Source organism: Amphibalanus amphitrite, unplaced genomic scaffold (genome assembly GCF_019059575.1).
Source record: "Amphibalanus amphitrite isolate SeventyFive unplaced genomic scaffold, NRLGWU_Aamphi_draft 000534F_arrow, whole genome shotgun sequence".
Lineage (NCBI taxonomy): Eukaryota > Metazoa > Arthropoda > Thecostraca > Balanomorpha > Balanidae > Amphibalanus > Amphibalanus amphitrite.
Window position 1 is genome coordinate 1 of NW_024882028.1, and position 69,936 is coordinate 69,936.

Consider the following 69,936-nt stretch of genomic DNA (forward strand, 5'->3'; position numbering starts at 1 on the left):
GTTAGATAAAATTCAACAATGAATCAATTCTTTTCATTACAGAGATATTTTGCATTACACAGACATTTCAAAGCTCCTCAATGCGAAAAACATAGGTTTGCTAAGCATAAGTCCTGCAAATCGGCTGAAGTTTGGTGGGCAAAACGCTTTTGGTGGGGGCAAAATGGCAATTGGTGGGCAGGCGCCCCACTAAGTGAATAGGAAGCTCCACCCCTGAAGCGGTTTCACAAAGCCACAACTGTAATTGTTTACACCTCCGTAACTAAGCACATTTGCGTAGTTACCGTAATTTATCAAGCGTTCTACAAATTACAATTTCGTGTCAACACTTATTTTTAACGAGAAATTATAACACAATTATGTGTAATTTTAATCTTAAAAATTATTTATGAAAAAACAAAATTGATGTTGATGACCATCCTTTTAAATAAATATATTGAAAACAGCAGAAAGCCCTAGGCAGAAGTGTCTTACCACGAAAGTGGCGCGGCGCGGCGAATAAACAAAATTCCGATAGCTGCCACAAAAAGCGACTGGTACAGAAGATTTGCAGTTTCTTTTTCTCATTTTGGCTGTTCTTTCTTCCTCACCGGCTCAACATGATAAATATATTAAAAGTTAGCTTCGAATCTTCACATTAATTCAAATTCACGCAACATTTTTGTGCGTAGTTTACACCACTGATATCAAGAACTTGAAAAATATTTGGCGTTAATTACGTCGTTTTATGAAACCCAAATGGCATCAATTGGTCCCGATTCGAGTATTTGCCGTAAATGAGCTCCGTAATTTCGATAGCGTGAATTACTCCGGTCTCCGGCTTTATGACCGAATTGGCATCAATACGCCAAATCTGGCATAATTGACGGAACGCCGTAAGTAATTCCTTTTATGAAACTAGGCCCTGGTGACTGTACAGTCACCACACTTGCTACTAATCACCTCGTTTTTTGTTCAGTATTTGAAGACCGATCAATTGTCAGTCGCGCAGATACGTCAAACGATCCGTTTGGTCCTCCGATTTTCGAATATCTACCTTGTTTTTGTATATTCGAAGCATTTTGGGATGGGGAGCCAAAAACCTCTTTTTCTGCCCTAAAGTGTGCCCCAGAAGTCGTAGAACCTAGCCCCGCCTCTGATCCACAGACCACTAGTGCCATCTCTTGTCAGCCGAACAAGCCGCAGAAGTAAATAATGTCACGTGACCTTTGCACACGCTACAATTACTACGCAGCTTCAGTGGGGGGAAGCGGGGCGGAGGCGTGGAGAGGGACGCGATCGGTCGGCTGGGGTCAGGTCGCCGAGGTCAGAGGTCATCCGCCGGAGGGTGTTTGAGCGGTTGGGCCGAGTGGGCTGGGGCCTGCGGAGTGGGGAGCGCCTGGACCTGTCTGGAAACAACCCTACAACGCTGTGACAGTGGAGAATATTGTGAGAAGAGAGAGGAGAGAGAAGAGAGAGAGAGAGAGAGAGAGAGAGAGAGGGAGAGCGAGAGGGAGAGAGAGAGAGAGAGAAGAGAGAGATAGAAGAGAGAGAGAGAGAGAGAGAGAGAGAGAGAGATGGAGAGGAGAGGGAGAGAGAGGAGAAAGAGAAAGAGAGAGAGGAGGAGAGAGAGGGAGAGAGAGAAAGAGAGCAAGAGAGAGAAGGAGAGACAGAGAGAAAGAGAGAGAGCGAGAGAGAGAAAGCGAGAGAGGGAGTGCAAAGAGAGAGAGAGAGAGAGAGAGAGAGAAGAGAGAGAGAGAGAGCGAGAGAGAGAGCGAAGAGAGAGAGAGAGAGAGAAGCGAGAGCGACGAGCGAGAGCGAGAGCGAGAGCGAGAGAGAGAGAGAGAGAGAGAGAGAGAGAGAGAGAGAGAGAGAGAGAGAGAGAGAGAGAGAGAGAGATAGAGAGGAGGAGCTAAGAAAGACTGGAGGGAAGGGATAAGGACGGAGGAGAGAAAAGAGAGAGAGAGAAAACTGAAAAGGAAAACCAGAGAGGGTAAAATGAAAAGGGCAATGGGTAAATCAGTGAGAGGGAGCGAGAGAGGAAATATTTAGTTGTGTCAGCTTGTTTCACATGTAAAATGCAAATTTGCTTTCCATCATTACAGCTTCGGATTGGAAATTAAATCTTAGCAACCTTGTGATATACCTACGTTGACGGGATGCAGTAGCGGCGGTACACCTTCAATTAGGGGGGGGGGGGGCTCTGTGCCGACTTTTGGTCCTATTATTTCCATGCAACGCTCATAGGGCTAATGTTGAAATGCCAAAATCAAAGGGGGGCACGGTGCCCCGGTGCCTTCCCCGTTCCGCCGCCTATGACGGGATGGGGACGCTTTTATGGTCGTCGTTGGGAGCTCGGCACTAATGGGAACTTGGGATGATGTTGAAGGCTTCGCAAATGTTTCATAAAAGATGTTATTTTTTTGCACAGCCTATTAAACATTTTTTTTTTACGTTTGCTATGAAAATGTTAGACCCAGTTCCTTCAAGATCAGGTCTACGACTCCACAGCTTACAACAGGAGCTAGCTAACATGAACAATTAACCCGCGCCGTGTTGGTGGCATGAATTTTCCATCGAGTGCTGGGGGGGGGGAGGCGTTTTACGCCCCTCCGTCTAACTCGGCTCCTGGGCCACGTAGCGACACGCGGTAAGCGACAATCGAAAGAGCGTCAAAAATAAGGAGGAAAACACTCGGTCATTTTAAGGTCAGGGCAAAGGTCAGGTCACCAGGGTTCATCAAAGGTCAAATTTTGTTGAGTTCAACGATTTCGAACACCCGACGGCTAACTCGGGAACCAATAGAGCTACAGCGCCGCTGAAAAGCGCATTCGATAGCTCTTTTAACGCTTTTTCGCCAACATGTCCTCAAATTTGACTTCAGATCAACGGTTTAGCCCCCAGAGGGCACCGCTCTGATTGACCTCAAATTTGAATTTTGACCTCAGATCAGCGGTTAGCACGTCTCTGTCAAAAGTCAAAAACTGCTGAAGACCTTTTATGTCCTAAAATGACCTCAGGGACACACACAGGGGTCACAGGTGCAATTTTCCGATTCAGTGTGTCATGTTTACCTATGGACCGTTGTTTGAGAGGGTGTAGAACGAAATTCGTCCAAAAGAGGCGCATTTCAATTTTCTCCCATTGACTTATACCTAATGGAGCAGTCGCAAAACTGACCTGACCTTAGGTCACAGACATAAAAAATCCGAGGTATCCATTTTATACATACTGTTACCCTAAGCAACTACTGAAGGTTTTAAAGTGATCGCTCAGTCGGTGTAGCTACAACGAGCTTTCGATTTTTTTTTTCTGAGGTAAGGTCACTTGACGTTACCTGGTGACCTGACCTTGAATGATGCTACGCGTCGCCGTTTTTGAGATATTCGCGAAAAACCTGAGGGGGAAGGGCGTAAAAACGCCCCCCCCCCCCAGCCCGGCGCGGGTGGTCGACATAGCCACTCGTACTGAACAAATGCCTTTAACGTTTCAACGGTTGAATAAGGTGAGAGGATTGAGGTAGGCTTGTATCGGATTTTCTTCTGCTTGTCGGTAGTTTAGGTTGAAGTTAATTTCGCGAGCTGTCCATAATCATTCAAGAAGGAAAATTCAGCTGCACATCGTTCGGGTCAAAGTAATACCAAACATTCTCAAATTTTGTTACGAGCGAGCGAGCGCAGCGAGCGAAGTGAGTCTTTTCAATATAACGGAAAAATCTCAGTATGAGCGGCCCGGCCCGGCCCGGCCCGGCCCGGCCTGTAACGCTTTTGAGAGGCTTATATCTCAGCAACCGCTGGACCGATTGGCCTGCGGTCTTTTTTGTTGGGTAGCCCCATCCCTTCTACCCCGTAATTGACTTCTTTTGATACATCTCAGTGACCGTCGTGGCACGTGCCACGTGAAAAGTCAAGGGTGTTCAAGCTGTTTTGCAAAAGTAGTGATTTTGAGAGGCTCATATCTCAGCAGCCGCTTGGGCGATTGACTTGCGGTAATTTTTGTAGGGTAGCACCATCCCTTCTACCCAAAATAGGATACTCTCTATGCATGTGGGTCACCCCCAGTGCACGTGCAAAATACAACACTAAGAGGTGCCAAATTTGTTCCCATTTCAGTAACTCAGTAATTACTGGGGCGATTTCGCTGAAACTTGGCATACAGGTAGGCACCCACCAGGCAATGCATTCCCATGTGTTGCGGTTAGGGTGCTACTGCACGTGCGCACGTGCAGGGGGCGTTTCCAGATCTCGAGAACGGCTGGGCCGATTGCGCTCAAATTTGTTACACGGTTGGGGACCAGTTAGTAGGGTGCCGTGCAAAAGTCATTTTGGACCCCGTTTGCACGTGCGCACGTGCAGAAAGCCGCTTCCAGATCTCAGGAACGGCTGGGCCGATTGCCTTCAAATTTGGCACACCGCTAGCGACCGGTTAGAAGGGTGCTTTGCGCAAGCCCGTTGGAAGCACCCTCTCGCCCTTCCGCACGTGCAGGGCTCACTATCTCGCCCGCTCGTTCTTCGCCCAAAAGGCGTTTTACTGGTAGTAATGAGCCAGTAGTCTACGAATAAATTCAAAAAACAATTAGAAAAAGAATAAGCGGACCGGTTTCGTCTATCAAAGACTTCTTCAGCGCTTTTTCAAAAACGTATAAGAAGAAAACTAGCACAGTGACAATCGTTTGAAATAAAATTGGATTCAGTAAGAACTAAGAACTTCATTGTCCGAAAACCGCTGACAGTTGATAGCTCAATGACACTTAGAGCCGTGCATAAGGAGGCGTGAGAACACTCCTCATCTCGTTCTATTACGAGAGGACCATGTCATGGCGTGAGGAAGGTGTTCTCAAAATAGATGACACTGTATGAATGAGCAAATAATTCGCGCCCCGTTGGGCTGTTGGCGGACCCTACCACCTGATGGGGTGGTGCAGCCGTTTCGCCCTCCACCTGAGATCTCGGAAATTTACCGACCGATTTTAAACATTCAAAGAGCGTTTGATAGCCCCACCAGGGAGCTACCTTGTTACCAGGTTTCGTTGACCTAGGTGCAGCCCATGACGTCACAAGTCAGGTCAAAGGTCGCATTTTTCACCGATTTAGTCTAAGGAATGCGTTACAGGCAGTTAACACATCAAATAAAAGGCATGTTATCGAAAAACATCGATGGAGCGTTGGTTGTCTAATGCATATGTTGCCTAAAGAGGTCATTGATGCCAGGTCAGTTCACAGAGGTCAGGTCACTAAGGGTCACAATATGAACCCAGCTATGCTAGGGTCGTGTGATCCATGTTTTATGGCCAATTTTACATTTAAAATTCAATGGTGTGAGCTAGACGGCCATTGGGGCCAGATTAGATTACATTCTGGTGGAGGTCAGGTCAAGGTCAGGTCAAAGAAGGTCAAATTTCAAAGTTGATAGTTTGCATAAAAGGGATATCTATTCGATGCAGATCATCACAGGAAATCCAATGGTGGCCTTTGGCTTGCTTTGTGTGTTCTGTGACGGCTAAAAATTGAATTTGAAAATTTTACGTAATAAATTTTGGGTAGTTTTTTTTTGCCATAACTTTGCTAAAAATGGAGCTATCGAGTTTAAGTTTCGCATATCTAGAGCAGATAGTTCTATAACATATATTTCAGTTTTAATTTTGAAAGTTGTTGGTATTTTCGGGGTGTTATACTTCTATAGTTTTGATGGTCAAAGTCAATTATTGTTTGGAAATAAGAGTTTACAGTTTGGTAGCGCTGCTTATTTTACATCTTTTTGATCTTGAATATTTTTCGTTATCTTCAAAACTGTAAGCGTGACAGCTCTTCCCGCTAAACCTTTTATTGGGTCGAAAATGACAGAAAATGGCATCCCTCTGACGTCATTTGTGACTAACCTTTCATAAGAGCTCTGGAAAAATTTGGTCACAAGGTGTAAAAATGATGCCCGTAGGGGTCTTGAAAGCTTGGTGGCGACATTTGCTATACTTTAGGAGATATTGACTGAAAAGGAGAGAGGGGGCCGTTTCGCGCCGCCCTCCCCCTCAACGGGGCTTTCAGTTGCTGCTCTCACATAACTCTTGGTTATATTACAACGTAGTGGAATTGCAAGTGGCAATATAAGCTTCCTGCCAGCGCCGGACCAGAGTTTAAACATGCAGGCTGAATTTTAACATTTAACTTTTGAATTTTTACACCGTTGAGCTTTTTAGAAGTTGTATGAACTGTTCAACTCCTTTTTTGGCCCATCACAGCGGGCTTGTATGTCATTTGTCAACCAAAATCGAATTAAAAACTTTTTATTTGGTCTGGCTACCTCGCTTACTTCTTAACTGGATCGTTAAGTAGCTTTTGATTGGGCACTGCCCACGTTGTCTGTCTAGCTTTTCGTGTCATAGACACTGTCCATGACACGAGAAGGATTGCTGACATCGTTTGTCGCGGTTGGATAATACCAATCCACGTCCCAGTGGCTGCTCGATCGCACTTTCCCTGGCCCACCTCTCCCACCAGGCGAGACTTTGCCCGGCACAGCCGTCGCCTCAGTGCCTCGGGCGGTGACCCGTTCAAAGGGGCTCACAATTCGTATGGTGCCGTGGCTCTCAAACCAATACAGAACAGTGAAACGCAAAGGCTCACTTTCCATATAAGGCGAACGGCTGATTCTGGCGCCGGGGCTTCATTCATGCTAAGGCGCCCAATCACAGCGCCGCATTTCAGTTAGTGTCGGGCGCAAAAGCTACTATGCTCCGCCCCTTCATCACGTGACCCTGCCCTCACGTGGCCTCAGTCACGTGGTGTTTCCACTTCTTGGCGCATGGCGGCGCTAGTCTCGCAGGGGCGGTGGTAGCTTGCTCCCCCGCCGTCCGGGGGTGATGGGTAGCAACTGCTGGTGACTGTACATCAGGAGCTTTTGTTGTACAGAAATGGACGATTTCGTGCCTCGTGGAGAAAAAATCGGTGCCCTTTGAAAACGGTTTGACCGAATGAGATCGATGTGGTACCATTTTTTAGGCGAATATACGAGAAAATGGATGATGGAAAACAAAAAGAGATTATGTCTACCATTTCCTTAATAATGGAAAATTCATTTGATAGTTTGATGCGCGCAGAGTGCGCCGTCCTTTACAACACGATAACGTATTGAAAACGTTGAAAATTGTCCATGAAACACACATATTTGGATAGCGCATTCTCTGCTGACCAATATCCACCCAAAATATTATCAAAAAGTCAATAAACTTCCGTGAAAATGACTCAGGCATACTACCGTGTTTTGTTAACGTTAGACATATTTTCCGATGAAATCCGATCGATGGCTTATAGCCGGCATGTCATTAAACATTTGACTATCAGTCAGCACGGCATAGGCTGCAAGTAAGTAAATAATGTAAGTAAATAACAACAGACCGAGCGCCCAGTCCGTTGGTGGAGTCGCTCGCCACCTCTATGTGAAACGCACCATCCCGCAGGTCCACTGGGTTACTGGGACGCTCATTTCAGCGTGGATATCTGCGGTCATCACTTGATCGTCATTTGGGCGTTGCCTATTATCGTTTACTACGTTACATTCCGATGCGTTGATTCCTAGGAAGTAGTCAGGGCCGTCGGCAATAGCTCTGCTGCTGTTACTACCTCCTCCACTGGAACGTGGATTGTGCGGTAGGAAAGTGGGCGACGGTGGACGCCGTCCACCTTGTCGTCATACGGTCCCAGCCTCGAGAACCCCCGTGCCAGGGTGCTGTGCGACCAGGGGCTGACGGACCCACAGTCACCAGCTCCCGCTACCGCACTGCACCCGTGCCGCTGGGGAGGAGATAGGAGTGTTGGCGGCGCCAGCTCGCGGACGCCGTCCTATCCGCCGACACCAGCTTCACGACGTCAAGAAAGCAATGCGAGGGGCCACGTCCCTGACAATGCTTTTGGTGGTGGATAGCTGACGTGAACCGGCGGCCAGGACCACCGCCTACCACCTGGCATCGGGGGACGACTTGACATTGGAGCCAACGGTTCCGGGATGCCGTAGGCGACGAACTCCCCGAAAGCGCTTCACGGTTTCACACAGCTTCTGTTGCACGTTATCCAAGTTATAGGTAAGTGGGCCTGAACAGTAAACACTGAGGCATCACAGACTTGGCCTCAGAGTGGCAAACGATGCCCTCGGGCGCCGGGTGGCCTCACTCCCCGATGTAGATGGTAGGATGGGTTTGGACGCGAGTTGTCCTCCTGGCATGACTGTCGCCGATGGCTAGACATGGACACTGGACAGCTCACGCCTCATCGTCGTTTGCATCTTTGACACCGCCATCGCCGCTGCTTCCTCTGCGAATCACCTCTGATAGTGATGGCACCAACCGTATACCGGATCTAAAGTCTTGAGAGTCTCCAGAAGCTATAAAATGCAGAAGGGAAGGAAGCTGAGAAGAGCAAAAATGCTAGAAAGTTGATCATCAATGCCCGCGCCATTTTCGCCATGCTGCAGCTCTTTAAAGCCTGAGGAGCTTTTGATGTAGGCGCATTAAGCAATTTGTCACAAATAGGCATATCTATTAATCGGTCAAATAGGTATCTTGTTATCAAAAATGAACTATTTGAACTATTTATGAAAAACAGTTCAACCACTATTTTTGGGCACTTATATTGACCCAAAAATAGTGGCTGTTGTTATTTATTTTTATTTTTATTAAATTTTATTTTTCGCCTGGGGGGGGGCATGGCCCGCGTGGCCCCCCTTGGCTACGTCCCTGTTTGAATTGACTGATCGATCATCACCATGTTTAATGCGAGCCATGACGCTGATCCGATCGTAATTTCCCCGGCGGAAGGAGAGGGGGCGTTTTCGTGCTCCTTCCAAACTCCACTCATAGGATAGGCCACGTAACAACAAACAGTAAGCCGGCGTTTGGAGGGTCGACAAAAATCACTAGGAAAAACATCTTAGGCATTTCTGCACCAAATTTCAAGGTCAAGTCACCAAATTCAAATTCAACCGAGTTTGGCGTTCTTGGGCGTTCTGGATAAGCTGTCATATAACTCGTGAACTAATAAATCTAAAACATCGCGCAAAATTTAATATCACTTTAAATTTTCCGTTTAGGTGCCCTCGGAATTGACTTTTTGGGTGAGGTCAACTCAAGGTGCTGACCTCAGGTGAAGGTCATGCTAGAGCCACTCAGTTCACTAAGTTGGTCGAAAAAGTCATATCGCATAGGTACCATTCGATTCGGCAGGTCTTCCCGAGTCAATTGGTGACGTTACCGACTCTAGTTCAATTTGATCGGCAGGCATTGACGAAAAGCTCTGCCCCACCTCGAAGAAAGACAAAACAAATGTTGGTCAGGAAATCTTTGACCAGAAATCAACAATTTTGACAGTATGACGCCCAGTTCAGTCCTCTGGAATGGCAAACAGCGTCCAAGAAGACCCCGCACCGACGCGAGAGTCACTGTCGGCAGAAGTCGTGAATTACCCGTGAAATCGTTGTCAACTGCTCGTGAACTCGTCGGGAACTGCTTGTGCCAGGTGCAAACTATTCGTAATATGCGACTCTACAGTCTACTCATAAACTATCATGTGCCATATGCGTGAAAAACACGTGACCGTGTCAGTGGGAGGGTACAGTCATATTTTTTAGAATGGAGATGCTATTACTGAGCATATTTATTAGTATGTATTGTTACGGTGCCCTCCGCTTGCCGTGGCACGATGGTGCCGTAGCAGCGCGGAACGGTGGCGCAAGTGGTTAAGGCGCCGGGTTCGCATTGTGAGATGCTATGGTGAAGCGAGTTCGAGTCTCGTCGTTTCCGTGCTTTTGTCGGTGATGGGTGTTTTTGTCTGTGCGTGTGCGCGTGCGCGTGCGCGTGCGCATGCGGATGCGCACGGCGATGTACGTGCTGCACGTTGATTGGTCTGTGCCCGTGACCTCGGCTCGGGCCGAGGCTCGTTTTGGCCTGGCGGTCAGTTGAGACCGGGACTCTGCCAGGTGAGCTCGCTGTCGCCTCCCCGCTCCTTACCTGTGGTCCGAATTGATGGCAACGATTCGGTAACAGCGCCAGGGCGACTCTCTGGTATCCTTTCCCTCCCCTGTCGCGGTGCTTGATTGCTACGAGCACAGACTTTCCTCTTCCTTCCCCGTGCTTGATTGACACGAGCACTTCCTCTTGTACCCGTCATTGTTGTGTGCTAGCACTTGAACTAAAATGGTCACATTGTCATCTGATACTTGCCGCACTGGTCGTTAGATACTTGAACTCACTCGTTACGCACTTAAGTGAATATAAAGCGACCAGTGTACGTAATCTCTGATTCGGGGCTGATCTGGTTCTGTATAGCAGAAACTAGGACAATTGGGGGCAGTCTCGTAACACTGGTGTCAGAATTTTTACGATACCCACACCTCCCGCCCTCCATCCTTATAAGTGATTACGCAAAGTCCGTTCGACGACATGCCGTTCGACGACATGGACGACGAGAAGAGGATCACAAGGAGCCAAGCAGAGAAGGAGAAGTCGAAGAGTCATATTTCAGATGAACTTGGGGAAAAGATAGCTGTATTGCTACATACGAAGCTGGAAGAGTGCGAGCGGCGGACACAGAAGATATGTGAAGCACAGGTACAACATATCGAGGAGCAGCTCCAGAGCCTCACAGATATTGTGCTGGATCAGAGGCATGCAGCGCAGCCTTGTGACGCTGCGGCACCGAGCAGCGTTCAGCGGTTTGCAGCTCCGAGAGGCCCTCAACCTGCAGCTTCTGATGATATTCGGCAGGGCGATGAGCTACCGACAGGGGCTCCTGAACATGATGCGCGAGCTGGGGATCGGCGCACTCCCCAGAACTTCGATGGCTCTGTATCTTGGGCTGCATACTGCGCTCAATTTGAAGCGATAGCATGCAACAACAGATGGACTGATCCAGAAAAGGCCATGCAACTGGCCGCCAGCCTGAGAGGACCTGCCCTGGAAATACTGGGTCACCTTCCGGAAGAGCAATACCGTGATTTCAACAAACTCACCGCCGCGCTTAGACAGCGCTTCGGCGTGGAGCACCGAGAGGAAGCGTTCCGAGCCCAATTCCGAGCAAAGTGCAGGCAACCAAGAGAGTCACTTCCTGAGCTAGCTCACGATGTTGAAAGACTGGGACACCTCGCCTACCCATCTGCACCAGCCGAATTCAGGGACATTCTGATCCGCGACCAGTTTATTGACGCTCTGGAGAGCGCAGAGATGAAGCTTGCCGTGAAACAGAGCAGACCGGGCTCTCTTGGAGAAGCTCTGGCATGCGCCATCGAAATGGAATCCATGAAGGCTTCATTTGGAAGACCCGAAGCTGTTGCGCAGGGGACCTCTGGTTTCAGGACACGATCGGCGGACACAGAATCACCAACACCAACAGACACTTCACTCTCATCAGTGTTGCAAGGGATCCTGGCAACCTTGGAGCGCCTGGAAAATCGGTCAGCAGGAGGCAGGAGAAGTCCTGCGCCCCCTCATACGGGCTCAGGTAACATCCAGCGGCGACCGACGGGACCCTGTTGGAACTGCGGGAGAATGGGTCATCTTCGCCGAGATTGCCGGGCTCCGCGGTCGCAGCAGGCATCGAGGTCGATATCTGGGGGCCGGACGACAGAACACAACTCGGAAAACTAGAACCAGTTGGCGATGAAGGGCGCTCGTCAGCTGATCGGGAACCAAGTCCTGTGAAGCCCTCACCCAATACGAGACAGTGCGACGTGGCATCACTCTTCACAGATGGGACCATCAATGGTAAGCCGTACCCGTTGTTAATCGACACAGGCTCAAACAAAACTATCGTAAGAGCTGATGTCTTTGGTAACATCGACATTCCACTATCGCAAGTGGAACTATGCGGGGTGACGGGCCATCGTGTCCCATTAAAAGGGCCAGCAGAAGCTGAACTGGGTGTTGGAGGCGCACTTGTGCGGATCCCTGTGTACATCGCTGACATCGAAGACCCGTGTATCCTGGGACTGGATTTCCTTAACAGCCACCACTGTCAACTTGATATACCGAATCTGCGCATGGTGTTGGATGGCATGCACGTTCCAGTGCGTATGCACCAAGATGAGCAGCCTGTCCGGACGTTCAGGATAACAGTTCAGAGGGACATCCGGATCCCGCCGAAGTCGGAGGCTATCGTGCAGTGCCGAAAAGAGGGAGATGTGTTCACGGCATCAGCCATTGTCGAGAGAAGCGATGAACTCGACGAAGGACTCATGGTGGGGAAGACGCTTGTTGACTGTAGCAAACAATGTGTGCCAGCATTGGTTGCCAATCTTTTGGACAAATCTGTCCACCTGTCACAAGGCACGGTTCTGGGCATTGGTGAGACAGTGGAAGAGATCGAGCAGACAGCACCGTCTAGTCACAAAGCGAGCAGCCTGCCAGAGCATCTGCGTGAGCTGTTTGAGCGAAGTCGCTCGCTCCTTTCAGCCTCTGAGAGCGAACAGCTGGAGAACCTGCTCATTGAATATGCGGATGTCTTCTCCAGGGATGCGACGGATCTCGGATGCACGAATCTCACCGAACACACCATCGACACAGGGGATCAGCGGCCAATCAAATGCCCACCAAGAAAAATTCCCCTCGGGAAACGTGAAGAAGCGCACAAGATGATTGAAGAGATGAAAGAGCAGGGAGTCATAGAACCGTCGAAGAGTCCTTGGTCATTTCCAATTGTCATGGTGAAGAAAAAGGATGGTAGCCATCGATGCTGCGTGGACTATCGGGCTCTCAACGAAGTCACGGTGAAGGACTCCTACCCTCTACCCAGAATAGATGACACTTTGGATGCACTGTCAGGAAGCCAGTGGTTCTCGACGCTTGACCTGAAGTCAGGTTACCATCAGGTGAAAATGGCTGACAGTGACAAAGAAAAAACTGCGTTCTCTGCTGGGGGAAACCTGATGCAGTTCCGGGTCATGCCGTTTGGGCTCTGCAACGCTCCGGCAACATTTGAAAGACTCATGGAGCGAGTTCTGGATGGTCTCACGTGGAAAGCATCTCTCGTGTACCTGGACGATGTGATCGTGCTGGGGAAAACATTCAAGCAGCAGCTATGTCACTTACAAGAAATCCTGGGTAGATTCCGCAGGGTCGGCCTAAAGCTAAACCCGAAAAAGTGCAACCTGTTCCAGCGGCGAGTGAAGTATCTCGGTCATGTTGTATCGGCAGACGGCATCTCCGCCGATGAGGAGAAAACCACTGCGGTACGAAACTGGCCAGTGCCAAAGGACAAAAATCAGCTCCGCAGCTTCCTGGGGCTGTGCACCTACTACAGACGATTTGTGCAGGAGTTCGCCCGAATCGCAGCACCTCTTCATCGTCTCACCAAGAAGGATGAACGCTTCCTGTGGACCAACGAATGCCAACGTGCTTTCGAAGAGCTGAAGGAGCGGTTGGTATCAGCCCCAGTCCTGGCGTACCCCAACGAATCAGACCCATTTGTGCTTGACACCGACGCCAGCAGCTGCAGCATCGGCGGCGTTCTCTCTCAGATACAGGACGGGCAAGAGCACGTGATTGCCTACTTCAGCCGGTCTCTGAGCAGTCCAGAGCGAAATTACTGTGTGACCCGTAGAGAGCTGTTGGCGATCGTGGAGTCGATGAAGCACTTTCACCACTATCTCTATGGTAGGCACTTCGTGACTCGAACAGACCATGCAGCTCTACAGTGGCTCCGGAAGCTGAAAGAACCCGAGGGGCAACTGGCCAGATGGATCGCCCGAGTGGACCAGTACGATTTTGAGATCCGATATCGCCCAGGAAAAACGCACCACAATGCCGATGCTCTCAGCAGGAGACCATGTGCCTCAGCCTGCAGACACTGTGGTTCCAAGGAAGATGCCAACAGTCTGCAGTGCAAACAGCTGACCGCATCAATGCCAGAAGAGGTAAAGTCCCGTGGTGGAAGACCACAAAGCAGCACAAAACCATCGCACACACTTCCCAAAGCCAGCGATTCCTCGAGACTCAGTAGTGATGCACAGCACCAGAGGGCAAGACTCCTGATACCTGAGGCAGTCTCAGTGGCTGAGCTGAGACAAGCTCAGCAAGAAGACGACAGCATTGGGCCCATTCTTCGTCATTTGAATGCTGGACAACTGCGACCAGCCTGGGACCAGGTCAGCTATCTGGGGCCAGAAGCAAAGAATTTGTGGTCCCAGTGGGATGCACTGAGGGTCAGCGATGGGGTTCTGGAACACAGATGGGAGTCTACTGATGGTCTAAGTTTTCATTGGCAGGTGGTCGTACCCAAGAAGGTTCGTCCAAACGTTTTAAAGCAACAGCACGACAACATTTCCAGTGGTCACCTCGGTACAAAGAAAACTCTGGGCCGATTGCGTCAGAAATTTTACTGGTTGGGAATGCGGAATGATGTGAAAGAGTGGTGCAGGTCTTGTGATGTATGCTGCGCCAAGAAAGGTCCTCAAAGGCAGGGAAACGCCCCGTTGCAGCTCCTCGTCAGTGGCGCTCCAATGGAAAGAGTGGCTGTAGACATCGCTGGACCATTGCCGGTCACCAAGTCAGGCAACAGGTTCATCTGCGTCACAATGGACTACTTCACAAAATGGCCGGAAGCCATCGCTGTCCCTAATCAAGAGGCTGGAACCATCGCCCGCGCTCTCGTTGACAACTTTTTCTCACGCTTTGGAGTCCCTGATGAGCTCCATTCAGACCAAGGCAGAAATTTCGAGTCAAAAGTGTTCCGTACATGCTGCGATCTTCTGGGGATAAGAAAAACCAGGACCACTCCCCTCAGACCTCAGTCAGATGGCATGGTAGAGCGGTTTAATCGAACTCTGGGAGAGGAGTTAGCCAAGTTCTGCGCTGACGGACAGGACGACTGGGACGAGAAGCTGCCACTCCTGCTGATGGCATACCGTTCTGCAGAGCACGAGATGACGAACTTATCTCCAGCATGCATGATGTTTGGCCACGAGCTACGCATGCCTGTGGACCTGGTGATCGGGCGACCACCAGACACAGATCCCCCAGTGGACAGTGCAACCTACGTGGGACGCCTGAAACGGCACCTGGATGATGTCCATCAGGTCGTCCGACGTCGTCTTAAGGTGGCTGCAGATGCTATGAAGCAAAGACATGACAAAAACTCAAGGGAAGCTGCCTTCAACAAAGGAGATCAAGTGTGGTTGTACAACCCACGTCGAGTAAAAGGGAAGTCGCCCAAGCTCATGAGTGACTGGGAGGGGCCGTATGTCGTGGTTCATCGTTTGTCAGACGTCACTTACCGCATACAGAGGGTTGCCCATGGAAAACGCAAAGTGGTGCATGTCAACCGACTGTGGAAGTACCACACACCCGACTTCAGCTGGGACAGCGGTACTGGAACCCTGAGAGCGGCGGATCCTACTTCCACTCCACGAAGTGATCCTCCAACTGAGATGTCCGATTTATCCAGCCGATACAACCTCCGTCCACGTCAGACCCCCCGAAGCCACTCTTACAATTCCACCTAGTTTTTTTTTTTAACGGTGGGTGACGTTGGCATAAGCATAGCAAAATGTTCTTTGTGTCATCATCTGCATGTTTTCTGCCGTTTTATGTTCTTCTCTTCAGGATGGATTTGCTGGAGGAGATCCTTTCGGCTGCCCCTGCTCAGGACGACCTAGAGCTGGACGAAACCGACCTGGAATGGCTACGAGAACTGCAGCCTCCGAGGGCCTTCCGTGATGCACGGCGCCTGCACATGATCTGCGGCGATTCGATTGCCAGGGACGCCCCTGTCACGGTGAAGGAGCCCGACGAACTCCTATCACTAGCTCAGGGCGGCCAGACCTGGAGGCTTCTTCTCGACGCTGCGTCGGAGCATGTTCGGTCTTGGACATCAGAAGCTGAGGACCGTGGACTTGAGGTGGGCAGCGCTGTCATCTGGTTAACAGGAAATGATGTTTACCCCCGCCGACATACATCGGCGGCCATCAGCGGTCTTCCTGCACGCTGTGAGGCCCTCCGCGAGGTGGTGACGGGGACCATCGCGGCTCTTCATGTCGTGGCGCGGACCGTTCTGATCCTGGGACCGTTGCCTCGGCGCATGGACCTGGGGAGACCCTGGGAGCAGACACCTGCGTATCATCTGGAGCGCCATGTCGGTAGATTCATCGCGGATATGGACGACGTGTGCCTTCTTCCGCTCAGGCGGCGTCTCTGTACCAGGAGACGGAGCCGCCACCTGGTGCGAAATGAGAACTTTTTTCGAGTGGATGGGGTCCATCTGTCGGAGGAAGGTTATGCACGCCTTTTACCCGGCTTCCCAACGTGGCTGACCTCCAAGTGAAGAGTTGTATCTGTTCTGATAGTGCCTATGGTTTGGTATTTATGTTTAATTTATGAATTGTTCAAGGATCCTGAATTTCGTGCGCACGGATAGTTTGCGGGTCGCAAACTTGTTGGGGAGGGGATAGTGTTACGGTGCCCTCCGCTTGCCGTGGCACGATGGTGCCGTAGCAGCGCGGAACGGTGGCGCAAGTGGTTAAGGCGCCGGGTTCGCATTGTGAGATGCTATGGTGAAGCGAGTTCGAGTCTCGTCGTTTCCGTGCTTTTGTCGGTGATGGGTGTTTTTGTCTGTGCGTGTGCGCGTGCGCGTGCGCGTGCGCATGCGGATGCGCACGGCGATGTACGTGCTGCACGTTGATTGGTCTGTGCCCGTGACCTCGGCTCGGGCCGAGGCTCGTTTTGGCCTGGCGGTCAGTTGAGACCGGGACTCTGCCAGGTGAGCTCGCTGTCGCCTCCCCGCTCCTTACCTGTGGTCCGAATTGATGGCAACGATTCGGTAACAGCGCCAGGGCGACTCTCTGGTATCCTTTCCCTCCCCTGTCGCGGTGCTTGATTGCTACGAGCACAGACTTTCCTCTTCCTTCCCCGTGCTTGATTGACACGAGCACTTCCTCTTGTACCCGTCATTGTTGTGTGCTAGCACTTGAACTAAAATGGTCACATTGTCATCTGATACTTGCCGCACTGGTCGTTAGATACTTGAACTCACTCGTTACGCACTTAAGTGAATATAAAGCGACCAGTGTACGTAATCTCTGATTCGGGGCTGATCTGGTTCTGTATAGCAGAAACTAGGACAATTGGGGGCAGTCTCGTAACAGTATATAAGAAATATTTTTAAATGTAGCCTGATGCTCATCATATATTAGTTAAGTTTTAAGCGAAATAGACAAAGAGAATAATATTTCGACCACGGGTCATCATCAGATTCGAATAGGAAAATCGAGCAGCCAGCCAAAGACAACGAACCAAGATCCAGATAGCAAAAATATGCGGTGTAACGTGCCTAATCAGATGGCACCCTAAAAGGAGATACACAATATAAATAACAGCAACGGTACATATAGACATGCCAAATACGTAACTGCCTTCTGCAATGGGTAACGACGGATACAAAGCATACCTAGACAAACATGTCGCGTACATAGTTACAAATCATACGATGACGAGTATGATAACGGGTAAAGTAGGCGCCACGATGACGTGTTTTTATTCAGCAGCGGTTTTCTATTTCTAATCTCAATGGATTCTGTTATTCTAAGATTTGCTTCGTCTTTACATATGTCCAGAATAGTGATTTCAAATTGCTCATTTTTGGCTTGAATTGTCGCATGCGCCGTCAACATATGATCACCAAGGTCAGTCCCACTCCTTTTGTTTCTAGCATCACCCAAGTGTTCCATAAATCGTGTCCTTATCATGCGTCTAGTTTTTCCAATGAATGTACAATTGCAAAGTTTGCAGGTAATTTGATAGACAACGTTCTTAGTGTGACATTTACCATCCAGTCCTCCGTTACATGTATGGCATACTTTCCGGTTGCCTCTGGGGCACGGGGTTGGTTCTAATGCTGATCTAATCAGTTTATCAGAGAGTCATAGGTACTGCAATGCCCACCATTTCGTGAACATGTCGTGAACCACTCGTGAACGTACGTGAGGTGTCCGTGACCTATTTGTGGTAGTTCGTGACAATCGTAGCATGGCGCGCATTAGCACGCACTGGCACGCATCCTACCGCATCTACACGACGAGCTCACGACAATTTCACGAACAGTTTACGCTTGGTTCACGACTAGGTCACGAAATTTTGCCGTGAACAAGAGTTTAAGCATTTCAAAGTTCTCGTTCCGACATGGCACTCAGTCATGGCGAGTTTACGCATAGTTCACGCATATGTACTTGGTACGTATTGCACGTATATCTGAACGCCGTCGGTTCCTCTGTGCACGCGCCACGCAGCTACTGGCACGCGTAATGTTCTGACCGCCGCACCGGGGGACGGGGGACGGGAACTAAGCAGTAAGCACCGTAAATACGAGCAAAAAGTGGCAGCGCCGGAACCACCCAGCGTCGCCACGAGCCCACACCGAACGAAAGTGCAGCTACGCCCACCGCTGCGCTCAGACTGGACACAGGAGTTGTTCGTCAGCCGCGCAACGCCGTGACGTAAAACCGGCGCCCCTGTGAAAGTGGATTGAAGTTCAACTGCTGTCGATCGGTCCGTCTACATCCGTCACAGGCCGATCGGACCGCCCCGGCGCTGCGGGAGGGTGTGGTTTTCTAATTGTGTTTTTGCCACCGCCGCCCGGCATGAGTTGACAAACTTCCTAGTACCTGCCCAGCAGTTCCTAATCACGTTTAGTGTTTGGGTTCGTGATCACGATAGCTGCCGATATAAGCTGCTGCCGTCGCTGACATCAGCACAGTTCCAGCTTCAGCTCAGCCCCAGCAGCAGCTCACAGTCCGACCATGAAGGCCTTTATCGCTGTCTGCCTGCTGGCGGTGGTCGCCGCCGACCAGAAGGTGCGCCCGGAGGGCTCCGGACGGCCGCAGCCCGGCGGCCGGGGCGGCTACGGCGTCTCCCCGGGCGGCTTCAAGACGCCGGTCGGCAGCAGCGACTACGAGGTCGAGGAGTACCAGTACCGGCCGTCGCCCTACGCCTTCGACTACGCCGTCCGCAACGCCGAGACGGGCGCCGAGTACGCCGCCAACGAGAACAGCGACGGCACCCAGACCACCGGCTTCTACACGGTGGCGCTGCCCGACGGCCGCATCCAGACCGTCAAGTACACGGTCGACGAGTCGGGCGGCTTCAACGCCGAGGTGTCCTACGAGGGCGAGGCGACCTACCCGGAGCCCAGCGAGTACGAGGTGCAGCCGACCGGTCGCAAACAGGGCCCCATCCGCGACTACAAGCCGGTGGCCAAGGTGCCGGCCTCGTACCGCAACGGACCCGTCTACAGGTCCAACGTCGCGAAAACGGCCGCCTATGAGGAATAGACGGTACCGCTAGGAGGGAGGCCCTTGCCGATAGCGCCGCGCACTAGGGCGATGTTTTGTTTTATCCATGTGCACACTGTATATGTACTGTGTTTTTGAATATATTTTGATATAGTTTGTACACAGTCAATTTTCTCATCTCCGATCACGGTTATCAGAGAACTGTAGGTAATGAAATTTGTAAAACACTAGGCACCAACCATTATATGCAATCATACAGTAACATTGCACAATTGCACGCACGGTATATAGAGCACTATTGCACGGCTCCAACTACGCTCACAGTCATGTTCATCATCCGGTTACTCATCCCGATACGGCCACACGGTATGTATCCTTTCATATCCTATTAGGTAGGTAATAGGTTTTGCATCCTATTATCATATTCTATCCTATCCGCATACCTAGGTATATGTAACTGTTGGTCCTATCCAAGGCTATGTAAGCCGTCCTATCCTATGTCATATACAATAATATCCCACGATCATTTGTCCGTTGCGGGAAACAGAGTTACCTGGTCAAATAAATTTGTTCGGAGGGCCTAGCCATGGATGAAGTAGGTAGTAGGTAGAAGGTAATCCATGGCCTAGCTAAATAAATACATATGGCAATTTGCTCGCTATCAATTCACCTAACCAGCCTTTGCCATCTCCAGACCTTCCAGCCCGGTCCAGGCTCCCTGGTGATCCCATTGATCCCCCGGAAGGCGACCCCATGGATCCCCTGGAAGGTGATCCCCTGAAGGCCGTCCGCGATGGGCAGCCGGCTGATCGTGAGATATACCTACCTATTTGTGGTGCTTTATTTCGATAAGACGACACGTCTATTTTTCCACCGAAGCGCTTGCCTTCCGGTCATGACGCGCCTGTGGGATCGGTGGGATCTATACCTACACTGTGTAGGCAATAGGCATTTTACCTAGATAGGCGCCAAAGCCTGACTGAAGGGACGAGTGGCTGGCGACTGACTCCTCTTAAGTCCTCTAGTCTCAGCCATGCTCCTGTTTGGCTGATAGCATAGCATAGGGTTGAGAGCAGCCGCCAGCCCTTGCTCATACTTTGGGAGCAGGGCTGCGGAGTCGATGGATTTTCGGTGACTCCGACTCCTTCGACTCAGAACTGTCGACGACTCGACTCCGACCGACTCCGACTCCGCAGCCTTGCTTTGGAGTCTGGGTCATTTGGGAGGGTACCTAGCGGTGACCCACCGACGTGCATAAGATCAGAATCAGCCAGAAATGATTCCGTGCCATTTCCCCAGTGAAACATGTGGGTATTCCGCTCCGATGTAGGTCATCGTGGAATTGCAAATCGGGTGCCATGCTAATTGACCCAGTCACCCATATCTTAGGCAGAGGCGAGATATAAGAAAAATGAGATTTGAATGGCAAGACTGACCGATTAGCAGCATCAACCACAATCAAGCACGCATTTTTCATGGACCAAGCAACAAGTTATGCTCACCTTTCGAATGTCGCGGCTTCGCTTCGTCCCAATCGCAATGCTTGGATATATCCGATATATCACTGCTGATACATTATTTGTTAGCTTTCAACGCCACCAGAGCTTCCAAATTTGCGAGAAAATCATCCATTGTCAAGATACCCGTGAACTAAGAGGCGTAAATAGAAATATTGGCCCTCGCCGCACACCTGCCCCTTCGCGTTTACGAAGGCGCTCCCCGCACAGCTGAGAGTGGAAAACAAACGGAACGCGCCGTGCGAGTCGCTGGCAAGATGGCGAAGATGAGTGGGGGAGTGAACGAAATCCCAGGACACTCCTGGGCCAGTTTTCTCAAAGACAACACCCCTAGCTCGTCTGAAAGTAAGTGTAAATGAAAAATGCGCATTCAATCATACGATTTTTGTATTTCATAGTCCAGAATATATTGGAAATTTTGTGAAAACAGCGTCAGAAGTGTGCCACATTTCCTGGAGAGACGTTTGTGGCGCGGCTGTTTTTTCCTCGAGGTTTTCTTTTAAATGAATATTTTCAGCATATTCTGGGCTATTTATTCTTTTTTCTTCAAAATAAGAATTGATGTTCTTATTTTCAACAGTATCCTGATATATTTCCAGCAAATAAAGCTCAGGTTTTTATTAGAAAGGCAAGGTAAATTTGGTCATTTTCAACTTCCTTCCGCTTAGCCAGCAATGCATTTTGGCATGTTTTCTACACCTTTTCAGGTTTTAAGCTGTTGCTTTCACTATTTTTTATGCTTGTTGATGGTTAACTAGAAGTTAACTGTAATGGCCAAACGGTGCAAATTTTGCATTTAGGTAGGTACCTACGTTATCTTGAGTAGGTTCAGTAACAGTAAAATTAGGATTGCTGAATATGTGTAAGTAATGCCTTTAAAGAAACTGATTGCTGATGTTTTTGTTCCTATTTTCATCAGACAATTATTAAGTTACTTGTTGTAAAAATGATTATTGATTGATAAATGTACTGCATTTAGGAACATGCCCTTTTGATTGCAATGCAAATGCCGTGGGAACCAGATATACCTTTTATTTGTATTGTGGATATGCTATAAATTCTAGAAGCATTTAATACAATGAAGTTAAAGAATGTGTGTAAATAGAATATGTGCAAGCATGTGTAAATCTACAATTTCTAAGATTGTTATGTAGATATTATCAACGCTTTTGTGTGTGACATGATTACATGTTTTAGTTGCTGGTTGCTTAATTACCAGCTGCCTTGCTGATTGATGAATGTATTGCATTTAATGAAGCAGTGTAACTTCAACATCCACATATTCATCATTAAATGTGCTTAACTTGTGCCCTCAAAATCAATACCTACCTAACTTCACTAAGATGTTAAATGTTTACTGACAATCAGGGAACCTAGTGAAAAGGGAGAGGACTGAGAACTCATTATCTAATTAACATCTTCATTGTGGTGATCTGCATGATTCAGCCTTGGTTTGGAGTATAGATTATCACACTTGAAGAAATGGCCAAGAATGTGCTCATCCAGTGGCCCAGTGATAAAAGTATACAAATATTGGTGCCTTAAATCACAAAATACCAATAAAAATGTGCCCTAATCATATTGAGGATACATTTTCAATATGCTTGCCAACAGCACCCTCATATTGGATGCCATTAATGTACCTAACATCGTGGTCAGGTGATTGTATTTCACTGTTATAATTGCAAAGGTGGTGCCTAGTTGGAAGTAGGTCAGAAACTGATGGTAATTTTTGCATGGATTTGTATGGACTGAATTTCAATACTGAGCATAATGAAGACATGGTCATGGCCTGAGAACTTGTGTACTAAATTCTGCTTTCTGAGAACTGGCCATGTCATGCTCAGCTCATGCCATTCAAGTGTACATTATATACAATGTCAACAGTAACACAACAGTGGTGCAGGTAGTATTTCTTGGCATTTGGAAGAATGGTTGATCGACTTGGAACAGTTTGGATGCAAATCCACTTGGAAATATTTGTTGTACCCTCTGGATAGATATCAATGAAAAGAGGCTTATGGTCAGTTTAAGGGGGTCTGTGAAACAACTGAAACCAGCATGTGCCATTCTTTGTCTGCAAGCATTGGCTAATCTTGTGACAAGGGTGTCAATGGCATGTGTTTGTCTGTCATTACATAGAGGCTCTAGTTGACTACATTGAACAATACAAAGAAAAAGTGCAGTTATTCTTTTCCCTGTCTTGCACATACACTGATCAACAATGTTCTGTCAATTCTAAGACACCCTGCAAAGTTCTCGTCGTATCCATATTAGCATCTCATTCAGCAAAGTTGAAACAGGCAACAGCAACTCGATTCATAAAGATATATCACAAGAAAGCTTTAGAAGGCAAGTATAGGAAACTAATATGAATGCTGCAGTCTTGAGCAGATAAGAAGTACACAATACCTAGTCAATGGCCAGTCACTCAGACGTCAGAACGCGCCACCGTAGCGTCACCGTCACCAACGCGCTCACCAACGCGCTTTAGCTGAACTCGGTCAGCGATCTCGGTCCTCTCCGTCGTGACCAATGAATCACCTCCCAGTCCAATGCTTCACCCACCCTATTCAGTGGATACGATACTCATGGAGGCAGAAACTAACTGAATGAGGCTAGCGTCTGCCTTCGAAACTCAGCAAAGGCAATTGTCATAGAAAGGGCTGTCTTTTTCACGTCTTCATCAACCTTATTATGAGGCTACGGTTTTTCATCCTCATTTACAATGAGCCTAAAAAAAACTGGCTTACATTGGCTCCCATTGCTAAGAAGACCTCTTTCGGAAGCTGATGGCATTAGATTTCCTATCCCTGTGACTCAGGAAGTCGAGCTTAGGAATATGTTTGGTAGCTACGCATTTGGACTGAGTGCGTAACGTTTTCTGCATCCTCGGACAATCTTTGAATCGCAACTATGTAATTGCCAAGTCAGGCATATGAATTCTCAGTGCCTCAATCGAATTAATAGGATTCATCGTATAGGTTTCAGTAGGCATTCGATCTTGTTGTCCCGTAGGTCACTACTCACTAGCTTCACAGTGTCTGCCTCGGATCCTCAGTGGTTAGAGTTGAGGTTCGGGTCTCTCCGGCGCTTGACATGAGACTGTGGGCGGTGGTTGAATTGTAAAGCCACAGCCAGTTTTAGCCAGTGAGTGGACCGTGTAAGGCTCGTACTACATTTCTAATTATATTTTTCAAACGAAATTTTATATGTGGTAGAATTCAATGGGGATGCGTGTGACAACCCTCGATTCCTTCCCTGCGTGTCCGCTCCTGCATTGACGAAATAAGGTAATGGACGGCATGAACAACTTTAAATGTTAGTGAAGCTTACTCTTTACAGTTCGATGGCATCATTCCCTCGACTTACCTTGACTTGACGCGACCGGAGTACTTCCGGCAGGACGATCGTTCGGTATGTTCGTTAAGTTCGCCCGACTGCTACAGGATGTTGAAAGTACGTCCCAATAAACTTTCCATCGTCGCAAGTCCATTGTTGCGACAATGCGAAGAGGAACGGAACTGAGAACTGAGTGGTGCAATCATGAGACCTGCCCCCGCACCAGTGTTGGAATTTTTGTTTTCGGTCCTTGTCCCGGAGACTAAAATTTGTGCGGAGAAACGACCAGCTTTTATGACAACCTACCCATCATACAGAAAAGGAAAATTTAGAATATTCTAGGTGCTGGAGCATAAATTTGTAAGCGAGGACAAAATCTTTTGGACCCGGCTGGGACCAGAGAAGGGTCTTATTTCCATCACTGCCCCGCACCTAGCGCCCGCTCCTGGCCACCAGCAGTGTGCCGGGTAACATTCGCTCATAATGACGACAGTCCGAGCTAGCAGTGTTACATCAAGATCTTATCCTCAATTATGAATGCCATCTTTTTCCTCAATAACCTGACGATGGAATAACAGGGCAGTGACATGATGTACCTGATAATGAAGCTGTCCTATGTTTAAGATATGTAAACCGTGACAGAGATTACGTCAAATAGAGAATGACCTTATAACGGTCTCGCCAAGTATCCACAGGACGTTTAAGCTGGCACTGGCATGCTGGCCAGTTTCATTCATTGCGCGAAGTGGTCTGTGGCTGTGCCCTTGGCTGTGTTCGTGCCATGTGGACTTGTTAAAAGCAAAATTCTGCAGCCGTCCCGGATTGTCCCGATTAAAGGCTTACAACAATGCCATTGTGTATTATTGTGGTTCATTGCCTGGCTTACATCAGAAATACATCCATTGAACACACTATGGCAAAATAAAAATGAAGCTGTCTAGTGCCCCTATTTATTAAACGAATCACTTTAACATACAAGAGATATCAAACCACATACACCATGTATCAATCGTGCATTTATACAGTGACGCCATTGAGTATACAGTTTTGATCGTGATGCTTGCTTTTTTTAGCTGATTTCGTACGAATGTGACAAAACACTCCTCTTAATACCAACCGATTTTTTTTCATCAGTCGCCCGTCATTTTTTATCTTTGCCGATGTAATTGTTTTCACAGTGACTACTAACCTACATTGTTTGATCAGTGAGATTTCATGTCTGGCCTCGGCCGCCCCGGATGCAGGACTGGCCGCTAAATGTCGCACGATACTTGGTTGACCAAGCGGGAACGGTGGCGTGTAGGCCGCTTGTAGGACCGACTTGTGTGCGGCTGCTCGTGGCTACGTTCAAGTGACATGCAATGACACCGGCTATGGTGACATACTCAAAGGTGCTGCAGTGTCTTGGAAGGCATTAATTAGTTTTATTTAATTTGGGAATAACAGATAATACTTTGGTGTTTTTCCAATTTGGTGTCACTTAGATGACTGGGTATTTGTAGACCCTGAATGTGAAATTATCCTTTCCCGTACAATTACTTGCGTCGGTATTTGTGATCTTGCGAAATCCTGCTAACCGAACTACGTCTTGTGTGTTCCTCAGATGCGCGGACGGAAAAAACGGCGGAAGAGTGGCGACATGCATACGAAACTCACGCTCGACGGTAGGTTGACGGACGTGTGCCAGTAATGGAATCCCACGGTGTGTACCAAGTGCCTTTCAATGCATGCTCAATTCGACTGCGAAACGCATAGGTAATCGGCGCCAGCTTTTTCTTTGATGCATTGGCACTGCCTACATGCTCTCTCAGTTAATGCCAATGTTTTTTTTTTTTTACTACCGTCGTAATCGACGTTCTTGTATCCTGTTTAATGCAGTTCTCAGTTTGTCTGTCGACGTCTGTCGAGGTTCCGCCGTGTCCTGACTGCCCCGCCCTGCCCCGTGTTCCGTAGACAAGCCGCTGCTGGGCGACATGCCCAAACTGGAGGAGTTCGCCACCGTCTGCTGCAGGCTCTGCAAGTGTCCGGTCAAGATGCAGTCGGTTAAGGACCACATGGGTGAGTGTGGCCCGCAGCTCCGCCGACGCCGACTGGGGTGGACGATGGGAGCGGCGAGGTAGGTAAACGGTTCGCTGGTGTGGTGACTAAGGAGTAGGAGTTCTCTGATGGAATGGGTAGGATCTTCTCCGTTGTTGGTCATAGTGTGAAGTGTAAACCTTTACTGTGTGTCGATCTTACTGTGTTATTGAGCCTTGATTGCCATGAGAGTTGCCAATAATTGATGGTACTTTTCATGGAGCTGTCACACCTTGTGTTGGTTTATTTGTGGTTTTGTTTCAAAGGCAAGTTTCGACATAAACGCGTTTATATGACATGCTCATATGAAAGGCGAAGCTATGTTTACTCTATCTTCATTTTGTCACACTGGCAGTCAAACGCCTACCAAGTGTTACTTCCTCGTGCCAGAACGTCGTTATATTTCTGTGCAGCAGTATAATTCGTGACCCCGTGACGCTTGTTACGGACCGTTGCGTGACGCGCGTGATGATGCTAGTTCTGATCTCAGTCACGCCCTGATGTCACATCTGACCCCTATCGGCAGGTGGCTATCACCTCAGTGTGTTCGTCCGTTTATCCGAGCTCTGATGTCTGCTTGATCTAAAAGCTATGCCACGCTTCGTGTTCCTCTCAACCTAGCAAAACAATGTCGTGCATGTGTGCAAGTGTGTGTTGGGGGAGGGAGGATGAACTAGCTGGTTTGATGTTGGTATTGATTATTGAACCATTGGATAATATTTTTGAGTAAGTATACTTGAGCCGTGTGTTTTATGCCGACAGCGCTGCGCCACCCAGACTACAGCGCCGCCCGACTGCGGGAGGAGGCCGAACGGTTCCAGGTGAAAATCATGATCAACAGCATCCCAGAGTCGCTGTTCGCCGCCGTGCCGTCCTACAAGTCGCACATGCTGTCGCCGGTGCACGTCACGTCTCCGGTGGCGCCGTGCGTGCCGGACGTGGTGGACGACGACACGGCCGCGGTGGTGGACATGATCGGCTCCCTGGCGCCGGTGCCGAGCGTGCCGCCGACGCCAGCGACTCCGGCGCCTCCGTCGGTGCCGTCGCCGTGCCCGCCGTCGGTGCCGGTGGTGGTGCCGCCCCCGGCCCCTCCAGTTGTGATCAAAGAGGAGCCGCCCGAGGTGAAACAGGAGCTGGTGGTGGGTGGCGTGGAGGTGGTCTCCTCAGAGGAGCCGCTCGGCGCCGTGCTCAGTCTCAAGACAGAGGTAGTGCCCGGCGCGTTCGTGGATATTTTAAACGAGTTCGAGAGCGACGCCGGCGCGGCAGACGAGACGGCGGCGGCGGTGGCGGCCATCTCTGGGTCGCCGCTGGCCGCCGCGCCGCTCGAGCCCGAGCCGCCCATGTCAGTGTTTTCGTCGCCGCCGCTCCCGCCCCCGCCGGCGCCGGCGGCTCCGACGCCGCCCGCCGTGTCGCCGCGTGTGCCGTCCAAGGCCGAGTTCAAGAGTGTGCCGTCGTCGCCGTCGCGGCCACTGACGGACACGGCCGACGCTAGCTCGATTAGTGAACACTTTGCCAAAATGCGTGCGAGTGGTAGTGGTGGCTCTCTGTGCTCGAAGAAATCTAAACTGGGCCACCAGCCGCGGCAGTACGACCCGAGAAAACATTGTGGTGTGTGGATCACGGAGCGAAATAAGAACTGCACGCGAGTGCTCGACTGCCGACAGCACAACCTCGAACAGAAGTCGAAGGTGTCCCGACCGGTGCCCTTCAAAGATCTGCTGGCCCGTTTCAAGGCGGGAAAGACGCGAGAACGAGATACGATCGTGAGTATTGGTTGGGTTTGGGCTCATGTAGGGGACCATGTTTTCTGTCAGTACCGGCTGACCTCGGCTTTATGTGGTTGATTTGTTAATTACCTATAACCTTATTTGCCTAAGCCAAAGGGCGTAAGTTGACAAGCTAACAGGTTTTGCAGCTGCTCTATGCTTGTCAGAAGCCAAACCAGTGCGTTTTGTGCATCATGTGTTTCATTCATTAAGCATATTGTTCGCTTTTAGTGGTTGACTTTTTACCTTCAAGCGAAAGGTGGATGTCGGCGAACGCATGCTTTCGCAGTGACAATGCTATCGCTGAATACGCGTCTCTCTTCTCAGAAACCGATGTCGATGCGATTCGACCCCAAATTTGTGCCACCGGAGGGTCACCCGGCCTCTGCGGCGGCGGCGGCGGCGGCGGTGTCTCCGTCACGTCAGGGCGGCATGGTCACCTACCACAACATCACCAACTCGCCCGTGTTCCGGAGGGACCGCTCCAGCTCTGCTGACGACGACGGCATGCCGCCGCCGTCGGGCGTACCTCCGCGCGCCGCCGCCGCCGCCTCAGCCCGTCCTCCTCCGCCGCCGCCTGAGCCGAGCGTGCCGCGCATCCCCAGCCACCCGCAGCCGCTGGCGGTGAGTGCAGTACTCGCACGGTGAATAAGTATCTGGGAGAGTTTAGGGCTGGAGATGGGCCGGGAGAGGTGCTAGTGAGTGGTTTTGCAGGCTGGGTTTACGGACGTGCTACGGATAGTTTGGGATAGCAATATCATAGACTGTACCTCGTTTCATCGGACGCGTAATATATCACTTAACGTGCCCTGTCATTGAACCAGATGATAGGACGTCGAAAGCTGTCGATCTTGACTCAGTTGGTCACTATCGTTTCGCCTTTGGGTTGCACTTTTGCAACAAGATAAACATCAGCAGCAATCATTGTGCCTGGACTCTGAGAAATTAGAAGTAATTGGCATGATTGAAAATGTCTGCACTAAATGTGTTTGCGGTCGCCAGCCGGTGTTTAGAGCGTAGGCACTCGGTTTTCACCGTGCCAGCGGTAAACACAAAGTCTCCGGCAGATGGTGCGTGTCCTGGCTAGTTTGTTTTGACGTCTGGCTCACCAAGCGTGTTAGGGATAGCGCGGTTTAACGTGTGAATGTAACGTGGGCTCGGTGGCGAAGCATGTGGACCGTGAGGCATATTATCAAGCAGAACTCGAAAGCACAACGATGGGACATATTCTTAGCAAACCCCTGCACTCCCTCACAAATGTGGGTCCATTCGCGATGCACCGCTGGGGGCGCGTTGGATTCTGCATTCTGCATTTACTCGCGCTGTTTGACATGTAGTCTGGTATTCGCGCGTCTGACATTGGGCCGCCGTTTTCCCAGGTGGGCGGCGCGCTGCACCTCAGCAGTCGCGGCGGCTGCCTCAGTCTGGTGGACCAGACCAGCCAGCTGCGTGCCGCCTTCCGCAGCATGTTCCAGCCGGCGCGGCGCGGCCAGCAATCGCTGCTCAAGGTGAACCAGACGCGCGCGGCGCCGGCCACCGCCGCCGCGCCGACCGCCGTCACGGCCACCGCCAACGGGCAGCTGACGCCCACCAAGCGGCCGCCCGAGTCGCCGGCCGCCGTCGCCGCCGCCGCTGCCGTCAAGAAGCAGCGGGCGGCGGCGGCGGCGGGCGCGGCGCCGGTGGCGGCCCGTCCGCCGGCCGCCTCGGCCGCCGCCGCCGCTGCTGCCGGCGGCACGGCGCTCACCGTGCCTCTGCAGCAATCGGGCACCGCGGCGGCCGTCAACGCGGTGCTGGCGGCGGCGGCGGCGGCAGCCGGGGGCGGCGCGGCGAGCCGGCAGCACCAGCCGGCGCAGCAGCTGCAGCCGCCTCCCCAGCAGCAGCAGCAGCAGCAGCAGCAGCAGCAGCCGGCGCTGCTGAACCTGCCGCCCGGCGGCCGGAACGTCACCCTGGGTCAGGTGGCCGGCCTGTCCACGCAGCAGGTCAACATCCAGCTGCCCAAGGGCGGTCTGCCGTCCAACATTCGGCTGACGCTGCCGAGCAGCGCGCTCTCTCAGCTGCAGGGAATCTCAAACGATACCAAGATGATTGCCATCAATTCCAATAATAAAGGTCAGTTTGGCTGCCGCCATATGCCATCCGATCGGCAATGCTCTGGTCGATTTATCCAGGAGGTACTCCGGCAGGGATGGGCTCATTTCATTTTCCTGATGCAACCTACCCACGGAGATGGCTTAGATGGTTAAGTTCGATGTTATGCAGTTTCACATTACTATTTATGTTGTCCGTTCACTTTCACTATCTTTGACCTCTTGCAAGAATTTCCTTCTTCTCCTTTTCTATGCTTTCCCATGCTTTCCTCTGTGGTCTTTCCGCTCCTATCGCCCGCCCTTTTCCATTAATTATTTGCTATCGTTTTATGACTTATGAGGTCTCAAAATCCCTCTCTTCCTCTGCTTCTCTCCTCTCCTCGGAGTCAGTGACCAGAGATTAGTCTCACCCCGGCTGCTGTGGCCGCCACCTCCGCCCTCTATTGCGCGTCCTGACCGAGCCCGTGCATCACACGATCAATGAATCAATGGCCAGTGCGGTGAGCGGGACGTGGCAACAACCGCGCTGCCGCCGCCCAGCCGAGAAATCGGAGACCGCACGGACGTTTTTGTTGAGACATACAGTCGATAGGAATGCGATAATGATACTTTGATTTTTTTGTCGGGTGCTGAGATGGCGCAAAGTTATCTGTAGAATTAGGGTTTGATGTGCAAACTGGGCAATTATGCTAAATTTTCAAACCGATTTAACAACTTGCCGACATGTGGAGCTATAACTAACAAATAGTATTAACGTCTTTACATGCGTTACATGGCCATCACCGTAGTGGTACGGCAAACGGTTACACGCTCAGTCTGTGTTATCGTGCGATTGGTATTGACTTGCCACTGACGCCGCTCCCTGTGCCTTGCAGTGCCGATTAACCGAATGGCCCAGACGGGCTCAGGCGGTGTCAGTCTGGGACAGCGCGTGGCCAGGATCGGTGCGCCTTCTACACTGCCGGTTCACCACTTGCCGCAGCAGGTATGTAACATGTTGAACGCTGGGATGGAGAAGATGCGCGGTGTAGGCAATAGGGTTGTTACTTGGTGTATAATATTGCTTCACTAGTTGACATTATATCATGGGGGTTGTGCAGCTGGTTAAATGTGCTATTCCATTACCAACAATCCACAGGAAGGTGTTTTGAAGGAATGTGTTTACCGTATGTTTGGTACGGGTGCGGACGGTGTGACGCAGACTGGCCATTAGGACTCTATATCGATCAGCCGTTTTTACTGTGAGCCATATATGATGCCCTGAGTAACGATAACGGCCGCGGCGGTCTGCCCCATTCCGCGTCGTTGATTACCGAGTGCCTGGTGCCCGCCTGTCCGGCGCCGCCGATCCTTGACTCAGCTCCGACTCGACTCCTCCACTCTTGCAAATCGATTCCTCTGAGTTAAATATGGTTGACCGAGGAGTGTCCTGATGATGGGTGCGAAATGACCTTGCAGTCGGCGCGCCCTTAGGGGCGCCGACTGCCCCCGCGGCTAACCCTCAACAAACGAGCAAAAGTGTCCCGATGAGCCTGTGCGCCTCAAACTTAGCTGCGAGTGTGTAACCCTTGCGTTTGCTGACTGGGTGGCTCTTGTTTCCGACTGAGTCGTTCTTACCCATGACTGAGCTGTACAGTCTCGGTGGAACTTAACGTTTCTCTGCCAGAGTTGTTCGTTTTGAAGGAAAAGCTGTAATGTTTTCCCCCACGGAGCCCCGTATAGGTACCCTGGTCGGCCCGCCTGTGCCCTTCACCTAGTCGTCCTGTGACTGACTGAGATGCCTGTCCTAGACGGAGATGAACCTCGCCTGAAGTGTGCCTGCCTCTGACCAAGTCTCTGACCCGTCTCGCCACCGTCGCCAGGTGCTGGGTCAGATCCAGATCCCGCGGCTGCAGGGCAACGCCGGCGGCCTGACGTTCAAGGTGCAGCCGCAGGGAGGCCTGGTGATGCGGCCGGAGCAGTCGTGACCGGCCGCCCAGCCGCCGCCGCCGCCGCCGCCGCCGCCGCCGCCCGCCGGTCGACCGCCCGTCTCCTAGTGCAATACGGGGCGCGCGTCCGGCAGCCTGTGATAGGGCGGCCGGCGCGGCGGCGGCCGCCTCGTCTCTGTCTCTGTCTCTCTCCCCGTGTGCCGCCCCAGAGACTGCTCAAGTGGGGTCGGAGCGGGTCCGCCCGGCTGGCCGGCCGGCCGGTCGTGAGCAGCAGCAGCAGCTGGTAGCACTAGCTTTAAATAGATGCGGTGTGGGTTGGCGGGAACGCCGTGCCCGCGCACCGCTTGGTTTTGTGGCGTCGTTATTATTTATTGCGCAATAATCAGCCGGTGGTGAGAGTGCTGTCTGCCTCGTGTCGGTCTGTGTTTTGTACCATGTAATGCTCAGTTTTGTACAGGTTTGTTTGTGAATTTGTACAATATGCGCGCCTGTGTGCTGCGCTATGAACTTGCCGTGGAACCGGCGCATCGTGAAAGCAAAGTAACAAAGTCATCAGACACATGTTGTGGGTCAAACAGATATAATAAATATGAAACGAAATGATTACTGGCTTTGGAACAAATATGAATGTGAGACTGGATGCGACGTGTTAAGGAAAATCTCATTTGACTGGCCAAATCCAATTGCTTTTAAGGAGGAAAAGGGCTTATTGAAGTGTTCCATTAGGAGCCGTCACAGAATGACTGGGACTGAAAAGTATTTTAAACGATAACTGATACCACCTTCATGGTACCATCTGCAGACAATGCTAAGATATATGCATCATTCATTTCGAATAAGAGTGAATTACCGTCACTAACGTTGATATGAGCATCAGCCGAAAGATTCGTTCCTAATGGCATAGGTGGGGACTTGGAAGGAACTGTGGGTGATCGGTCACCGCAAAGCCACCGCCCCAGTGCGGGAGACTCTTGTCCCTGCCGTCTGTTGCGGCCCAAAAGCCCAGCTAGAGTGCTGGGGCCGGGATTTTTCGGTGCTCGAACACCCATAGCTCCTTACAATTCTTCACCTAAGCCCAGGTATGGAGACTGGAGTGCAGGATACTAGGTAGGAATTAGCAGTTTTCCTTCTGACCGATAGGGGCGCCACCTGGGGAAAACTGGCGTGATGGTGCGTCGGTCACAACCGTTCCGTGCTTCTATCCTCAGGATACTGAAATCCTTCTCCACGCCGCAACCTCCCTCCGGGCTGGACAGGCAACTTTATCTCATGCGGGCTGCTCCCTTGGAGCGGCACCGCTGCTCCCGAGGGAGCGCACCCCGTAGCCGGGTGCAGTGAGTGCCTTGGGACTGGGTGGCCTGTCCTCTGGACGGGCTCAGCCCCGGCGACTCACTAGGGTGCCTGCCGCCCAGACCAATGTCTCCCCCTATATCCTATCATCCTCCCGGCTCTGAAATGGTCTCATTGGACCGAAAGGGCCTAACTCAACAAAACAAAAACAAAAGCGTCGGTCACCGTCGTCCAGCTCCGAGAGTGGACTGGGACCCGTTCCGCAGCCCTAGCACGCGAGGGAAATAAGCGCCTCGGTACTGATCGTCCACGATTCTAAGATACTAGTACCGCATCCTTAAAGGGACACTCCCACCTTAACATTAGTTTTGAGTTGAGATAGCCAAATTGGTGGCCATGGCCTGCAAATACCGGTTTGGGCACACTCACAGCATCGACAAATGCTTTAATTCGGAGATATGGAATTTCAAACTTGCAGTTTTCGGATTCTAAGGGGCTAGTGCATTGGTATGCCCCCTTAGAATTTGTGACGTCAGCGGAGATCTAACGATTTTTAAATCTTTTACTAAAACGTTTGGTAGCACGCGGTGGTATATGCTGCTTTGCGCGCAACAAATGCCGCACTTTCAAATAAAGTCGCTAGGAACAGCGGAGATCCCAAAAAGTAAACAAAAATAAAAGTCTAATATCTTGAAAACCGGGGAATATTTTTCGATGAAATTTGGTAGATATTCGTTTTCGCTCTTTCTGAACCGAGAGACATCACTTTCGTGCTAATTCATTAAAGGGATTATCAGGGTTTAAAAATTGAAAGGAATCGGCATAAATTTCCAATCAATGAACTCCCCAGACTCTGCCGATTCTAAAGATATGCATAAAAAGTAAATCGGTACCAAAATTTGCGAGATATAGCCGTTTCAAAATTGACAAAATTGTACTTACTCACGCAAAACAAGTACTTGGGCGGCCAAGTTGGCCCATCGCTAAAATGTAAACAAAGAGCAGCCTTGGGAAATTTCGCCAAGGCCGCCGCACCGCACTGGCGATTTCCACAAGACTGTTTTGTTTTTGTCTGTTGTTTTTAGGGCCTTGCAACAAGATTTCAGTGCTTGGCATTGGATTTGGATATGAACAAATTGAAGATTTGCTTTTCAATAAGACAGCAAGAGTTATCAACATTGCCAAAGTTATTATATGGGTGTGATTTGAATAACTTGTTTGCTGATCATCAAAATCTTGATGTTAATATCATTTAAATGTCAACAATTTTCAAGGGTAAATTTGAGTGTTTTATTTCAATAAATTGAAATGTAAGTGCATCAGGCACAAGAGCTAAGTTTCAATCTGATTATTTTGTCAAGAGTGGTGAATCTAATGTAATGTTTTGCGAGAAAGCTTACCTAAGTGACTGAAGAAAGTGCTACAGTTTTTCAAAATCAATGTTGATCTGTTTTTTCGAACAACAGGTTGTACAACATGATGTGACATGACCTCTGTGCCCTGTACGTCACCCCTGCTGCTGCAGCAGAGCCCCGGCTTCAACTATAGTTTGTTATGGGTGGGCTCTCCGTGAACGTCTTGGTGCGTTTCTACATATTGTTGCTGTGAAAGGACTGTACATGAAAAAAAAATATGTAACTTGTATGTTTTTTATTGCCCTGGTACCTACTTAATGTATATTTTTGTTGTTTATGAGTGATAAATGAATATATTTTGAGGAAAATTGAGTCATTTCAGTTTTAGTTTGTGGAACAGAACAGAAGAAGCTGCTGAGTGTGGATCATGCTTCAATTGAGAGAATCATCCTCAGTTATTTACATGTAAGCATGCTTTGTAAGCTCCTTGCATTTTGCCAGCTTCTACTTGCTAGTCAAAGTTGTAAGAAGGGTTAGGGAGAACAATTGGTACACATGCCACCATGTGCAATCACCAAACGAATGAACGCGAGGGCCAAGTCCTTCACACAGCATGGATACTTACAGGTACTGCACTAATGTATAATGTTCATTATGTTCATATTAGCAACTCACCCAGGCAGCCTGCCTTGTGGTATTTCTGAGTTTAAGATTTTGCAAGACTCACACTAATCAATAAGGTAAATTATATTGATATGTATGGATGAACAATGTGCAAAGGGGTCGCACGTGCCTGCTCAGTGCTCAGCCATGGATGCACGTGCCTTCTCAACAATGGTCGTGCTTGCAGACATCTCCATGGACGAACAATGTGCAAAGGGGGGCCGGGGGGGCGTGCCTCCGCGGCCGCCTGTTGGCTCAGCCGCTGCTGCTGCTTGGCGCCGCTGCTGAGCGCTGCCGGAGACGCCTCGCTGCCGGAGCTGCCGGAACAGTCACCGGAGCTGCCGCCCGCTGCCGGAGCTGCGGGAGCCGGGCCCGCCGCCCATCTGTCTGGACCGCCGACGGCAGCACGTCCGTCTGTCAGGGTCTGTCAGTGCCGGAGGTGGACGCGCGCGGGTGCGGGCCGGGTACGGACGCGCGCGGGTGCGCGCCAGGTACGGGTGCGCGCCGGCTATGGACGCGCGTGGGTGCGCGCCGGCTATGGACGCGCGCGCGCTTGCGTACCGACGATGGGCGCGCGCGCGCTTGCGTACCGACGATGGGCGCGCGCGCGTGTATGCCGACCATGGCTGCCGCCCGCTGCCGGAGCTGCGGGAGCCGGGCCCGCCGCCCATCTGTCAGGACCGCCGACGGCAGCACGCCCGTCGGTCAGGGTCTGTCAGTGCCGGCTGTGGACGCGCGCGGGTGCGCGCCGGGTACGGACGCGGCGTTCTCGCCGGGTAAGGACGCGGCGCGCGCGCCGGCTATAGACGCGCGCGCGCTTGCGTGCCGACGATGGGCGCGCGCGCGTGCATGCCGGCCATGGCCGCGCGCGTGCGCCCCAGCCATGGACGCGCGCTAATGCGCGCCGGCGATGGGCACGCACGTGCCTGCTCGGCAATGGATGAGCGACGAGCGTGCCTTCTCGGAAATGAGTATACATGCAGACATCTTCATGGATGGACGCTTTCAATATGTTCAATGTGTTGAGACGGATCTGAGTAAATTGGAGAGAAACTAGGATAGTTTTAGTCCTGCTCAACTGGTTCTGCCAATAAGTACAAACACCACCTTGCTGCCAACTGCTTACCAAATACCGCATCTGTTGTACCCTTGCATGATGCATATGTACATACCTACAGAAACAATTAGCCTGTTGAAATCTGAAAACATGCACTGCTGAGCACTGTGGATGAATCTGTATGAACCGTTTGGCCCAGCGAAACCTTCTGGACCAGGTTATAATTGACAGTGAATTAGTAATCAATCCTTGCGAAGAGAAAATAGATGATTGTGCCTTAGATGAGCATAATGAAGAAGCGTTCCTGAAGTTGAGTTAGTGGCTTTCCATCATCCATGCCAGATGGCCAAAACACCATTTCAATACTGTCCCAAAAATATATTTCAAAACACTTATTGCATGGCTATACACACCAGCTTACTCGGTCACCACACTCAAACCAAGGCCATATAAGGGTAGTAGACTCAAACACAGTCTACTGATACAAACGTCACTGGTCTCAAGTCTGTGCTCAATGCACCAGCTGTACACTACTCACAATACGTAAGGACTCAACGTCAGCCACCAATTTTCTACATCAAATTCACATCAGGTTTTCAAAGTAACAATGTATGTGCCACTTCTGTACTTTGTGCTACAAACACAGAATAAATGATATCAGTCAGCAATGCATTGCTCATTGTCAGCCAGTCTGCAAAGTCAGTCCGCAGGCTTTGCAAGTAAGTGCAAAGTCTGCGGAGATCAGTTGCTTTACACACCACCAATATCATGCTGCAATGTGCTCAAAATATGCCTATACACCAACAGCAAAGCACAACCATGAAGCACCACCGATAACACTTAACCTCAAAGCACACAACATGATAATTTATTTATTTTGAGTACCTACAGAAACAGAATGTCTCAAGGCCACTCGTGCTCACTCCGAAATCTGCCAGTCGCTCAGCCTTGAACATTGACATTATTTGATCTGAAATCTATTTTCTTCACTTGGTCAAAGTTGATCTGCGTCATACATCTTACAACGGATGTCTTGAATTATTGGTAACGTTCAGCACTTAGCATTAACATTACAAATGATAGGTAACTTTGGTTCAACGCTCCATCAAAGCTTCTTCATTGCTGGAGCTATATCACTTTCAAGTTTAATTGCTTGAACTAAGACATTCTTGAATTACACTCGGGATGAGCTTAGTTTGAAAGCACACAACATAATTTTTAATTATTTTGATAACCCACAGGATATCTAGAAGCTACACGCACTGGCTACAAAGCCCACAAGTCTTGAACATTCAAATATGAATAGGAACAGCTTTGTTTCGCACAGATTTCGCACATGGCGGGATGGTGCCATTCCGTCCAACTCATACAGCCTCAGAAATTACAACAACACACTCAACTTACGGAATATCCGTCAAACAAATCTTATTTACGACGACACGAGCCAATCTAACAACGCTTGCCAGTTGCGCTAGAGATATTGGAGTGGAGACGTCAGAGAAAAAAAAGTCTTTAGATTTCTCCCATTTCCCCACGTAATGTTGAACGGCCGTTGCGGCCTTATCTGGTATGCGACGGCCTTATCTGGCATAAAAAATATCTCTAGAAGTCTCTAGCTAGTGTTAAGCCTATGGACTTATAGGGAAATGTATCCGAGTACTTGGTACTGCCTCCTCCAGGTACTGGCTGGCAGACGGATCAACTTTGGAGGCCCACCATTTGGAAATTAGGCAATTTTGAGACGAATGACTTCGGATTGGGGCCTCAGCCACCTTCTTCTACACGTTTCACTGAGTAACTCCGAAATTTCGGAAAAAACCCTGATAATACCTTTAACTTTTTTGAAGGTGGGAGGGTCCCTTTAACGAGATCAAGAAACTTTCGTTGCCCAAGCAGTGAACGACGGCGTACCGAACAGATTCAGAACCGAGCTACTGGCTACATTATCTACGCGTCCACGTCTCCCTGCTTTTCGCTAGTCGGGCTTCATACGTAACGTATGGACTCCAGTGGCGGATCCAGGGGAGGGCAAAATGGGCATTTGCCCTCCCCAAAGCCAAATCGTGTGGGCAAGACTATCTTTTTGCCCCTCCCAAAGCATGTAGCGATGAGCAAATCTAATACGGCGTCGATGCCTATATGGACGAAAAGCAGGGACGCCATTTAATTGCGTCCCAGAAAAGCTATTTCTGGCACCTAAAAGCTGACTCGCCCCAAAATTGGTCTTCAGCACCTATTTGGTGGATACCAGCACCAATCATGGAAAATGATCTTAATTAGCTGTTTCTGGCACCTATTCATCGGTACGCCTTACTCTTTTTTTCTAAATCTGGCACCTAAATGCTGAGCGTAGCACCAATCTAGTAGAAAAATGAACTACTGGCTGGTAGAATCATGTTGTTCTGGTATAATGACCCCTGGAGTCTAGCCTAAAGGTTGCCAGTGCAGCTACACTCTAAGACAGCCCCGTAGTGATCTCAGCATTGTATATGACGTTTAAGTAAGCAAATAATATTGATTTGTTTGAAAAAAAACAATGTCATTTAAATATTTAAAAGTATTTATTTGTAATGGTTCAAGGGAAACATTTTTGTGAGTAATTGTCTCGATTTTGACCATTAAAACGGGTATTGCATTTTTTGACGTCATCAAATAGCTCCAAAAAAAGAAATGTAATGTTTTCATTCCGTTCAAGGCCGCTGAAGAAACGCGGGATCTTGCGTGGGACATTGTCCGTTGTTTGCCGCGCAGAGTTGTGCCGTGGTTGTGCCTTTTTCATCCGTTTCTTACTTATGTCATATGTGTGCATGAAGCTTTGATTTTGTTTTTGGTTATTGTGTGGCCGGTCAGTCAAACGCCCCTGTAGAAACCGGATGCTGCGTTTGATCGAGATGGAGTCAGACGATGATTGCAGAAAGCTAATAATATTGAAAAGAGGGCCGGTTGCGTGGCATGTCTGTTCAGAGTTGACATTTTGCTTTACTCCAGTTTATGACCTGAGAGCCTGGCTGGAAGTGACGGATCCAAACTTTTCACGTATCCGAAGGTTGGGACTTTTCAATTAAGACAAATCACTATTCTTTAGAATTGTGATTTTCTATTGAAAATCCCAACCTGAGCTACCTCTCTAGGGGGGTGTTTAGCGTTTCTGCCGCGATTTTGGTCATTTTGATCCCCGCGAAAACGGCTCGATAGATTTTCTTGCCATTTTCAGCGTTTGGTCCCGTATCGGGGAGCTACCAGCTGGCATCGGTCGCTTGAAATATAATTAACCCGTTTTGGGGTAATCGGCACGTGCATTTTCCCATAGGGTTAACATGGGGAAAAATTTAAAATGCGATTTGCGCAAAAACTCCACGTTAGAAATGAATTATATTTTTAGGGTCGAATCTCGGGCCGGGACCCCACCTCATGATGGTAATTATTTAAAATATAATTAACAAAATTTTGGGTAATCGTTAAGGACAGTTACCCCATGCTGAGCCTATGGCGATTTCAAAAAATTATTTTCAAATCGATTTTGCAAAAAAATTCCACGTTAGATTTTGAAAAAGTTCCAATATGTTCTGCCCCGGGGTGTCGGCTACCACATGGTATGGGTCAGATATGGGGCGATTGAAAAGCACGTGCCACGTGCAAACGTGTTTGATGGGGTAACCTCCGGGAAAATCCGACATTGGCCAACTGGGGGTCCTATGGCTCCGAAACCACTCCACCTAGCGACACCAAATCAGTGCAGCCGGTGAGCAGATGAGTCCAGCTTGTCGCACCAGTGGTCACGTGGCGCACGTGCTATTGCACGTGCCGTGGCACGGGGTCAATTTTTGTTCTTAAATACACCAACATTGTGAAATGCAAGGAATGGGGGAAATAGCCGTCAGGCCGTCAGTTTTTATGATAGAGTCGATCTGAATACGGGTATAGACACAGAATGAACGGTGCTAGAAAACTGCTATCTCGGATTTTTTGTAAAATGAGAAATTAAAAATTCTAGGGAAATTATATATTAGAAAGGTGAAATTTCCCTAAATTTTCTCGTTTTTCGAGTTTAGCCGTCCACTGTTCATCAACGGTGACACCGGCCGGGATAATCTTTTACATGCTGATGGCTACGTCGATGGGTCATTACGTGGCGTGAACGGTGAAGCTGTCACAGGTCCGGCACGTGCCACGTGGCCACGTGTTTGAGTCGAGTACCTCCCAGATTATCGTGTATAAGCCAACTTGTGGCCTTATAGCACGAAAACAGCAGCAGTCAGGAAGCCTGAAATGGAACAATCGGTGAGGGGACAAGCCCTGCTTGCACGACCGGTGGTCACGTGGCACACGTGCAAATCTGGGCACCTCCGCTGCGGAGATATTTTATAGTGAAATATTCAAATGTACATAACTTTGTAAGTTTAAGTCCGATTGGGCTAAAATTTGGTGGGTGGATGAATTGTTAACCGACATGAACGAATGCGCCATGTTTGTTGCAGTGCGCCACGTTTGTCTCAAAGCGCCATTTTTGCCGCAAATCGCAGAATGTGCGTAACTTTGTCGAACATGGGACGATTAGGGTGCGCTTTGATTGAGGGATTGCTGCTTAAACGGCAGATATGAATGCACCACACTTGCCGCAAGGCGCCATATTTGTCTTAATGCGTCAGTGTTTGCGTTTTGCCTACGGCGGGCGTTTTTTTTGCGGCGGTGTTTGCGTTTTTTCGGTGTTTGCATTTGACGGCGGGCGGCCGTTTTTGCGTTTTTGGCGGTGTTTGCGTTTGGCGGCGGGCGGCCGTTTTTTGCGGCGTTTTGCGGTTGGCGGCGGGCGTGCGTGCGTTGCGGGCGTTTTTTGCGGCGGTGTTTGCGTTTTTTGCGGTTTTTGTGTTTGACGGCGGGCGGGCGGGCGATGCGGGTATTTTTGCTGTTTGCGTTTGGCGGCGGGCGGCCGTTTTAGCGGCGGTTTGAGGCGGGCGGTCGTTTTTTTGCGGCATTTTGCGGTTTGCGGCGGGCGGCCGTTTTGTGGTTTGCGGCGGGCGGCCGTTTTTTTACGGCGTTCGTTATTTGCGGTTAGCGGCGGGCGGCGGGCGGTCGTTTTTTTTTGTGGCGTTTGGCGGTTTGCGGCGGGCGGCCGTTTTTTGCGGCGTTTTGCGGTTCGCGGCGTGCGGCCGTTTTTTGCGGCGTTTCGCGGTTGGCGGCAGGCGATGCGGGCGTTTTTTTGCGGCGGCGGTGTTTGCGTTCTGCGGCGGACGCGCGTTTTTTGCGGCATTTTGTGCGTTTTTTTCTGCGGTTTTCGGCGGGCGGGCGATTTTTTTGTTTTTTTTTGCGACATTTGCGTTGGCGTTTTGGGCGTGCGTTTTGCGCGTTTTGCGGTGTTTGCGTTTTGCGGCGGGCGGGCGGTTTTTCACAATTAAAGTCCCAACCTTCGGATCCGCAGTGCTGTTCGATAAGCGCTGTTAAAATGGCTGAGGGTGCAATAATCTCTAGTCTCTACATAGCGGGCTGGTATAGGAGCGTCTTGCTATGCTGCACCATAGCTGGCTAGTGATTCTCTTTTGGCTCGAAATGGCATTAATAATTATCTCCACTGGCGAAAATGGCACTTGACATCACCGAATGCAACGTTCATGTTGTTAGGATACATAAAATCAGGAAGATTACGCGAATTAGGTAGGCAAACGTGGAATAAAATAGGTGCTGGATGTTTTGGTTTTGGTGCTGAATCAGCAAACAGCAAATACGGAGTTCAACTAGACGATCTGGCAACTTTAGGCTGTGTGGAAGCAATTAGGTGCCAGATTCAGATATTAGGGTCGAATAAGCATTTTGGGGCTGATCAGCAATTAGGTGCCAGAAACAGCTTTTTAGGGACCAGAAACAAATATTCCCCGAAAAGCAGGGCTTCTGTCCTGACAGCCACTCCGAAGGATATTTTGGGCTATTTTGGCTGATATTTCGGGTCGATATGCTGATATTAGATTGAACCCCCTGAACTGAATGCATGCATAAGCATATGCAGTGTGGCCAATGGCCATGGTGTGGGGTAACACGGGGCAAGATGCCCAGTCGGGTAAGACGCCCACCACCCTATATTCGAAATTACCTAAGCAATCCACAGTTTTGTCATTTGTTGGGAGCCTCATTGCTATGGAGCGTTCCGCGTAAAAAAACGGCGACGTGCCTAGCCGCCATTGTATACCTATTTTTTGCATATGTTCTGAAAATGTCAGACCAAGGTCTCTCAAGGTCACGAAGTCACTATAGCTGCACGTCAAGTGACATAACCTAAAAAAAATTACAATGCTTGCCATAGCTAAACCGAGTGACGGATCGCTTTGAAACTTTCAGCAGTTAATAAGGGTAACAGTACCTATGTACAAAATGTTAGTCACATGATTTTTATATCGATGACCTAGGGCTAGGTCATTTTTGCGACCTCTCCACTATAAGTCAATAAGAGAAAATTGAAAGGCACCTTTTTTGGGGCAAACCTCCTGTCCGGTAGCTCAGTTGGTAAAGCAATGGACTCCCGGTAGTGAGAGCCCGGGTTTGAGTCGCTCCGGCCCTCGATATTTGAGACTCCTGACGGGGATGGTCTGAGGTTGGTGGGAGCAGCCGCAGCCAGTCAAAGTCAGGAGTGGGACAGGCCGTGTCCGGCTTTGAAGGGCACGTTAAACATTGGCATTGTTAAACGTTCAATTAATTTCTCCTATCACCCGGAATTACGCGATCGGACGGTAGGGGTCGGGCTCTACGCAACAAGCTCTGCTTAGCGTAGGCTCCGGCTCCCGTCAATCCGCCCTTTCAAACATTCGTGCTAAATTTATAAGAAACGTCACTCTTAACAATACCGAGTTACAACCCAAACAGCACACAGTGAACCGGAAAATAACACCCGTGACCCCTCCTTATGTCCCTGAGATCATCTCAGGTCACGAAAGATGTGCAATAGTTTGCAGCAATTCGCTAATAACTTCTGCTGGAGGCATTCTAGAGCAATAGAAACACCTTAGATGTGTTCAGCTTTACGATACGGATCGACTGATATGCAACACGACCTTTTCCATGGTCATGACTTGACCAAATGTCAAAGTTGTAAGTTCACTTTTTAAGATCAAATTATAACTCATTCGACGCGTCTTCGCGAGAGGAACACGATGCCGGTAAAAGTAAGATCGCACAAGGTTTGATTCAAAAGTTATCGCAGAAAATCCGTTCCCGTAAAAATAGTATATACGAGATGATAAAGGCCTGATCAGGCCTTTATGATTATGGCAGTTTCCCCTGGAGGCTAAACCGTTGATCTTAGGTCCAATCTGAGCGAATTATCCAGAAAGAACAGTAACAACTAACAGTGCTATCAAATTAGCTTTTCTGGGGCGCTCTAGCTCTATTCGTTTCCGAGTTATGCGCCAGTTCTTCAAAAATTGTCGAAACTGGACCTAAATATTATCGGGATTTGGCCTTTGATGGGCTCTGGTGATCTGACATCTGACCTGACCTTAAAAGTGACTGGGGTAATTTGGTCATTATGTTTGACACTCTTTCAAACGCCGCCTACCGCGTGTTGCTACACGTACGTGGTCCAGGAGCCGAGTTAGAAGGGATATGGGTGTTCGTTCAAACATCCCCCAGGGGCGTGAAAATCCAGGAGCCCCAGCGCGGCTGGCACGGGTTAACATAAGACATTTTACACCATCTTACGGTAAGATAGTGTAACTGGCGTTGTTAAGTAACTTGGTCACTGGCGCGGTGGTGGGTCGGGGTCGCCGATGGTCGGCTAAACTTTTGCCCTCCCCAAACGGATCGGCTGGATCCGCCCCTGATGGACTCCACATGGACTTGTGCAGTGTGCACCCATGGGTCCCTTCTCGAAGCAACAAGTTATTGGCGTATGTCCAAAGACATCCCTAAACTGTTCTCATCTTGCCCTGTTTCTCGCGTCATCCGCCCTCCATCGGGCACATATCGAACGGAGTCGCATTCTCAGAGCCAGGGACTGGCAGCGGCGCTGGTTACCACCAATTCACACACTTCTCTCCCCCATCAGACGCCACAGAATGCGATCACAACTGTATTATTACTCAGCAGATGACACCTCCAAGCTGATATATCAATTACACGACAATGTAGGTGATGGGTGGCCTTGACACTACAACCGTAACAAACCGAGGACTGTCGCGTCCTGTCACCCACCCGGGCAGTACCTCCACTGCACGGAGGCCCCGTCCGCCCAGACACGACCTAAACCCCCACCCCACGGGGGCGACTGCAGGTCATTCAGGTCATCCCATGGCTCGTAGACTTAGAGCCGCGCGATACGGGGCCGGGCTCCTCGAAACACCAGCAACCACCCCAATAGTCGCGCAACACACCACACACAGGTTCATGACACTCAAATGAAGCGTTTCGCATAAGACACCGACCACACGAGAGTTCGTTCAGTGTCTGAGTCCCGGCACTGTCCGACCGGCCGACTAGGATTTGGGCTGCAGGTACTGCGTTGTGTAGCCGAGCCCGAAGCCCTTCTGCATGTGTGTGTTGACGCGACCCTGTTCGTACTGGTGCTCCATCTCTTCAAACATCTTCTTCTGCTTCTCAACCACCTCGGAGGCCTCTGTGTTCTTGGAAGCCACCTCTGTCGGACGAGAGGGAGGTCAGAGCTGATTGGCGGTATCAATGAGAGGGAGGGAGAGGTCAAAAGGGCGCAACAGGCAAAAGTTGAGCCACGTGGTGGCCCCGCTAGGTGAAACTGGGTGCATAACAGAAAAAAAACAAGACACCAAGGGATTAGAAAAAGGTAAGTCATCACGCTTTGGTGATCCGGCCAGGATGCTGTATGATATAGAACATGTACAGAATCAGGAAAAAACGTGCGCAGTTATAACAAGAGAAAAAGAAATACAATAAAATACCACCCCCCGTAAATTCTCCGAAAACCATAAGACAAAAAGTGAATAAACTAGCGGTAATGTCACACATTCTCCCTAATCCCTCCCTACGACCTACCTTCGGCGTTTTTGACGCCCATCAGCTTGAGGAACTTGGTGGCCATTTTGCCGTCCTTGTCCTGCTCGAAGGCGGCCGACTTCCACACGCCGGCCGTCGAGGGTCCGGCGGATCCCGACTCGGCGGCCGCCTGCGCCGCCTGCTGCTCCGCCTCCGCCTTCTGCCAGCCGAAACAGGCGGAAAGGCGTCACAAGGAGGGCAGGCGAGGGTTGGAAATGAAATCAGGCGTGGGGAAGTGTATATAAAGCACAATTTTCGATCACTCTGGCATGTCATGGGGGTACCAGTAGCTCCCAGGTTGCGTATGAGAGCTACAGGCCTCACGAAGAGGCCTCACTTCCTGAAATCCTTCAAAGTCAAAGTCATAGTGAAATGCCATACCATTTCTTTCTTCAAAGGACAAACGCTACGAATTAAATACCCAGATTATACCCAGAAACTAACCCACACACTAAGTTCATAACAAACATGATAGACCGACAATCGTTGGACCAACTTACCTTGTTTCCCCAGAGCAGTTTCTTCTTTCGCTCCTGGTCGGCGAATTTGGCGGCGTTGAGCGCAGTCGCGGTCATGAAGCGCGGTAGCGGCCCGCCCAGCTGTGGCGGCGTCTGGGGCACGCCGCTCATGATCTGCTGGTAAACCTGGAGGTTGCCTGCGCGCGGACACGGGGAAGGGGTCAGACAGGATCACATAGAGGCACAACAGCCGTTGGTGAGTCAAAAAGGCACCAGTTGATTGATATTGAGTGAAAGCAGGGCGGGGGTTTCCCGATTACCAGCTCAAAGTGATAACGGGAAGCCGCGGCGGAAATAAGACGTGGCAGTGATAGAGCCCGCAATATGAGTAAAAGAGATTCGCTGTCGGTTGTTAAAAGTACGCGGGCTCGCGATGAACATTTAATGATTTTAAGCAGCATTGAAATAGATGGCTGAGTGCGTTCAACGTCACATTTGTCACTAACAGCCAAACTATCACGGACACAGCATAACACCCAACAAACTGGGCCATGCACTCACCTTGTTTCTTGAGTTTCTCCAGGCGCTCGCGGACCTTCTCCTTGTCGGCGCCAGGCGGCAGCGGCGGCAGCACCGTGGGGTTGTAGTAGGGGAACGGGTTCAGCATGGACGGCCCCTTGGGACCGGGCAGGACCGGCACGCCGGGGGTCACCCTCGGGCGATCGCCGTCCTCAGAGCTGTCGGTCAGATAGGTGCCGGTCAGCGGATCGGAACATACCGTAAAAAAAGAAATTGAACACCATCCGACGGCTGGGCTTATTTTGGCCCGACGCCCCAGCTCGTGACTTGTCAGTGGCGCTTTACCTGCACGCTGCGTTCTGCAAAGCATGTACTTTTTATGCAATGAATAGATTAATGTAACGTATCAAGGGCAAATGGGGATGAGAACGTAATTGAAATAAGAGAACACTGTTGCATCTGCAACAAGATCAAGCAAATTAAGGGGCCTTATACAATATACGCTTTAGATCTCACACATACCTGGACCTCCGTTTGCGGTCGGGTGTGCGTGAGCGGGTGCGCGACCTCTTCTTGGAGCGCCGGTCGCGCTCCTGGCTGCGGCTGCGGCTGTGTCGGTCCCGGCGGTCGCGGTCTCGGCTGGACCGGCGGTCCCGTCGGCCGCGGTCGCGTCGGTCCCGGTTTCCGCCCCTCCGGCCGCGGCCGCGGTCGTCGCGGCGGTCCCGGCGGTCGGCGCCCCGCCGGTCTGACCGCCGGTCCAGGTCCCGTTTGTCGCGAGGACCGTCCTTCCTGCTCCTGTCCGAGTCGCGACGATCGCCGCCGCTGCGCGATTTGTCGGCGTCTCGCCGATCTCTGTCGCCATCGCGGCTATCTCTGTGCTCGTCTCGCCGATCTCTGTCGCCATCGCGCCGACTCTTGTCGCCGTCCCGGTGTCTCTCCCTGTCCGAGTCCCGTCTGTCCCGCTCGCTGTCGGAGCTGGCGCGCCGGCCGGCCCTGTCTCGCTCACTCTGTTCCTTCCTCTCCCTCTCGCTACTCCTGCGCTCCCTGTCCGACTCCCCTCTGCCCTTCTCACTGTCCTGGCGCCGGTCGCGGTCCTCGGAGCCTCTCCGGCCGTCCTTGTGAGCGCGCTCCGAGCTCGAGGCGGAGCCCGGCAGCGAGTCCTTTCGACTGGCCTCCGCCGACGGGACGGCGCCCGGTGAGCGGCCGCCGCTGGTCGTCTGAGATCTCCTGAAACAGAGCGTTGGCTACCGTAAGGAAAGCCGTGTCAGTATCAAGAACACGCGCAAAAACACAGTACGGCGTACGGCAACGATCCATTCGAGAACCGTAAAAAGGATAATATTTGAACGTAAATTAAGAAGACTATCTAGCTCTTTACTTTGAGGTTGGAAAAAGTCTGTTATTAATACGAGATAAGTTCGATCTAATTTGCTTTGATTTTCATTACAATGAGTTAGAGCTTAGACATATTTACCAACCCAGTTTATTTGTACACATCACACACCCCTGACGACCCCGTCGTAGTTAAGCGGTTGGGATACAACCAGTACCTATCATCTCCTGCAATGGGAGCAGCTGATGAGGCAGTGGTGGTGGTAGCGGCGGGCGGCTGCTGGCGCGCACTCCGTGAAGGGGCGTTCCGCGGCGGCTGCTCAGCGTCCGAGTCCTGTCAACACAAAAGGCGCGCAGCGTCGTCTCACGAGCCACTTTAACAGAGCGGACCGGTCCGACGCAAAGGAGGACAATGATACATGAGGGTGTGCACTGTGCAATCAGCTACACATGTCGGCGACGGCACTGACCGTTCATAGACGTGGGGAGAAAAGCACACGACTTTGATGCATTGGACGACGTCCAAATGGATTCCCGGCTTTTCCGCAACTACGCTAGGATGCGCCCGACGCTCGGATCTGACCCGAGATACCTTCCTGCTAGCTCGAGTCGTTTCCCAGTTCTTTGTTGAATCATTTCCTCCGATAGTTTGCATAAGTAAAATCAGCCACACGCGTGTTCGACGCGCTGTGCCTTATCCACAACAGCAAAAATAAGATAAAAACGAGTCCATATGTTCTAACACATCGTTGATCTCATATGACCACTAGCATCCCTCCACAATGATCCCACACAGCCCCTCTCAGGATTACTAAGCCCAGCGGGGCGCTGGTGGTTGGCGGGCGGCGTGGCGGTCCCCGCGCGCGGCGCGCGAGTCGGACGACACGCCGAACTCGTACATGTGGGCTGGAGTAGCCTGTAAGAAATGCAGCGCAGCCGTATCACACAGGGCTCCTCTGAACGTTATAGAGACGTGTGAACGCGATAGAGTGATCCGTATCCAAATAAGTGACAGGAATGGAGGCAATGGTGGGGTAAGTTCTATGCAACTCCACTCGATGTTTACTTCAAGTATTGCAGAAATATAATCATAAGATTCTAGCAGAGATGTGATGCGAAGAATAGACGCCAAAATGAAGCAACTCAAATGTGACAAAAGAAAACTAAACAAGCACAAATAAAAATACAAAACCGTAGGACTGGCTATTCAGACCAGTAACAATAGGAACGTTACGGAATGTTTTGCATATTTACCGCAAAAAGTCATCCTGTACCTAAAAAGATAAGAGATTGTAACGGTATTCGCACAGGTAAAGCTTAAAATCCTCGGAAGATGACGATGCTGATAGATTGTAAGGCCTCCGGGCAGCAAGGTCATCGTTTCTAGGTTAACAGATGAAGACTTATTGACGATACTACTAAACCTGAGGAGTGTAACAAAGTCCTACCAGCATAGGGGAGTGACTAGCGGATTACAACACAAATGGACACGGACGTAAACGAACAAGGCTTGACTGAATACACTGCCACATCGATTTGCATTGTTGAATTATCACAGACTGATGGCGACTCGGGATAGAGCCCTGATTTCCACGGATTTACTATGACCACTAGTACATAATGTGACTGACATGTGGGGGACATGAATTGGTTTGCATTCATACCGACACACGGCGAAGTTCATGTGTACAATACACGAGCGTTTGTGTTTATACGTACGTCCCGGAGCACTACTCACCCATTCGGAGACTGGTTGCCACCTGACGACTACGCTCATCTTAGCCCGGGCTTTCCATAGACGACTTTACATATAGTAATTTAACAGAATATGTTAATATCACGAACATAGTTCCATGAAAGCACACAGTGTTCAGCTTCCCCAAAACAGGATATCGATGTATATTTTGATGAATTGGAAATCACAGCCCATGAGAAATAGCACTGGCACAAAATGTTAAAACAAACATGGGCCGAACTTTTTACATCCCCTTGTAAGCAGTCATGATAAACATGTTGGGATATCTGATTCGAACGACTCCATGGCATGAAAATTACAGGAGTGGACTTGATCAAGTGCACATATTGTGTGACGAATTATATGGCATTACAGTGTGTAACAAACGTCATCATCTCAATAGAATACCCCAATTCTCACCTCACTTATGTCCATTTCCACCGCCTCGTAATTTGCAGTGTTGTCCCCCGACATCTGAAGCAGAACATGAAACAATCGTCAGATAGTTTTGCGTTGATTTCACTTAGAGCGAAAGTGAAGTGATAATTCGAATTATATCAAGTACCAATGTAGGTACGTTTTTAGTTTACACCACGGACCAGAAACACTTCTCTTTTTGAGAAATTAAGACCACAGTATTTTCCAATATGCTTGATAGTTACTTTTATCCCAATATCCAATATCCAATATCCAATAGTTACTTTTCTTAACATGGCTCTAACTGAGAATGAATGCACAATTTACCATCAAGACAATCACAGTGCAGTCTACGACTCTATTATGTGAACAGTTCAGCATACCTTTGAATCACCGTCACTGACATAGCCTGCCAAGGCATCCATCCTACAGCTGGCGGCCCCTGGAACACAAACATACATAAAGGTTCATCGGTCGGTGACGATTAAGGTTGCCAACGCGATCCAGCTACTGTTCAGCAGCCCAGACAGATCAGTTTAGGACCATATTTGGATGTTATTCGGCCGTTGCGGTTATTAGCGAGCGAAGTCTTACGTAGAATGACAGAAATTTCTGAGTATTAGCGACCAGCCGGCAGTGGGGACGCTTGGGATCTAAGCTTGGTATGAAAACTTATTGCAAAAAAATGTTTTATGATAAGAACGTCAAATTTTAAGGTTCTCGCTCTCTGGAGGCTAAACCATTGACCCTTGGCCAAATCTGACCTAAATACTCAGAAAGAGCTTTAAAAGAGCTATGGAAAGCGCTTTTTTCGAGGCACTACAACTCTATTTCTTTACGCGTTATCCTCCGTTTAATTGAAGACGTCAAAATCTGGGATTTTTCATGAAATTTTAACCTACTTTTGGTGACCTCCAGTAACCTTAGCAATAACCTGGTCCATAGAGAAAATGACCTCAATATTTGACAGATCTTATAGCAAGCCCAACTATTGCTTTTTCCTACATCCTTCTAGCTTTCTTAGTTTCCAAGATAACCGAACCGAGTGTGGCCTAATACAGAGTTGACCCACACCATGGTTAAGTTGGTTGAGACTTGGCCACCAGAGCACAGGTTAAAGTGACCATTAGTAGACCATTAGTGACCACCTTCACATTAGTTTTGAGTTGAGATAGCCAAATTGGTGGCCATGGCCTGCGCCCTGCAAATACCGGTTTGGGCACTCACAATATCGAAAAATGCTTTAATTCGGAAACATGGAACTTGCAGTTTTCGGATTCTAAGGGGCTAATGCATCGGAATGCCCCCTTAGAATTTGTGACGTCAGCGGAGATCTAGAGATTTCTAAATCATAGACTAAAACCATCATCAGCACATGTGGTAATTGGTATGCACTGCTTTGTGCGCAACATCTGCTCTGCCGCACTCCAAAGCTGCCAAACTATTGCTTCCAAATAAGTTACTAGGAACTGAGCGGAGATCCCAATAGTAAACAAAAGAAAAAGCCTAATATCTTGAAAACTAGGTACCTAGTGAATATTTCTTTGTTGAAATTTGGTAGACATTCAATATTGATCTTTCCAAACCAAACCAAACCAAAGGACATCACTTTTAGGCCAATTCATTAATTTTTTTGAGGGTGGGAGGGTCCCTTTAACTAACGACGATTGGCCATGTTTAACAAGGTCTTTCATACCTATCTCCACGCCGAGGGTTGAGACCTCACTTGGGCAGCCTCTCCTCCACTGAGTAGACTCAGGGAGGTTCACAAGTTGGAGCACGCGATGACTGCGGCACGGCAGGGACGTCTCGTGATGACTGCGGCAGGGACGTCTCGTCCTGAAACCTAGCTCTGCCGCAGGGCGAATCTGCTGCTAGATTGACCTGCGTGCCAACTAAATTCGATAATCGTCCTTAGCCAAAAATTCTGCAGCTGCCCTGCGCTGAAAATTCAGCCGCCGCCATGTGCTGAAATTGAATTCAGAGCATATAAAGTTACGCCGGACATGCACGGAAATCTTCAGCGCAATCCCACCATGTCGTAGGTACATATTCGGCATAACATGTATTTTTCCAGTCTGGCTCAGAAGTGGGCACTGCCCAGTCAGCACAACAGTTCAACCGCCTCTGCATCACAAAGGTTATGCCCATAACAAACAATAGGTTCACTTACCTGGTAATAGGTAATAGGTAATAGGTAATCCATGCAGAATAAAACTCAAATGTAACAATTTAATGGGTAAGCTGAAGAGGCGGATTCCATGGCTGCAGATGAAGAAAGGTGGCAAAGTTTAGCAATTAGTTCTTAACAGCAAAGCGTTGAAGACTTGAAATTTCATTCTTTACTTTGACTTACCCGGAGCAGTAGCCCGATCCCGATAAATGTCGATGTTGGTCAGACAGCGACAAAGATTGAAATGGAAGCCAGAGCAATTTTTACATAAAACGCGATATTAGCCAACAGTGTGAGGAGCTGGTAATCAAGTGCGTAGATCTTAAACTATTATAATTTATAATCGAAGGGGTTGCCAAGCTGTCAACCAACCAGAAAAAAACGCATCCAAACAGCCGACCCCCACCGGACACGATTTGGTAGCCGAGGTCTGTGACGTCAGCCGGGCGTGAAGTTTTCCCTTCACCATAGGCTTCACACACAAACTGGCCGAAGTTCATGCCAGGATAGCCCGGCTTGAAAGTGCAAAAATGATTACATTTTGCCCTCAATAGATTCATTGCTTCATTTTATAACTAAAAACGTCCGTTATTAGGCCTCAATGAAGGTAAAAAGTACTCAAAATCGAAGTTCAAGAAGATGCTGTCCGAGCACAATCTGGTAACATCACGTGACCTCTTTTAAGCAGAATGTATATAATTCAAGGATGTTATTACACGATTGCTGCCTAAAACATCATAAATAATACGCTTGTAACATTTATTGCTTCTGTTTAAGTCATAACATTGCAAAACGCAAAGTTTATCATGGCAGTCACGTGACCAAAGGTATAGCAGGGGTTGAGACAAGCACTCAAAGGATTTCAAGTTTTTTAATTAAATTATATAAGTTTCATGATGAAATTGAAAGAATGTATTTTTTACTAATGAAATACAAATTTTCGTATGTAAAATATTTGCCTTATGGGCGAAATTCTCCATATAAGAAATGTCAGTGACGTCACCAGGGCTTTACTCAAAACATCCGACCAACATCCGACCTACCTGTTTCTTATAGGTATCTTGCAAACAGCTCAACTTCGATCCAAGATGGCCGCCGTTGTGCGCCATTGCGCAGTGTTGCCTATCGATGCGCGTTTTCTTGCTTGTCCAATGTTGAAAAAATGACGCATATATTAATAAGTTTGACTTTTTTGAGTAATTCAGTGTTTTAAGTTTAAATCTTATAATATTTTATGCGATTTGAATATACTATTACATTTTTATAGGGCAAAATATCAGCAACACATTGGAAAATAAACACAAAACGAATACATTTTTAAACGTCATCAAACTCAAAGGGAAATATTTATGAAACATTTCATTTTAAGAAAGAAGTTACGTCATAAGCTCAAATAGATGAGACGGAAGCTTGTTTAAATAATTCAACTTTTTCAACTACTTTCAGGCTTTCTAGCACTCTGTCTACATTACTTACGATTTCTTAACACATGAATCGCCAAGTTTTTAAATTTAGCAGAAATCAATAACGTCGGTCAAAAACAACACACAGAATCTTATGACGTCAATTAAAACGATCGAAGAAAACAACCGAATTTGATTTCATCTTGTATTTTTAGCAATCTTGATCTTCGATGAGTAACAATCGGTAACAACGGTAACAACGGACAAGGCCACAGCGCCTTGCCACAACGGAGAGGTTTCAACACGGTATATCACGGTATATTTCTCTCTGAAAAAGAGAAATAGTTTCCAGGGTCTCTCTACCAGGGACTTTATGGCAAGTGGTGGCCTTGCATAGGTACACTGGTATATAGGGCCTTGGGTACGCTGCGTTTTGTTATATGCGACCGTCGATTGTGAATAGTTGTGGGTTTCCTTCTTGTTCTTGCTTTTGGTCTGGATTTGCATTAACTGGTTAGGTACTGACCTGGGCCTGGTTGGGGTGTAGCTTGACAGCTTTTCTGCCTTCTTGATCAATGATCTGATGCAGTGTAATTTACTTGCTTACTAACTTAAGAGGGCTGTTCACAGGCCCTGTGTGAGGTCGGACCGCACACAGCCTCCAAGCTCCGCCCACTGCGTCCCTACGTCAGCCTTCCGTCACCGCACACAGCGACCACTGTGGCCGGCCACAGGAAACCGTCTACCGCATGCAGCCGTGACGTCAGAACCGCCTACCCATCCCCTACCCCCACGCCTGCTGGACCCACCGCACACACCGCACGCAGCAGTGTGCGGTGCCCGTGAACAGCCCTAAGATTCAATGTAAATTTTGAGAGGCTAGTGGCCTATCCCCTAGTGTCCACTCCAGTCGAGTTTGTGAGTGATAGTGTTACTGATTGTGTGTAATTGTGAGTGTGAAACTTCATGCAGTGCACTGTCTTTTTGTTGTGTCCCCTGGTTGAACTGCCTATCATTATTATTGCAATGTTTTGTCAATATTTTTACCAGCATGCTGCCAGCTAGCTGGCATTTTTTGGCTTCTCGAATTTATTCAAATGGGCGACAGCTGACAGTTCACCGATAACAGGCCAAGGAATGCCAGCAATGAACTTCGATAGATGAAGTAAAAAAGTGGAAGTGAAGTGTAACACTGGCAGCATGGTGATAAAAACAAACATCATACAGTGTGCTGGTTTCTATGTCTGATCATCATGCCTGTTTTTTTTTTTACCACCAGAGTAGTCCAGAGGTTTTAGCACTCAACCTCTGCTATAATGTCGAGTCCAGTCAGCTCTGAACAGACCAAGACCAAGAGGCCATCAAGCAGCAAGTTTCGCCAGCAGCAACTGCCGGCCTGGCAACCGATCCTCACTGCAGGCACGGTTCTGCCCACATTCTTTGTCATTGGCGTTGCCTTTATCCCAGTAGGCATTGCACTGCTGACCTTCTCTGGCAATGTTCAGGAGGTGGTGAAGGAGTACACCCAGTGCAACAGCATAGATCCGGCACATAACAATGCCACCTGCGACGAGGTGCTGAGCAGCCCGAATCACACAGCTGCTTCACCCTGCACGTGCCACATCAATTTCAACGTCACAGAGAGTCTCAATGGCCGTGTGTACATGTACTATGGTCTGACCAACTTTTATCAGAATCACCGGCGTTACGTCAAGTCTCGCGATGTCAACCAGCTCATGGGCCAGACGGACTCGGCACTCTCCGACTGCAGTCCGTTCGCGACCGCCGATAAGAAACCCATCGCACCGTGCGGAGCCATCGCCAACAGCCTCTTCAATGACACCTTCGAGCTGAAGATGCTGTCTTCTGCGGGCGCGGAGCTCGCCGTGCCTCTGGTGCGCACGGGAATCGCCTGGCCGTCGGATAAAAAGTACAAGTTTGAGGTGAGATTCCTGGGGCCAGAATGCTGGATGGGAGACAATGTTGATTTGGAAAGGTTTTGATTTTGGTTTTTGACAGAGGCGTTTTACCTTACTCTTCATATTTTTGGCAATTTATTTCTCATCTATTTTCCCGGAATATAATTATTTTCCGTGTGCTCTAACGATCATTTGAAGATATATTATGTATTTTGTTCAACATGAAATGGGCCTTTAGCTAGGCTATCAGTCCCAGCAGCGCATGCTCCTCTCAAATACTATACGTGTAGTCACTTTGATAATGTCGTTATCCGACGTGTGCATTTGCCGTCTCCCACGCTGTTTGACGACCTCTTGCTCTAAAGTTGCTTAGGTGCAATTATGCCAATACTATAGATCAGTTAGGTATCCATGCATTCTGCTCAATGCTTATGCTTTATGAGTTGTGCTTCCCACTTCTGGTTTCTAGAAGGGTGAGCTTACTTTCTTACGATTTTGTTAGAAATGATTGTGTTTTATGGTTAGTTAATATCTTGGCTGATGGCTCTCAGCCTTCCGTGCAAAAGTGCTCCTTATCGGCTAATATCCAAACTTGTGTCGGAAATGCCGTTGATGCGTGGCTCGGATATCTGTAAGAATCTTGGTTCGGAGTTAATGAGCTTGGTACCACAGTCGACTGAAATGCTAGCTGCCGTGATCATCCAGAGTATGCGAAAGGAAATGGGCTGGTATGGTAGTGCTTCGGCCGGTATCGGTGACCGCTATTTAGGTTTTACCTTAGCCCCAACCCTTGTACGGGCCTGGGGTAAGTCTTAGCTCATTCGGGACTCGTGACTGGAGGGGCTGGGACTGGTCCTGTGAACTATTACGCATGGGTAGGTCTTACCTTGCAAGTATAGTTACTTTATTTAAACAAAAAAAAAAAAAACGGACAACTGAGAGGCTCAGGCACAGCCACCGTCGTCTGCTACCCTTAAAACCCTCATCAGAATCAGGAGCGTGGCCATAGCTTCGGCAAAATTTGTCTTTTTAGGGCCAACGAACGTAATACCTATTATTCAGCAAGTGGACGTCGAGCATGACTTTGAGCCGTGCAATGTTGGCTCCGATTCCGTAGTCAGAGTCGGTCAGATTTTGGCGACTCAAACTCAGGCGCAGACTACGGGTAGAACTGTCGGCTGCAACCGACTCCGACTCTGCGGCCTGCTTTACCAATCGCTGAACGAATAATTTTCCGCTAGCCCGTCGAATGAAGATTGTCTCACGATCGGTCCAGTTTGTGAATATTGCATATGAATTAAGGCGGTATCAAGGGGTCATGCATTGTAAGTAGTTTCGAACCGAAGCGGAGAATGTTCCGTGGACGCGAGGAGGGCCATGCCGGACGCTGCCGTGAGACACGTGACAGGTCTTGGTGTGAGGCTCATTGAAATTCAGTGCTTCTATCCTTCACACCAGCGCGGCGGAGAGAGGCGGTTTGTACCGCGTTCCGCCCTAACTCAATTTGCGCCTGTAAATACGCAGCGTTGTGTGGAGTAAAGGTAATATAAACAGTACGTTCTTCTCGGCTTCCCGGCAGGTGCTAATTGGCTGTTCCCTCTTAGCACTGATGGACAGACGTTATACGCCAGTCGGTGTCGCACATATACCTATGTGCCAACGAGCGTCCCGCGTATCCACGCTTTCACACCCGGTTTTATGAGGATTTGTGATGGAAAACGTTTATATGTGTTATGGTGTAAATCAGAATGGTACGCAGTTGTTCGAGTCGGATAGGACACGCAGCTGTGCAGTGCGAACTTTTATGGAATGAACACGGCTTAAGACGAAATGCTGATCCCCCCTCCCCGGGTCTCCCCCTCCCTGTGTCCACGGGTCCCGAACGGGCGCCGTCCGTGGCCACACACGGGTCCCGAGCGGGCACCGCCGAGCGGAGAGCCAGCTGTTATCGATCGTCGGGCGGGGCGCGACCGGCCGTGACGGCAATATGGGCCGATCGCTGACGTGCTGTCTGTAAATGATCCAATCTGAAATTGCGGGGATGATTCTCTTGTGAGCTAGTTATTAGTAGATTGAGTTATGTTCCAACATTTGCGAAATTTTTATTTCTTGATTTCTGCCCTTCTTGGTACATCCTAGGAATCGATTTTCACGCTGTTAGGAGAAAAAAATCGTTGTTTTCGTCTTGTGTGGGTCGCTGGACCGTGATGCTCTGTAACGCTCTGAATGGGGGACTATATTGGGTCGAACTGCCGGGATGGCCGTGTCTATGCGACGATGTCAACAGATCGATCACTCGAGGCGCAGCCTACATACCGCGCTAAAGCAGAGGCTAATAGCACGACGATTGGGCTGAAGGTCATGGTGGTTTTCCGGCAACTGTCGGTTCTAGATTGATGATAAATTTCCTGATTTATTTTCGAGCCCGTTAATGTGCCACAAATACGCAACTTGAACTTCAAATAAGGGTTCTTGCCTGCCATTTACTTGTATTAATGTTGGGATGTTCAACATGTTTATGCTTTTTTATTCATATGAAATGGGGTAGGTAATATGAATGGCTTCAGTCCCTCAGATAATTTACGAATTTTGAATACCTTTGACCGTTTATTGTGCATCTCCCCGACGCTGCCTGAATGTGCTGTATCACGTGCCACAACCCCCTCTCCTCCCCCTCTGGACCCATCGCTGACCGTGCCCGGCCGCCGGCAGAACCCTCCGGGCCCGCTGACCGCCGACGGCGCCTTCAAGAACACCGCGAAGCCGGTCAACTGGAAGCGCGCCGTGTACGAGCTGGACCCGGCGCACCCGGACAACAACGGTTACGAGAACGAGGACCTGATCGTGTGGATGCGCACTGCCGCGCTGCCCACCTTCCGCAAACTGTGGGCGCGCGTCAACGAGTCGGCCGAGACGTTCAAACACAGCCTGCCGGCCGGCGAGTACCGCATCGTCGTCAGCTACGCCTACCCGGTGACGTCGTTCGGCGGCACCAAGCGCATCATCCTGTCCACCACGTCGCTGCTGGGCGGCAAGAACCCGTTCCTGGGCGTGGCGTACATCGTGGTCGGCTGCATCTGCCTGGTGCTTGGCGTGGCGTTCCTGATCATCCACGTCAAGTACGGCAAGCGGGGAACGGATACCATCACCAACCGCACCGACTGGTCCGGTCACTAAGGGCCCGTCCCCGACCGGCTGCACCCGCTGCAGGTGGGCCGTGACGACAGCGGCAGGGGCCAGTGACGTCACAGGTGGGCGGGGCTCACCGGTCCTGGCGGGGCTCCCCGGTTCTGATAGCGGCTTAGGAAAGGGTGACCGATAAGGAGCAGTTCCGGAGGAAATGGTGGGTCTGTAATCCAAGGAAGGGGGCACACTCAATGGTTATTGTAAGTAACGGCACGTCTGGTCTGATGTGCTTGATCAGAGGCGCTGAAAAAATAGGTAATGCTTCAGCGGTTGCCATTATTTGAAAGAACTTTACTGCGTATGCACCGCCAATTCTGGTTCTAATTTGTCGTCGGTCCCTTTTACGTTACTATAGTTCGTTTTTCTTAAGTTTGCCCCTCACTGTAAACGTCTTTTTGAACACAGCACGAGAATTGCTAGCTGAATTACTGAGAAAACTGGTTGGTGCACATTGTATTGGATATATGAATAATATTTTCAAAATAAGTTTTGAACACAGACGATGTAACGTTAATGTTAAACGCTGTGCAATTTATTAATTAGTTCAGACATAATTCCTGAGAAGTCGTCTATCACTGTGGAGCCGTAGGTATGGGTAAATACGAGCTATGAGTCTGTGAAATAGTAAACAAATTTGATAAAATTGATCGTCTGTGAAATCTGGTGAAATCAATGTGCGCCAACCAGTTTTCTCAGTAATTCAGCTAGCAATTCTCGTGCTGTGTTCAAAAAGACGTTTACAGTGAGGGGCAAACTTAAGAAAAACGAACTATACGACGTTATCAAAACCTAACTGAAACCGAGAAGTGCGCATGTATGCACGAGCCACTTATTTCATACTATCGGTACGTGGGATATCACGTCACCGCTAAGAACTCGGCAGTTGCCAATATTGCTGTCAGTGCCATCGCACGGAAAACCCTAGCCTCGGGCGGATTTTGCCTGAACATGTCCCCTGAATCGCTGTCGCCCTCTATTGCGATGTGGCTGCACTATCAGAACGCCGCAGTCTCACGCCACCTCGTAATACCGAAGTCCCTGACGAAGGCAGAAGGTGTGATCAATGTTATGATAGGTTACACGGTTTATCCGAGCTATATACAATTGCTAGGAGTGTCGTCCCGTTCATGAATGTTCCGGTGTTGATTGAAGCGTTCACGCACACTGCTAGAACTGCTTGTGATTCGTACTAAGCGAGACACTGGGTTGTGAAGAGGCTTACAGCTGGGTTTACCTGGATGGAATTTAGTGAATTTTCCTATTTTATCAGCTTTTTCTAGAAAGCAATTAAAAGAGTCCAGTTTATATCGGTAGAACTCAGCCAAAAACCAGATTAAATCGGGTAGTAACCAAAGTAGTACTTCATTGGTATGATTTGGAGGAAAGTTCTGTTGTATAGTCAAATCCCTCCGGGGCAAAATTATCGCTCCATATTGTCATATTCATTGCGCAACACATCGGCTATTCGTTCTGGTCCTCCATGTTCCCTCAGTTAGGTAAAGCAGTTGTCAAGTTCAGTCTTCACGTCCTGCACATGTGTGCGCTGGGTATGTGATTATTGTGACGCTGGTGGAGCTCTTGGCGTGCCTTGGTGTGCTGTTTGTATATCGACGTTGAACTGAATGTCCCTCTTACCACCTCTTACTACATTTAAGTACTTGTGATGATTTATATTTACTTTGTCGCTGCCATCAACGATCATTTCACTGATAATGTAGCTAATCCTGTATTCATGTGCGCTATATATTCTTGCGATAAATGTGCCAGTTTTTGAGACCTTGCCAGATATTTTTCCCTAGATGTTATATTTATCAGACGAGCGGTCTTTAGGAGCAATGCTATGTTAATCCGAACCACGTAATTATATGTCGGAAAACACTGACAGCCTACACTCACTAATTTAGAAAAATAGACCGGGTTGTAGGTAACGAAATTTATTCCTCTTTACGTGAGCCAAAGTCGATGTTTACGTCTATCAAATTTCAACACCTGTCACGTGTCATAAGGTTGAATCAGTGTTACTACGCGTTACTTGCGTGTCTTATGGCGTCGTCCTTCGCACGTACTTAAGACTACTGAATCATGCACGATGTTAGTGAGCCTAACGAGGCTTCCGCGCTATAATTAAGTTTCAAGTTTCAATATCTGACGTGTAATATAACGAAGTAGTTTGCTTGTAGTAACTTCTGTAATCCGTGCCCAAGAGACCGCAATTCACCGCATATATGACTGTTACATGTTTAGCAACGGTAGGTAGTTCATGTTGTCGCCTTCAATGAGCAGAAATGTACCCGTTCTTTGCGAGTTATATGTAGGATTGAGGTATTGGCAGTAGTGGTACAGTAAATTCGTACATCCTTGGTTAGCCAATGCTAGGTATCCGTAGGTGTATCGGTAGATCGCGAGTCAACGACGCCTCGTCCGAGGCTGACGTGATTGCTGCAACTAGCTGATCATTGCTTTACCGCTTTGGATGAATTGCTTCTGTTAGGGTGATATATGTGATTGCGTTCGTCCGCTAGATGTATAATTTAACTGTGATCAGTCAGCACGTGAGTCGCGACAAACCATTTTTGCACCAATAAACTTTATTTCCGTGAGAAGCCTGTGTCACTACGGCGATAAACATTCAAAAACACCGCTTTGCGACCAGTCGTCTCACATTCGCTCACACTTGTACCAATCCATAACACTCTCCGCTCGAACTTTCTCCCAGTAATCATGACCGCCACCGACGTGACCTTTCTGCCCGCAGTTCAGGGAAGGGGTGAGCCGCGCCGGGGGGCGGCGTGCGATCGCCGGACTCGCGTGCGCCGCCTACTTGGGTCCCAGCATATCCTCGGGCCGCACCCACTCGTCGAACTGCGCCTCGGTCAGGTAGCCGAGCCTGATGGCGGTGGCGCGCAGCGTGGAGCCCTCCTTGTGCGCCGTCTTGGCGATGTGCGCCGCCTTGTCGTAGCCGATGTGCGGGTTGAGCGCCGTCACCAGCATCAGGCTCTCGTGCAGGAGCTGGTCGACGCGCGACCGGTTCACCTCGATGCCGACCACGCACTTGTCGGTGAACGCCTGGCACGAGTCTCCGAGCAGCCGGATCGAGCGCAGCACGTTGGCCACCATCATCGGCTTGAAGACGTTCAGCTCGAAGTGGCCGTTGCTGCCGCCGACGCTGACTGCCACGTGGTTACCCATCACCTGCGCCGCCACCATGGTGATGGCCTCGCACTGGGTCGGGTTCACCTTGCCCGGCATGATGGAGCTGCCCGGCTCGTTCTCGGGCAGCGAGAGCTCGCCGAGGCCGCACCGCGGGCCAGACGCCAGGAAGCGCAGGTCGTTGGCGATCTTCATGATGCTGCAGGCGATGACGTTCAGCGCGCCCGAGACCTCCACCAGAGCGTCATGGGCAGCCAGAGCCTCAAACTTGTTGGGAGCAGTGACAAATGGGAGGCCAGTGAGGCTTGACACCTTGTCAGCAATCTTCTCAGCAAAGCCCTTCCTTGTGTTGAGGCCGGTGCCCACAGCAGTGCCGCCAGCAGCCAGCATGTACACCCTGGGCAGGGTGGCCTTGATGCGCTCAATGCCGAAGGCCAGTTGAGTGACATAGCCACTGAACTCCTGGCCCAGGGTGAGGGGAGTAGCATCCTGTGTGTGGGTTCTGCCAATCTTCACAATGTCTGCATATTCTTTGGCTTTGGCATCCAGTGCATCATGCAGCTTCTGCATGCTGGGCAGCAGGGTGTTGTGAATCTCCACAGCCACAGCAATGTGCATAGCCGTAGGATACGTGTCATTGGAGCTCTGGCTCTTGTTCACATGGTCATTTGGATGGACAGGCTTTTTGCTACCAAGCTCACCACCAAGCATCTCAATTGCTCTGTTGGCAATAACTTCATTTGTGTTCATGTTGGACTGGGTTCCAGAGCCTGTCTGCCAGATGACGAGTGGGAAATGATCCTCGTAGAGTTTGCCACTGATAACTTCATCCGCAGCCTTGGAGATAGCATCAGCAACTTTGGGGTCCAACCCAAACTCCTTGTTCACCTCAGCAGCAGCCTTTTTCAGAACACCAAATGCCTTGATGACAGGTTCTGGCATTCTTTCATTGGTTCCTCCAATGGGAAAGTTAAGCATGGATCTCTTTGTTTGAGCACCATAATATTTTTCAGCAGGCACTTCAAGCTCACCAAAGGTATCAGACTCCTTCCTCACTCCCTTGGAAGCCATGATGCTGGACGTGCTGAATGCCTGACCGGTTTTCCAGCTCCAGGCGGACACTGCCCGCCCAGATCCCCTCAGGCTACCTGATAACGCCATCTGTAATGCTTTACGGAGCACGGGCACACCAATCACGGCGCCTGGATACGGCCTCTCACTGGCTGGCTTAGTCACGGTTGGTTGCTGGGCCAAATCGGTGTCAAGTGTTCGTAATGGCAGGCGGTATGCAGCTTCAGTACCGACCTTTCAGTTCCAGCCGACAGGGGCACAGCAGGAGGTCGTTTATAGACAGGCGAAATGAAAACTTGGCGATATGCCAAGAGAAAAAAGTAGATGACAAGAGTCTTGTCTTAAACGATCAGCACAGAAAATCCTTGAATTATTTGGAAAATTAACGGCAAACTTCTTTCTACCTTAGCGCAAATATTGTGTAATAATTTAAAAGAACCTTTAAAAAATACAATGAAAAATACGCTCAGTATAATGTAAGTGTGCGCCGATTTTGTAACTACCTAGCATCTTTTGTCGGCATGAAAAGCTGGCAGCTCTTGGCATAGAAATAACTTCATCACGTACAAAATGGTATTTTCATTTTGTTCACTTTTCAACAATGTCAATCAAAATTTCGTTTCTACTGTAAAAATAGGTTTAATGAATTACCTAATTTCACTTATCCGCATGATTTAACCAGATAATCGTCAAAAATCATTTTCATCCCAAAACGAGGGCAAAGGATTTTATCCTTCCACTCGATTTGGTAGCCTATTTAAAGTGAAATACATTTCTTGCGTGTCCAAGACGAAATATCGGCGGAAAAAATGTTTCGTTGAGCGTTTTCGGTTGACGATCATCGATAACGATTATGGCTTTCGCTGTATCTGTGTGATCATTGGGATGCATCGGCCGGGATAATATGCGATTTTGAGTGGGATGTCGTTGTTTTTCAGCACCTAGTTTCAACAACTTGCAATGAATAAGGTAAGGATTGTATAATTGTTTTTGAATGACCTCCTTACAAAATTATACTTTTCATTCATGCATTTTTGTTTTAGATGAATTTTCGGCCACGGGCCATGATCACATCAATGCCAAAAAATAAGAATATGATACAAATTAGGTACAAGTCGAATCATCATCAGTTTCTACTTTCCACTTTTCGCGTGATAAGAATGACAGGTACTTTCACACTTGGCAATGGTTACACTCGTTTGTATTGTATTGTATTGTATTGATGATTGTATGGATGATTATTGTTATTTCAATTTAGATCAAACCGCATGAGGCATGAAATTTGCACCGCATGCCGATAAAGATGCTTAGAGAAAGGAATAAAAAAGATGAGTTGGGAAGATAATTAACTCAATCCAATAGCCTGACATAATGTTACTCTTTGCTTATTATGCCTATTATACATTCAGTCATTGCTGTGATGCTAACTTATGTTTTGTTCCCATTCAGACTGGGAAAATACATGCCAAGCAGAATATGTACGACAGTGGGTGGATTGCGCATAGAATGTTGGCACAAATCTGGTGTAACCTCACATGTGCCTAATTCAGTGTATGACAACTGCAAAGTTTTTTTGTGCATGGGGCCACCATTTTTTGCATGCTTATCTAATTAGCAGCAGATAAGTATATATTAATCTGTTACTTTGTTATCATGGCAACTAGGTGGTGGGTAGCCGCAGGTCGCAAGACAGCTGGAACACATCCCTGATCCCTTTACCAATTTTTATGGCCTGATAGGTAAGCAATCTATGTGGCCCACTGTAGTCTCTGTCTGGTTGATTAGCCTTAATCAGTAGGTGTACACATGTCCTTTATGTAAAAGTGGCTTGATTTTGGTGCAAATAGGCATCCAACTTCTGCCACAAATCACATTGAAATTGAAATTTCAGTACAAAATCACTTGTGCTCAATTTTGGCACATAAGTGTCTCATGGGCATCTGGTGTAGTGTATGGATGTTTTCCAGTCTGGGCTATTATTGGCCGTTGCACCTCCCAAAATAAGTGATAGAAGTTTTGAGGAGTTTAGAAGAGCACTGTTTTCAGACAGTCACTGGAACATTTCTGAGAGGATAGCTGTGCAGGTGTGTGCAGGCAGTACAGTGGACAATTTATGACCAACCAATATTTATTGTGAGGTTAATACCATTTTTACATAAAAACTTATGGAAAAAAGAAATGCTATTTGAAAGTGCCTTTGCCATAGCTTCCTCTAACCCCACTAATATTTCCATACCACTAAATTATTGTCATTTATCAGCCATCTGTCTACTTTAGCCTCCCCCAGGAAGGAAACTTTTGTTTGGGATGAGGAAAGGAGAATAGTGGTGCCCATGGTGGTGTGGTGAGAGGAGCTAGGAGGAGCAATGGAAGCCATTTTTAAATGGGAGGAGGATGGAGAAGTGTAGAGGAGGTTAGGTGTGGGGCAGGAACAGTCCCCTTGTCTTAGGCCTCCTCACATAGGTATATGATCATTTACTACCCTGGTGAAGCAGTGCATAATCTCAGACACAGCCAGATAGCAGCACTTCATATCACCAGATTAGCACTAGTATTTGTGATGTTATCATTACTTGCCCATCCATATTTTAAGAAAAGTATGGGAAGGAACTTTACAGGTGTGATGATGATCTTGTTTGACACACTTAACCTTGATATGCATGTGTCATCTCTTAGGAGTCATTATTTTTGTTAGCCTTACAACCATCCTGCCATGTTTTGACCAAGAGTTATTGCATACTGGAAAAAAAAAAAACAGTTGACTCCATAAATAGATAGATGTCTTGAACAGAAAGCAGTGCTCTCTTGTTCAGTCTGTCAATGCAGTCTGCCTAAGTATTTGTCCAGGCTGTCAATGCAGTCTGCCTGAATCCTGGATACCAGCAAGGATGGTATCCAGGATTTAGGAGGATACCATCTTCCCAAAGCCCAAAGTGTCTCAAAATACCTCGAATATATTGTATTCCAGTACTTAGTGTTAGTATATCTGTATCATATAGCATCACATACATTCTGAATTTAATGTAGGATGGGTTGTAAAACCCCTGAACTTCCTGTCACAATCATGGCCCCCATTCATGCTCATTCTGTCCCGTAGCAGCCGCCTGGTGGCGCCCCGATGGGCGGAGGAGGCGGCAAACAGGGCTCTGGCCCTTCCCAGCAGCACCACCATGGAGCTATCAACCTGACCAAGTCAGAGGAGTCGGCCCCGCCGGCCACCACGGTCAGTGTCGTCCAGGGGTAGAGCTGATGACAGCGGTCACTAGTCAGGTTGTGTGGGGACTGGGGATGCCCTGTACTCCCAAGTGTGCATTGTGCCGCTGAATTGAACAGTGGTGTATTTGCAGTTTTGCTTGGCTGTATGGACTAATTTTCATAAAGGTAGGTATAGTAGAAGATGGGAAATCACTTCAGCTTTCAGCGTTATGTCCGTGCTCTGGGCTTTGCTCAATATTTGTAACCCTGTTCATGAATCCTCATGCTTTCGTCACCCTTCATTTGCATTCCTCACCCACACGATCCAGACTCCCATCACACTGGCCCTCTCTCCCCGGCAGGCGTGGCTGACCTCCAGCAGCTGGTCAGCCGCCAGCAGCAGCGGCACCAGCAGCAGTAGCAGCACGGCCGGCGGCGGGGCCGGTGTGTCTCTGACCACCGCCGCGCCGCGGCCGGCGCCCGTGCGCGCCTCCACACACAACCTGGTGGCGCTGTCGCAGCCGACGGGCGCCGGCCAGAAGCCAGGTGGGTCTGAGTCGAGGGGAGGGAGGAGGGTGGATTGTCTGGCAAGGATAGCAGGACGTAGAATACTGCTGTTTTTCACTGTCGAACGGTTGATGGAAGCTGGGGTGCGTCATCTATGTCATGAGAGTGATGAAATAGGCGATAGGTCACAAACGATTTGATGAAATGATTACTCGGTTATGTAATCACTTTTGTCCTCAACTTGCTTGATTTTGAACCAAAAATCGACGCTAATAGCTTCATCACCTAACCCACACTCAAACGTCATAGTTTTGACCGACACTGGATCCTCTGCAATGCCAATGTATCGTCTACACATTCACTGTGTGTAGATTATCCCTGCCCTTCCCGACCCTGCTGAACCCACTCTCTCTCCGTGTGCAGAGGCGGTGGCCGTGCTGGGTCACCAAGGCCTGCTGACAGTGTCACGCTCAGCAGTCGGCGTACAGGGCAGCGGCGGCACCATCGCGCTGATGACACCGGTCATGTCACGTGCCGGATCCACGCAGAGTGGCACCCACCTGCAGCCCACCGCCTACCATCTGGCCAGAGGTCGGTACAGGATGGGGGGCAGCTGGTCAGGGGCCAGGGGTCGGTACAGGATGGCGGGGAGCTAGTCAGGGGCCAGGGGTCGGTACAGGATGGGGAGCAGCTAGTCAGGGGCCAGAACAGTATGGAGAGGTGGTCAGGGATCGGTACAGGAGGTTGACCTGGTCAAGTGTTAGCATGATTGCCAGTATGGGTTCCGACCGTTTTTTTTTTATTATCGGCATTTTCAATTATGTATATTTTGTCGTATACCGCATACCATGAGGTGTATCAACATATCCGACAGTTTGTTGTAATATAGTGACCTCACAGGTGACCGAGTGTGGTCTCCCGTGACCTTGCGGTGACCCATGTCGCCCGCAGGCTCCGGCTCGGCCGGCCGCGGGCCCCTCCCCTTGTGTAGCTAAGTAGTGAGTATGACCTCCCGTGACCTTGTGGTGACCCCTGTGACTCCTGTCGCCGCAGGCTCCGGCTCGGCCGGGTCCTCCCCTTGTGTAGCTAAGTAGTGAGTATGACCTCCCGTGACCTTGTGGTGACCACCTGGTGACCCCTGTCGCCCGCAGGCACCGGCTCGGCCGGGTCCTCTCCGCGGGTGATTGGCCCCCAGGCGGTGCGGGTCGGACACCTGCCCATCTCGAGTATAGTCGGCACCGGCGCCCACTCAGTCAGGTAAGGATAGAGGAAACGGGGGAATGGGAGAGGGAAGTCGTCAGGATGAGGGGAGAATGCCTGTGTCAGAGGCAGTGTGGGAAAGAGGGAAGGAAACGTGATTGGAAGGGAATGCGAAATAGAGGCAGATGTCGTTTTAGTGTTATTTGACATTCATGAAGGGGTCAGGTATTGTCCGTGATTTTGTGATTAGTTATAGTCACTTTTGATGAGTGTTTATGACCCTGTCACCCTTGCTTGACCTTGTGGTCCTTCCCTTACCCCTCCCCAGTTACCAGGTGAGCCACCGGGCGATGACCCCGACCTCTGTGACTCCCCCTCCCCCTCCCCAGTTACCAGGTGAGCCACCGGGCGATGACCCCGACCTCTCTCCCTGCCGGCCTGGTCGTACCGGTGAGCTCCATCGGCGGCGCGCAGCCCGTCCTGCTGCGAGCCGCACCCGCCGCGCCCAGCCAAGGTGCGTGGCATGGAGGGATCTCAGGGCTACTAGAGGCCGGAGGGTACTGGGAGGGATTTCCAGCCGTCTGAGTGTGCCCCGGAACGGAAATCTTTCTCACCTTTTTTGTGCATTGATGTGGTGTCATCCAAATATTCAGCATTCACGGCATTTGCACGGTGATCTTTTTCGGTTTACTCTGTATGCTTAATTTTAACGCATTCCAGTCACTCCTTTCAAAATAGCCATCATACTATTCACTCATAACTTAACCTCGTCGACTACCTAGCCTGACATGACTTGGACGACTAACCGAGCTGTGCTTCCCTCTTCTACAGCGGGCGTCGCGACCAAGACGGCTGCCAAGGCCGCCAAGCTGTCCACTGTGACCATGTCGGCCGGGGGAGCGGTCAGGGCTGCCGGCCCGGCGCGGGTCACCGTCGGACACACAGGTCGGTGGTTTGATACGAGCTGGCCTGATCTGACCTGGTTGGATCAGCAGCTGTGGTATGACCTGACCTTACCAAACCGAAACACATACAGATCAAGGGCTGGTCTGACAGGCTCTGACTTCATATTTTCATTGCCTTTATTTTTTTCTTTTTTTAGAGATAAGTTAACAGTGCGTAAGTAGTTCCATTCGTTTGTTTCGTTATGGTTCAGTATAACAAATATATCGTATTTTCATCATGCTACAGAAGTTTTCAGTGCTCCTTACGGCCTACGTTGTAATTCTCACCGCTAACATCATATTGTGTTACGTGGGTACTTCTCCCTCTGACCCGTACCCTGGCCGTGTGGCAGGGAGCGGCGCTCGCACCGTGTCGCCCCAGGCGCGGCTGGTCAGCCCGTCGGGCGGTGCGGCGCCCCGTCCCCTACACATCACCCATATCGCCGCTGAGAAGGTGCCCCGCGCGCTGGCCGGCGCCGCCACCACCCTGCGGCAGAGCGGCCCGATCACATACTCAATGTGAGTGGAGACGAGGGGAGACTGGGGTGGGACGGGATTGAACAGGGGTTTAGTCTTAGTGGTGATTTCAGTAAACGCTTCATGAATGTCGTTGGACCGCCTCTGTGAATAGTCACAGCCGGGCGTCAGAATGAATCCTTTTCCGGCTGCACATATCTGAACTATTCAGCATGCATGTTTGCATTTGTAATGCATGCATGTCTACGTGACCATGTACTAAGGATGCATATTTACGTGCATTTAGACGTTAATTGAGTAGGCTGGTGTTTTTCGTCATAAATTCAACATGACTTTGTCTTATTTTATGCTTGCTAAATTGGTAAATGGTAACCGAGTCAATCGTGGCCTCGACACTGACAGTCTCCGTCCTCCGTTGTTGCTCGGACAGGCTGCCGGCCGGCCGCGGGCAGCAGCAGGTCATCAGGGGACCGGTCCACCTCTCGGTGCCAGCGCCGCCCGGCGGCTTCTCTGTCAGTGCTAGTTCGTCTGGGGACCGCGGGGAGGCGCTGCCTCTGACGGTGAAGGCCGGTCCCGCGCCGAGCGGCGCTGCTACAAAGGCCGGCGGCGGACATCAGATCACCATGACGGTGCCCTGGCCGGCTCCGGGACAGCAGGGAGCCAAGGTGAGCTAATGGCGCGTACTGTGAGATAACAGGAGGGGATGAACGAAAAAGCTGTCGGGATTCCAAGGAGAACTTACGAAACAATGAAATAAGGGAATCGTGATTGATTTGACAAGGATCGGCTGTCTTCTAGAAAGACGATATTTAGGAAATCTGATGAGCCGCAATTCACATGTCAAATGCCTCACTGATGTGTTTTTGTATGGCTACGTCTCTGACACTTTGACGGTGTGCGCCAGGTGATCACGCAGCCGGCGCACGGGCCGCCGCTGCAGCT

General features: G+C 49.5%; 6 protein-coding genes across 11 annotated transcripts in view; 4 read left to right on the plus strand and 2 right to left on the minus strand.

Moving 5' to 3' along the window:
- Nucleotides 1-18,747: 18,747 nt before the first annotated feature.
- Nucleotides 18,748-19,278, plus strand: LOC122393424 (cuticle protein 7-like). The gene has a single exon (XM_043389407.1). The coding sequence runs from the start codon at nt 18,748-18,750 to the stop codon at nt 19,276-19,278; it is 531 nt and encodes a 176-aa protein (XP_043245342.1).
- Nucleotides 19,279-20,796: 1,518 nt separating this feature from the next.
- LOC122393405 (BCL-6 corepressor-like protein 1) lies at nt 20,797-29,562 on the plus strand (the record flags this gene model as incomplete). Its single annotated transcript, XM_043389360.1, has 6 exons — nt 20,797-21,101; nt 25,702-25,762; nt 26,052-26,156; nt 26,937-27,937; nt 28,268-28,564; nt 29,320-29,562. Coding segments are annotated over exons 2-6 (1,707 nt in total), but the record flags the coding sequence as incomplete, so codon positions are not given.
- A 14,797-nt stretch (nt 29,563-44,359) lies between these two features.
- On the minus strand, nt 44,360-52,349 carry LOC122393409 (arginine/serine-rich coiled-coil protein 2-like). 3 transcript variants are annotated; one of them, XM_043389367.1, is made up of 10 exons: nt 52,126-52,324; nt 50,153-50,211; nt 49,773-49,826; nt 49,356-49,419; nt 47,836-47,951; nt 46,808-47,512; nt 46,328-46,503; nt 45,809-45,963; nt 45,309-45,468; nt 44,360-44,937 (listed from the first exon to the last, which is right to left on the minus strand). In XM_043389367.1, the coding sequence occupies exons 4-10, from the start codon at nt 49,392-49,394 to the stop codon at nt 44,777-44,779; spliced, it is 1,512 nt and encodes a 503-aa protein (XP_043245302.1). In that variant the 5' UTR covers nt 49,395-49,419; nt 49,773-49,826; nt 50,153-50,211; nt 52,126-52,324; the 3' UTR covers nt 44,360-44,776. The 3 variants fall into 3 exon arrangements, with proteins under 3 accessions (XP_043245302.1, XP_043245300.1, XP_043245299.1); XM_043389365.1 differs by lacking the exon at nt 49,356-49,419 and having other exon boundaries at nt 52,315-52,349; XM_043389364.1 differs by lacking the exon at nt 49,356-49,419 and having other exon boundaries at nt 52,126-52,320.
- Nucleotides 52,350-53,479: 1,130 nt separating this feature from the next.
- On the plus strand, nt 53,480-59,778 carry LOC122393410 (cell cycle control protein 50A-like). 4 transcript variants are annotated; one of them, XM_043389369.1, is made up of 3 exons: nt 53,480-53,661; nt 54,625-55,288; nt 57,977-59,778. In XM_043389369.1, the coding sequence occupies exons 2-3, from the start codon at nt 54,662-54,664 to the stop codon at nt 58,439-58,441; spliced, it is 1,092 nt and encodes a 363-aa protein (XP_043245304.1). In that variant the 5' UTR covers nt 53,480-53,661; nt 54,625-54,661; the 3' UTR covers nt 58,442-59,778. The 4 variants fall into 4 exon arrangements, with proteins under 4 accessions (XP_043245304.1, XP_043245305.1, XP_043245306.1 ...); XM_043389370.1 differs by having other exon boundaries at nt 54,630-55,288; XM_043389371.1 differs by having other exon boundaries at nt 53,480-53,640.
- Nucleotides 59,779-61,020: 1,242 nt separating this feature from the next.
- On the minus strand, nt 61,021-63,170 carry LOC122393411 (fumarate hydratase, mitochondrial-like). Its single transcript, XM_043389373.1, has one exon. The coding sequence runs from the start codon at nt 62,759-62,761 to the stop codon at nt 61,268-61,270; it is 1,494 nt and encodes a 497-aa protein (XP_043245308.1). The 5' UTR covers nt 62,762-63,170; the 3' UTR covers nt 61,021-61,267.
- A 365-nt stretch (nt 63,171-63,535) lies between these two features.
- Nucleotides 63,536-69,936, plus strand: part of LOC122393406 (mucin-1-like) — a gene marked incomplete at its 3' end in the record, with an annotated part of 8,347 nt that continues 1,946 nt past the window's right edge. Inside the window, exons 1-10 of the mRNA XM_043389361.1 lie at nt 63,536-63,640; nt 65,769-65,894; nt 66,229-66,412; nt 66,797-66,964; nt 67,525-67,630; nt 67,963-68,087; nt 68,405-68,518; nt 68,871-69,036; nt 69,425-69,659; nt 69,899-69,936. The exon at nt 69,899-69,936 is cut by the window's right edge and continues 157 nt beyond it. Of these exons, the coding sequence (XP_043245296.1) occupies nt 63,632-63,640; nt 65,769-65,894; nt 66,229-66,412; nt 66,797-66,964; nt 67,525-67,630; nt 67,963-68,087; nt 68,405-68,518; nt 68,871-69,036; nt 69,425-69,659; nt 69,899-69,936 (1,271 nt within the window). The remainder of the gene's footprint in view (nt 63,641-65,768; nt 65,895-66,228; nt 66,413-66,796; nt 66,965-67,524; nt 67,631-67,962; nt 68,088-68,404; nt 68,519-68,870; nt 69,037-69,424; nt 69,660-69,898) is intronic.

Excerpts from the sequence above, each read along its gene's own strand:
- LOC122393409 (XM_043389365.1), bottom strand. The coding sequence starts at position 50,194 with ATGGATGCCTTGGCAGGCTATGTCAGTGACGGTGATTCAAAG. Across the intron at positions 49,827-50,152 it reads TCAGTGACGGTGATTCAAAG|ATGTCGGGGGACAACACTGC; the intron begins GTATGCTGAACT and ends GTTCTGCTTCAG. Across the intron at positions 47,952-49,772 it reads TGGAAATGGACATAAGTGAG|GACTCGGACGCTGAGCAGCC; the intron begins GTGAGAATTGGG and ends TTGTGTTGACAG.
- LOC122393424 (XM_043389407.1), top strand. The coding sequence starts at position 18,748 with ATGAAGGCCTTTATCGCTGTCTGCCTGCTGGCGGTGGTCGCCGCCGAC.
- LOC122393411 (XM_043389373.1), bottom strand. The coding sequence starts at position 62,761 with ATGGCGTTATCAGGTAGCCTGAGGGGATCTGGGCGGGCAGTGTCCGCC.
- LOC122393410 (XM_043389369.1), top strand. The coding sequence starts at position 54,662 with ATGTCGAGTCCAGTCAGCTCTGAACAGACCAAGACCAAGAGGCCATCA. Across the intron at positions 55,289-57,976 it reads ATAAAAAGTACAAGTTTGAG|AACCCTCCGGGCCCGCTGAC; the intron begins GTGAGATTCCTG and ends GGCCGCCGGCAG.